At 49.7% G+C, this 72089-nt stretch overlaps 19 pseudogenes; all 19 read right to left on the bottom strand.

The window, feature by feature from the left end:
• Positions 1 to 2508: 2508 nt before the first annotated feature.
• On the bottom strand, positions 2509 to 2721 carry LOC126422868 (U2 spliceosomal RNA; annotated as a pseudogene).
• Positions 2722 to 6014: 3293 nt separating this feature from the next.
• Positions 6015 to 6227, bottom strand: LOC126422281 (U2 spliceosomal RNA; annotated as a pseudogene).
• Positions 6228 to 9482: 3255 nt separating this feature from the next.
• LOC126421805 (U2 spliceosomal RNA) lies at positions 9483 to 9695 on the bottom strand (annotated as a pseudogene).
• Positions 9696 to 12993: 3298 nt separating this feature from the next.
• On the bottom strand, positions 12994 to 13206 carry LOC126422270 (U2 spliceosomal RNA; annotated as a pseudogene).
• A 3295-nt stretch (positions 13207 to 16501) lies between these two features.
• LOC126421451 (U2 spliceosomal RNA) lies at positions 16502 to 16714 on the bottom strand (annotated as a pseudogene).
• A 3263-nt stretch (positions 16715 to 19977) lies between these two features.
• On the bottom strand, positions 19978 to 20190 carry LOC126422801 (U2 spliceosomal RNA; annotated as a pseudogene).
• Positions 20191 to 23465: 3275 nt separating this feature from the next.
• On the bottom strand, positions 23466 to 23678 carry LOC126421440 (U2 spliceosomal RNA; annotated as a pseudogene).
• A 3259-nt stretch (positions 23679 to 26937) lies between these two features.
• On the bottom strand, positions 26938 to 27150 carry LOC126422812 (U2 spliceosomal RNA; annotated as a pseudogene).
• Positions 27151 to 30409: 3259 nt separating this feature from the next.
• LOC126422259 (U2 spliceosomal RNA) lies at positions 30410 to 30622 on the bottom strand (annotated as a pseudogene).
• Positions 30623 to 33907: 3285 nt separating this feature from the next.
• Positions 33908 to 34120, bottom strand: LOC126422237 (U2 spliceosomal RNA; annotated as a pseudogene).
• Positions 34121 to 37404: 3284 nt separating this feature from the next.
• Positions 37405 to 37617, bottom strand: LOC126422226 (U2 spliceosomal RNA; annotated as a pseudogene).
• A 3273-nt stretch (positions 37618 to 40890) lies between these two features.
• On the bottom strand, positions 40891 to 41103 carry LOC126422215 (U2 spliceosomal RNA; annotated as a pseudogene).
• A 3269-nt stretch (positions 41104 to 44372) lies between these two features.
• Positions 44373 to 44585, bottom strand: LOC126421295 (U2 spliceosomal RNA; annotated as a pseudogene).
• Positions 44586 to 47853: 3268 nt separating this feature from the next.
• LOC126421816 (U2 spliceosomal RNA) lies at positions 47854 to 48066 on the bottom strand (annotated as a pseudogene).
• Positions 48067 to 51326: 3260 nt separating this feature from the next.
• Positions 51327 to 51539, bottom strand: LOC126421860 (U2 spliceosomal RNA; annotated as a pseudogene).
• Positions 51540 to 60608: 9069 nt separating this feature from the next.
• LOC126422204 (U2 spliceosomal RNA) lies at positions 60609 to 60821 on the bottom strand (annotated as a pseudogene).
• A 3268-nt stretch (positions 60822 to 64089) lies between these two features.
• Positions 64090 to 64302, bottom strand: LOC126422192 (U2 spliceosomal RNA; annotated as a pseudogene).
• A 3272-nt stretch (positions 64303 to 67574) lies between these two features.
• LOC126423157 (U2 spliceosomal RNA) lies at positions 67575 to 67787 on the bottom strand (annotated as a pseudogene).
• A 3269-nt stretch (positions 67788 to 71056) lies between these two features.
• On the bottom strand, positions 71057 to 71269 carry LOC126421894 (U2 spliceosomal RNA; annotated as a pseudogene).
• Between the last annotated feature and the right edge of the window lie 820 nt (positions 71270 to 72089).

Below are 72089 nucleotides of genomic sequence, written 5' to 3'. Positions count from 1 at the left end.
GGCACATAATCCAGTATAGTCCCACCGATCAGCGCTAATAGCACACGTGCAAGGTCCCACACTTCTGTGACGTGAGGGCATAAGAGACGATGCTCTCTGGTGTCTACGTCACCACATCGGCCGCAAGCAGCCGAGGGCCATAGGCGGATGGCCGCCAAGCGATGATTAGTGGGTATTAAATTGTTTACCACGCGATACCATAGCGCTGAAACTTCTGTGGGGAGGGCTGGGTGGTTGATATTAGCCCAAGCTTGGTGCCAGATGACCGATGGTCGTCTGTCCTCCAATTTATGTGGTGTGGGCTGGCTCTCGAAGCGCCTAGTAAAGGCGCTTTGATGTGCGTGCCTTGTTGGTGGCCACTGTTAGGACGTAACTTTGATTGAGATAATAGACATTGACTGCCGTCATCCGGAATGTAATATGTGTCAAACATACTGGTTCACGCGCCGATTGTGGGCGATAACGGTCGAAAAGCACCGCTGTTGTCCCACCTGGGTCAATCTCACGCAAAGTGGCGATACGGTGAATCAGGATTGCCGCACATTTGCGGGGAAAGTCAATGAGTCCAAGGCCACCATCGACCTTTGGCAGTGTACAAGTCTGTGCATCAACTTTGAATAGTGCATGCCGCCACAACAGGCAATATACTGTTTGTGAGATGGCTTTGCTGGTTTGTTTCGGTAGCGTAAGGAGTTGTGCTACATACCATGCCCGTTATAGGATGTAAGTATTAATCAGTTGGATTCAATGATGGAGGTCGAGTCGTCGATCAGTGTGACTCACGCAAAGTCCTCTGATGCGCGTGAGAATCCGCCTGCACGTGAGTGTTAAGATGCGCTGCGGACAGGCAGTCACCTCAAGACCCAAGATACGTTGTTCCCCTACAATCCGGAACCATGGGCGCTCGATGGTCAATGATCGTGGTCCTAGTGGGATTAGCACCATTTTGTTGACTTTTAACATGGCACCGGATGCTCGTTCATAAACGTGGAGGACTCGGCGAACTGAATCGATGTCCCTGGCGTTTGCTACAAACACACCTACACCATCCGCGTATGCCGCACTGCGGAAGGTGACGCCTGGGAAAGGAACACCATCGACCATTCGTCCGATGTCACGCAGCACGGGGTCCAAAGCGATAAAATACACTGACAAAGGACACCCTTGTCTAACTGATCGTCTGATGGGAATTGGTCGTGATCTGCAGCCGTTCACAATGATTGTGGAATTTGCTCCATCCAAGAAGTGCCGGATGACTCTTATGAAGTGCTCCCCGAAACCCATCCGCGACATAACGGCCAGCAGGTAAGGATGGGAGACCCTATCGAAGGCACCGGCGAAATCTAGGGATCAATTGCAGCCGGGGTTCGAGCGTCGGCGGTGGGTGAGTAAGACAGCATCACGGTATATAGAAGCAGCGGTGAAGGTGGTTCGATTCGAAACGCCACATGATTGAGTGGGGCAAAGTACCTTATTCATTACCTGTTTAAGACGAGAAGCCACACTTCGTGCCACCAACTTAGAAACACTGTTAAGAACGGTGATGGGACGTACGTCTCTAGCCCGACAGTCGACTGTGACCTTTGGATTAAGGGCAATACGTACAGCTAGAAAATCGGCGGGTAGCTCGCAACCAGCAAAAATCTCCTCGCACATTTTGCAGGAGCGGTCTCCTAACACGCCGGAAAATCTAGCACTTCAATTAGTGCTGGAATGGCACAATCGAAAGGCGGTATCCTTGCGGAGTACCGCCAGAGATGATAAAACGCAGTGTCAGGGCCTAAATGCTTGCAGCATGTACGCTCCACATGTGGGAGTCACACATGGTGGTGCGGGCCGATATGGCAACAGGCGACCGTCGAAAACATCGCAAAGGCAAGTGCCGGAGGGAACGACAAAATACGAGAGCACTCGTCAACAGCCCAGTACCACCCTCCATGTCGAGGAGTAAACTGCGACTCCCATTTGAACGCCGCTAGCTGCCAGGCCAGTGGAGAAGCCGTGAGGCCGCCCCACAGCAGCGCCAGGCCGGCGCGAGCTATACTGGCGCGAGCTACACCTAGCCGAGTGCTTACATCGTCCACCGCCTACTGCATATGTGTGTGTGCGTGTGTACCACGTATTCTGCGTGCGTGCGGCGGCGACGACGACGACGACGACGACGACGACGACGACGACGACGTTCGCGAGGAGCTAAGGTTATAACTCCAAAAAATATTATTAAAATTATCTGCGATAGGACCATAAGAGACGCTAACGAGGCATCCGAAGGCACTGTCCTGTGCCACCATAAATTACCAGCCTAGCGTAATGCGGCTGCAAGTGCGGTCTGGCTAACACCAAAAAAAAAAAAAAATTTCTTAAGATAATTTTAAATTAATTAAAAGAAATCGTGGTGTGTAAGCAACTAACTACTGGGCACATCAACAACTACGACAAGTTTTGCTACCAGCGGAATATCTGATCACTGCAGAATGTTAACCCATTTCAGGCTGTGGTTTAATTAATTTTAGGTGGGCCAATCCCGACGGTACTGCAATGCCGGGCCAACCCGCGACAGAGGTGGAGCAAGCCCCTAGCACTCCGTCATAAGCCAAAAATGAGTTTAATATTCTGGTCGTGCAATGCAGGACGTATCAGATATTAAGCTGATAAGAGCAGATACTACACTTTTTTTCCCTCCTACCTCCCCTATAGCCCTACCTTTTCCTCTCCAAAAATGCCGCCATCCTCTAGTGTCGACGCAGCACGTAAAGCAGGGTGTTGTTAGCAGCAAGACTTATTGCCATAAACCGAAAATAAAAGCGGAGGCATACTCTGCTATGCCTCAGGGGGCGACGACACACTCCTCAGAAACACACTTCCCTCTGCAGGTGTGAGGCAAGTGATGATGTTAAAAACTAAATAGAAAGAAATAAATAAAGACAGAAATGAAGGCAAAAAAAAAAAAAAAACAGCGACGGTAGCACACTCAAACGAAACTGGCGAGATAATCCCATAGCCCATAGAATTAACGAAGTAATAATCCCCTAAGATAGATTATGTGTTTTCCAATTTTCCAATAATTTTTCATACAACGTTCACACAATTTCCATGTTACCAATTTCCATATTATCAGTATCACAGAGCAGTCTACTCTAGTGATGCCCAGAAGGCCAATATCAAACCTGGGGTATGGTTAAGTCAAGAGTAGTTTGAAAGTCCGAGTGACAAAGATCCAGGGGTACACTCAGGCAATTCTTATACGAGTTGCCTTACTCAGCCTGGACCACCTTTTGATAACCATGAACCATTGCAACTTTAAGAAATCTTGCAAAAGTAATGGTATATTTCCGGTCACATTCCGCCAGGCGATGCTGGCTCCAAAGGTAGTCCATGAAAGAGACAGCATCGGTGAGGCAAAGGTCATAGATCGTGAAAATGGTGTGCCCCAAGAGCCACACCACTGCGTTATGTCGTTTTCGGGGGTTGGTCTGAATATCAGGGGTAAGGAACCAGTCGATTGGCACATAGTCCAGTGTAGTCCCACCGGTCAGCGCTAATAGCACACGTGCAAGGTCCCACACTTCTGTGACGTGAGGGCATAAGAGACGATGCTCTCTGGTGTCTACGTCACCACATCGGCCGCAAGCAGCCGAGGGCCATAGGCGGATGGCCGCCAAGCGATGATTAGTGGGTATTAAATTGTTTACAACGCGATACCATAGCGCTGAAACTTCTGTGGGGAGGGCTGGGTGGTTGATATTAGCCCAAGCTTGGTGCCAGATGACCGATGGTCGTCTGTCCTCCAATTTATGTAGTGTGGGCTGGCTCTCGAAACGCCTAGTAAAGGCGCTTTGATGTGCGTGCCTTGTCGGTGGCCACTGTTAGGACGTAACTTTGATTGAGGTAATAGACCTTGACTGCCGTCATCCGGAATTTAATATGTGTCAAACATACTGGTTCACGCGCCGATTGTGGGTGATAACGGTCGAAAAGCACCGCTGTTGTCCCACCTGGGTCAATCTCACGCAAAGTGGCGATACGGTGAATCAGGATTGCCGCACATTTGCGGGGAAAGTCAATGAGTCCAAGGCCACCATCGACCTTTGGCAGTGTACAAGTCTGTGCATCAACTTTGAATAGTGCATGCCGCCACAACAGGCAATATACTGTTTGTGAGATGGCTCTGCTGGTTTGTTTCGGTAGCGTAAGGAGTTGTGCTACATACCATGCCCGTTATAGGATGTAAGTATTAATCAGTTGGATTCAATGATGGAGGTCGAGTCGTCGATCAGTGTGACTCACGCAAAGTCCTCTGATGCGCGTGAGAATCCGCCTGCACGTGAGTGTTAAGATGCGCTGCGGACAGGCAGTCACCTCAAGACCCAAGATACGTTGTTCCCCTACAATCCGGAACCATGGGCGCTCGATGGTCAATGATCGTGGTCCTAGTGGGATTAGCACCATTTTGTTGACTTTTAACATGGCACCGGATGCTCGTTCATAAACGTGGAGGACTCGGCGAACTGAATCGATGTCCCTGGCGTTTGCTACAAACACACCTACACCATCCGCGTATGCCGCACTGCGGAAGGTGACGCCTGGGAAAGGAACACCATCGACCAATCGTCCGATGTCACGCAGCACGGGGTCCAAAGCGATAAAATACACTGACAAGGGACACCCTTGTCGAACTGATCGTCTGATGGGAATTGGTCGTGATCTGCAGCCGTTCACAATGATTGTGGAATTTGCTCCATCCAAGAAGTGCCGGATGACTCTTATGAAGTGCTCCCCGAAACCCATCCGCGACATAACGGCCAGCAGGTAAGGATGGGAGACCCTATCGAAGGCACCGGCGAAATCTAGCGATCAATTGCAGCCGGGGTTCGAGCGTCGGCGGTGGGTGAGTAAGACAGCATCACGGTATATAGAAGCAGCGGTGAAGGTGGTTCGATTCGAAACGCCACATGATTGAGTGGGACAAAGTACCTTATTCATTACCTGTTTAAGACGTGAAGCCACACTTCGTGCCACCAACTTATAAACAGTGTTAAGAACGGTGATGGGACGTACGTCTCTAGCCCGACAGTCGACTGTGACCTTTGGATTAAGGGCAATACGTACAGCTAGAAAATCGGCGGGTAGCTCGCAACCAGCAAAAATCTCCTCGCACATTTTGCAGGAGCGGTCTCCTAACAGGCCGGAAAATCTAGCACTTCAATTAGTGCTGGAATGGCACAATCGAAGGGCGGTATCCTTGCGGAGTACCGCCACAGATGAAAAACCGCAGTGTCAGGGCCTAAATGCTTGCAGCATGTACGCTCCACATGTGGGAGTCACACATGGTGGTGCGGGCCGATATGGCAACAGGCGACCGTCGAAAACATCGCAAAGGCAAGTGCCGGAGGGAACGACAAAATACGAGAGCACTCGTCAACAGCCCAGTACCACCCTCCATGTCGAGGAGTAAACTGCGACTCCCATTTGAACGCCGCTAGCTGCCAGGCCAGTGGAGAAGCCGTGAGGCCGCCCCACAGCAGCGCCAGGCCGGCGCGAGCTATACTGGCGCGAGCTACACCTAGCCGAGTGCTTACATCGTCCACCGCCTACTGCATATGTGTGTGTGCGTGTGTACCACGTATTCTGCGTGCGTGCGGCGGCGACGACGACGACGACGACGACGACGACGACGACGACGACGACGACGTTCGCGAGGAGCTAAGGTTATAACTCCAAAACATATTATTAAAATTATCTGCGATAGGACCATAAGAGACGCTAACGAGGCATCCGAAGGCACTGTCCTGTGCCACCATAAATTACCAGCCTAGCGTAATGCGGCTGCAAGTGCGGTCTGGCTAACACCAAAAAAAAAAATTTCTTAAGATAATTTTAAATTAATTAAAAGAAATCGTGGTGTGTAAGCAACTAACTACTGGGCACATCAACAACTACGACAAGTTTTGCTACCAGCGGAATATCTGATCACTGCAGAATGTTAACCCATTTCAGGCTGTGTTTTAATTAATTTTAGGTGGGCCGATCCCGACGGTACTGCAATGCCGGGCCAACCCGCGACAGAGGTGGAGCAAGCCCCTAGCACTCCGTCATAAGCCAAAAATGAGTTTAATATTCTGGTCGTGCAATGCAGGACGTATCAGATATTAAGCTGATAAGAGCAGATACTACACTTTTTTTCCCTCCTACCTCCCCTATAGCCCTACCTTTTCCTCTCCAAAAATGCCGCCATCCTCTAGTGTCGACGCAGCACGTAAAGCAGGGTGTTGTTAGCAGCAAGACTTTTTGCCATAAACCGAAAATAAAAGCGGAGGCATACTCTGCTATGCCTCAGGGGGCGACGACACACTCCTCAGAAACACACTTCCCTCTGCAGGTGTGAGGCAAGTGATGATGTTAAAAACTAAATAGAAAGAAATAAATAAAGACAGAAATGAAGGCAAAAAAAAAAAACAGCGACGGTAGCACACTCAAACGAAACTGGCGAGATAATCCCATAGCCCATAGAATTAACGAAGTAATAATCCCCTAAGATAGATTATGTGTTTTCCAATTTTCCAATAATTTTTCATACAACGTTCACACAATTTCCGTGTTACCAATTTCCATATTATCAGTATCATAGAGCAGTCTACTCTAGTGATGCCCAGAAGGCCAATATCAAACCTGGGGTATGGTTAAGTCAAGAGTAGTTTGAAAGTCCGAGTGACAAAGATCCAGGGGTACACTCAGGCAATTCTTATACGAGGTGCCTTACTCAGCCTGGACCACCTTTTGATAACCATGAACCATTGCAACTTTAAGAAATCTTGCAAAAGTAAAGGTATATTTCCGGTCACATTCCGCCAGGCGATGCTGGCTCCAAAGGTAGTCCATGAAAGAGACAGCATCGGTGAGGCAAAGGTCATAGATCGTGAAAATGGTGTGCCCCAAGAGCCACACCACTTTTCGGGGGTTGGTCTGAATATCAGGGGTAAGGAACCAGTCGATTGGCACATAGTCCAGTGTAGTCCCACCGATCAGCGCTAATAGCACACGTGCAAGGTCCCACACTTCTGTGACGTGAGGGCATAAGAGACGATGCTCTCTGGTGTCTACGTCACCACATCGGCCGCAAGCAGCCGAGGGCCATAGGCGGATGGCCGCCAAGCGATGATTAGTGGGTATTAAATTGTTTACAACGCGATACCATAGCGCTGAAACTTCTGTGGGGAGGGCTGGGTGGTTGATATTAGCCCAAGCTTGGTGCCAGATGACCGATGGTCGTCTGTCCTCCAATTTATGTAGTGTGGGCTGGCTCTCGAAGCGCCTAGTAAAGGCGCTTTGATGTGTGTGCCTTGTCGGTGGCCACTGTTAGGACGTAACTTTGATTGAGGTAATAGACCTTGACTGCCGTCATCCGGAATGTAATATGTGTCAAACATACTGGTTCACGCGCCGATTGTGGGCGATAACGGTCGAAAAGCACCGCTGTTGTCCCACCTGGGTCAATCTCACGCAAAGTGGCGATACGGTGAATCAGGATTGCCGCACATTTGCGGGGAAAGTCAATGAGTCCAAGGCCACCATCGACCTTTGGCAGTGTACAAGTCTGTGCATCAACTTTGAATAGTGCATGCCGCCACAACAGGCAATATACTGTTTGTGAGATGGCTCTGCTGGTTTGTTTCGGTAGCGTAAGGAGTTGTGCTACATACCATGCCCGTTATAGGATGTAAGTATTAATCAGTTGGATTCAATGATGGAGGTCGAGTCGTCGATCAGTGTGACTCACGCAAAGTCCTCTGATGCGCGTGAGAATCCGCCTGCACGTGAGTGTTAAGATGCGCTGCGGACAGGCAGTCACCTCAAGACCCAAGATACGTTGTTCCCCTACAATCCGGAACCATGGGCGCTCGATGGTCAATGATCGTGGTCCTAGTGGGATTAGCACCATTTTGTTGACTTTTAACATGGCACCGGATGCTCGTTCATAAACGTGGAGGACTCGGCGAACTGAATCGATGTCCCTGGCGTTTGCTACAAACACACCTACACCATCCGCGTATGCCGCACTGCGGAAGGTGACGCCTGGGAAAGGAACACCATCGACCATTCGTCCGATGTCACGCAGCACGGGGTCCAAAGCGATAAAATACACTGACAAGGGACACCCTTGTCGAACTGATCGTCTGATGGGAATTGGTCGTGATCTGCAGCCGTTCACAATGATTGTGCAATTTGCTCCATCCAAGAAGTGCCGGATGACTCTTATGAAGTGCTCCCCGAAACCCATCCGCGACATAACGGCCAGCAGGTAAGGATGGGAGACCCTATCGAAGGCACCGGCGAAATCTAGGGATCAATTGCAGCCGGGGTTCGAGCGTCGGCGGTGGGTGAGTAAGACAGCATCACGGTATATAGAAGCAGCGGTGAAGGTGGTTCGATTCGAAACGCCACATGATTGAGTGGGACAAAGTACCTTATTCATTACCTGTTTAAGACGTGAAGCCACACTTCGTGCCACCAACTTATAAACAGTGTTAAGAACGGTGATGGGACGTACGTCTCTAGCCCGACAGTCGACTGTGACCTTTGGATTAAGGGCAATACGTACAGCTAGAAAATCGGCGGGTAGCTCGCAACCAGCAAAAATCTCCTCGCACATTTTGCAGGAGCGGTCTCCTAACAGGCCGGAAAATCTAGCACTTCAATTAGTGCTGGAATGGCACAATCGAAGGGCGGTATCCTTGCGGAGTACCGCCACAGATGAAAAACCGCAGTGTCAGGGCCTAAATGCTTGCAGCATGTACGCTCCACATGTGGGAGTCACACATGGTGGTGCGGGCCGATATGGCAACAGGCGACCGTCGAAAACATCGCAAAGGCAAGTGCCGGAGGGAACGACAAAATACGAGAGCACTCGTCAACAGCCCAGTACCACCCTCCATGTCGAGGAGTAAACTGCGACTCCCATTTGAACGCCGCTAGCTGCCAGGCCAGTGGAGAAGCCGTGATTCCGCCCCACAGCAGCGCCAGGCCGGCGCGAGCTATACTGGCGCGAGCTACACCTAGCCGAGTGCTTACATCGTCCACCGCCTACTGCATATGTGTGTGTGCGTGTGTACCACGTATTCTGCGTGCGTGCGACGACGACGACGACGACGACGACGACGACGTTCGCGAGGAGCTAAGGTTATAACTCCAAAAAATATTATTAAAATTATCTGCGATAGGACCATAAGAGACGCTAACGAGGCATCCGAAGGCACTGTCCTGTGCCACCATAAATTACCAGCCTAGCGTAATGCGGCTGCAAGTACGGTCTGGCTAACACCAAAAAAAAAAATTCTTAAGATAATTTTAAATTAATTAAAAGAAATCGTGGTGTGTAAGCAACTAACTACTGGGCACATCAACAACTACGACAAGTTTTGCTACCAGCGGAATATCTGATCACTGCAGAATGTTAACCCATTTCAGGCTGTGGTTTAATTAATTTTAGGTGGGCCGATCCCGACGGTACTGCAATGCCGGGCCAACCCGCGACAGAGGTGGAGCAAGCCCCTAGCACTCCGTCATAAGCCAAAAATGAGTTTAATATTCTGGTCATGCAATGCAGGACGTATCAGATATTAAGCTGATAAGAGCAGATACTACACTTTTTTTCCCTCCTACCTCCCCTATAGCCCTACCTTTTCCTCTCCAAAAATGCCGCCATCCTCTAGTGTCGACGCAGCACGTAAAGCAGGGTGTTGTTAGCAGCAAGACTTATTGCCATAAACCGAAAATAAAAGCGGAGGCATACTCTGCTATGCCTCAGGGGGCGACGACACACTCCTCAGAAACACACTTCCCTCTGCAGGTGTGAGGCAAGTGATGATGTTAAAAACTAAATAGAAAGAAATAAATAAAGACAGAAATGAAGGCAAAAAAAAACAGCGACGGTAGCTCACTCAAACGAAACTGGCGAGATAATCCCATAGCCCATAGAATTAACGAAGTAATAATCCCCTAAGATAGATTATGTGTTTTCCAATTTTCCAATAATTTTTCATACAACGTTCACACAATTTCCATGTTACCAATTTCCATATTATCAGTATCATAGAGCAGTCTACTCTAGTGATGCCCAGAAGGCCAATATCAAACCTGGGGTATGGTTAAGTCAAGAGTAGTTTGAAAGTCCGAGTGACAAAGATCCAGGGGTACACTCAGGCAATTCTTATACGAGGTGCCTTACTCAGCCTGGACCACCTTTTGATAACCATGAACCATTGCAACTTTAAGAAATCTTGCAAAAGTAATGGTATATTTCCGGTCACATTCCGCCAGGCGATGCTGGCTCCAAAGGTAGTCCATGAAGGAGACAGCATCGGTGAGGCAAAGGTCATAGATCGTGAAAATGGTGTGCCCCAAGAGCCACACCACTGCGTTATGTCGTTTTCGGGGGTTGGTCTGAATATCAGGGGTAAGGAACCAGTCGATTGGCACATAGTCCAGTGTAGTCCCACCGGTCAGCGCTAATAGCACACGTGCAAGGTCCCACACTTCTGTGACGTGAGGGCATAAGAGACGATGCTCTCTGGTGTCTACGTCACCACATCGGCCGCAAGCAGCCGAGGGACATAGGCGGATGGCCGCCAAGCGATGATTAGTGGGTATTAAATTGTTTACAACGCGATACCATAGCGCTGAAACTTCTGTGGGGAGGGGTGGGTGGTAGATATTAGCCCAAGCTTGGTGCCAGATGACCGATGGTCGTCTGTCCTCCAATTTATGTAGTGTGGGCTGGCTCTCGAAGCGCCTAGTAAAGGCGCTTTGATGTGCGTGCCTTGTCGGTGGCCACTGTTAGGACGTAACTTTGATTGAGGTAATAGACCTTGACTGCCGTCATCCGGAATGTAATATGTGTCAAACATACTGGTTCACGCGCCGATTGTGGGCGATAACGGTCGAAAAGCACCGCTGTTGTCCCACCTGGGTCAATCTCACGCAAAGTGGCGATACGGTGAATCAGGATTGCCGCACATTTGCGGGGAAAGTCAATGAGTCCAAGGCCACCATCGACTTTTGGCAGTGTACAAGTCTGTGCATCAACTTTGAATAGTGCATGCCGCCACAACAGGCAATATACTGTTTGTGAGATGGCTCTGCTGGTTTGTTTCGGTAGCGTAAAGAGTTGTGCTACATACCATGCCCGTTATAGGATGTAAGTATTAATCAGTTGGATTCAATGATGGAGGTCGAGTCGTCGATCAGTGTGACTCACGCAAAGTCCTCTGATGCGCGTGAGAATCCGCCTGCACGTGAGTGTTAAGATGCGCTGCGGACAGGCAGTCACCTCAAGACCCAAGATACGTTGTTCCCCTACAATCCGGAACCATGGGCGCTCGATGGTCAATGATCGTGGTCCTAGTGGGATTAGCACCATTTTGTTGACTTTTAACATGGCACCGGATGCTCGTTCATAAACGTGGAGGACTCGGCGAACTGATTCGATGTCCCTGGCGTTTGCTACAAACACACCTACACCATCCGCGTATGCCGCACTGCGGAAGGTGACGCCTGGGAAAGGAACACCATCGACCATTCGTCCGATGTCACGCAGCACGGGGTCCAAAGCGATAAAATACACTGACAAGGGACACCCTTGTCGAACTGATCGTCTGATGGGAATTGGTCGTGATCTGCAGCCGTTCACAATGATTGTGGAATTTGCTCCATCCAAGAAGTGCCGGATGACTCTTATGAAGTGCTCCCCGAAACCCATCCGCGACATTACGGCCAGCAGGTAAGGATGGGAGACCCTATCGAAGGCACCGGCGAAATCTAGCGATCAATTGCAGCCGGGGTTCGAGCGTCGGCGGTGGGTGAGTAAGACAGCATCACGGTATATAGAAGCTGCGGTGAAGGTGGTTCGATTCGAAACGCCACATGATTGAGTGGGACAAAGTACCTTATTCATTACCTGTTTAAGACGTGAAGCCACACTTCGTGCCACCAACTTATAAACAGTGTTAAGAACGGTGATGGGACGTACGTCTCTAGCCCGACAGTCGACTGTGACCTTTGGATTAAGGGCAATACGTACAGCTAGAAAATCGGCGGGTAGCTCGCAACCAGCAAAAATCTCCTCGCACATTTTGCAGGAGCGGTCTCCTAACAGGCCGGAAAATCTAGCACTTCAATTAGTGCTGGAATGGCACAATCGAAGGGCGGTATCCTTGCGGAGTACCGCCACAGATGAAAAACCGCAGTGTCAGGGCCTAAATGCTTGCAGCATGTACGCTCCACATGTGGGAGTCACACATGGTGGTGCGGGCCGATATGGCAACAGGCGACCGTCGAAAACATCGCAAAGGCAAGTGCCGGAGGGAACGACAAAATACGAGAGCACTCGTCAACAGCCCAGTACCACCCTCCATGTCGAGGAGTAAACTGCGACTCCCATTTGAACGCCGCTAGCTGCCAGGCCAGTGGAGAAGCCGTGAGGCCGCCCCACAGCAGCGCCAGGCCGGCGCGAGCTATACTGGCGCGAGCTACACCTAGCCGAGTGCTTACATCGTCCACCGCCTACTGCATATGTGTGTGTGCGTGTGTACCACGTATTCTGCGTGCGTGCGGCGGCGGCGACGACGACGACGACGACGACGACGACGAACGCGACGACGACGACGACGACGACGTTCGCGAGGAGCTAAGGTTATAACTCCAAAAAATATTATTAAAATTATCTGCGATAGGACCATAAGAGACGCTAACGAGGCATCCGAAGGCACTGTCCTGTGCCACCATAAATTACCAGCCTAGCGTAATGCGGCTGCAAGTGCGGTCTGGCTAACACCAAAAAAAAAAAATTCTTAAGATAATTTTAAATTAATTAAAAGAAATCGTGGTGTGTAAGCAACTAACTACTGGGCACATCAACAACTACGACAAGTTTTGCTACCAGCGGAATATCTGATCACTGCAGAATGTTAACCCATTTCAGGCTGTGGTTTAATTAATTTTAGGTGGGCCGATCCCGACGGTACTGCAATGCCGGGCCAACCCGCGACAGAGGTGGAGCAAGCCCCTAGCACTCCGTCATAAGCCAAAAATGAGTTTAATATTCTGGTCGTGCAATGCAGGACGTATCAGATATTAAGCTGATAAGAGCAGATACTACACTTTTTTTCCCTCCTACCTCCCCTATAGCCCTACCTTTTCCTCTCCAAAAATGCCGCCATCCTCTAGTGTCGACGCAGCACGTAAAGCAGGGTGTTGTTAGCAGCAAGACTTATTGCCATAAACCGAAAATAAAAGCGGAGGCATACTCTGCTATGCCTCAGGGGGCGACGACACACTCCTCAGAAACACACTTCCCTCTGCAGGTGTGAGGCAAGTGATGATGTTAAAAACTAAATAGAATGAAATAAATAAAGACAGAAATGAAGGCAAAAAAAAAAAAAAAAACAGCGACGGTAGCACACTCAAACGAAACTGGCGAGAAATAATCCCATAGCCCATAGAATTAACGAAGTAATAATCCCCTAAGATAGATTATGTGTTTTCCAATTTTCCAATAATTTTTCATACAACGTTCACACAATTTCCATGTTACCAATTTCCATATTATCAGTATCATAGAGCAGTCTACTCTAGTGATGCCCAGAAGGCCAATATCAAACCTGGGGTATGGTTAAGTCAAGAGTAGTTTGAAAGTCCGAGTGACAAAGATCCAGGGGTACACTCAGGTAATTCTTATACGAGGTGCCTTACTCAGCCTGGACCACCTTTTGATAACCATGAACCATTGCAACTTTAAGAAATCTTGCAAAAGTAATGGTATATTTCCGGTCACATTCCGCCAGGCGATGCTGGCTCCAAAGGTAGTCCATGAAAGAGACAGCATCGGTGAGGCAGAGGCAAAGGTCATAGATCGTGAAAATGGTGTGCCCCAAGAGCCACACCACTGCGTTATGTCGTTTTCGGGGGTTGGTCTGAATATCAGGGGTAAGGAACCAGTCGATTGGCACATAGTCCAGTGTAGTCCCACCGGTCAGCGCTAATAGCACACGTGCAAGGTCCCACACTTCTGTGACGTGAGGGCATAAGAGACGATGCTCTCTGGTGTCTACGTCACCACATCGGCCGCAAGCAGCCGAGGGCCATAGGCGGATGGCCGCCAAGCGATGATTAGTGGGTATTAAATTGTTTACAACGCGATACCATAGCGCTGAAACTTCTGTGGGGAGGGCTGGGTGGTTGATATTAGCCCAAGCTTGGTGCCAGATGACCGATGGTCGTCTGTCCTCCAATTTATGTAGTGTGGGCTGGCTCTCGAAGCGCCTAGTAAAGGCGCTTTGATGTGCGTGCCTTGTCGGTGGCCACTGTTAGGACGTAACTTTGATTGAGGTAATAGACCTTGACTGCCGTCATCCGGAATGTAATATGTGTCAAACATACTGGTTCACGCGCCGATTGTGGGCGATAACGGTCGAAAAGCACCGCTGTTGTCCCACCTGGGTCAATCTCACGCAAAGTGGCGATACGGTGAATCAGGATTGCCGCACATTTGCGGGGAAAGTCAATGAGTCCAAGGCCACCATCGACCTTTGGCAGTGTACAAGTCTGTGCATCAACTTTGAACAGTGCATGCCGCCACAACAGGCAATATACTGTTTGTGAGATGGCTCTGCTGGTTTGTTTCGGTAGCGTAAAGAGTTGTGCTACATACCATGCCCGTTATAGGATGTAAGTATTAATCAGTTGGATTCAATGATGGAGGTCGAGTCGTCGATCAGTGTGACTCACGCAAAGTCCTCTGATGCGCGTGAGAATCCGCCTGCACGTGAGTGTTAAGATGCGCTGCGGACAGGCAGTCACCTCAAGACCCAAGATACGTTGTTCCCCTACAATCCGGAACCATGGGCGCTCGATGGTCAATGATCGTGGTCCTAGTGGGATTAGCACCATTTTGTTGACTTTTAACATGGCACCGGATGCTCGTTCATAAACGTGGAGGACTCGGCGAACTGAATCGATGTCCCTGGCGTTTGCTACAAACACACCTACACCATCCGCGTATGCCGCACTGCGGAAGGTGACGCCTGGGAAAGGAACACCATCGACCATTCGTCCGATGTCACGCAGCACGGGGTCCAAAGCGATAAAATACACTGACAAGGGACACCCTTGTCGAACTGATCGTCTGATGGGAATTGGTCGTGATCTGCAGCCGTTCACAATGATTGTGCAATTTGCTCCATCCAAGAAGTGCCGGATGACTCTTATGAAGTGCTCCCCGAAACCCATCCGCGACATAACGGCCAGCAGGTAAGGATGGGAGACCCTATCGAAGGCACCGGCGAAATCTAGCGATCAATTGCAGCCGGGGTTCGAGCGTCGGCGGTGGGTGAGTAAGACAGCATCACGGTATATAGAAGCAGCGGTGAAGGTGGTTCGATTCGAAACGCCACATGATTGAGTGGGACAAAGTACCTTATTCATTACCTGTTTAAGACGTGAAGCCACACTTCGTGCCACCAACTTATAAACAGTGTTAAGAACGGTGATGGGACGTACGTCTCTAGCCCGACAGTCGACTGTGACCTTTGGATTAAGGGCAATACGTACAGCTAGAAAATCGGCGGGTAGCTCGCAACCAGCAAAAATCTCCTCGCACATTTTGCAGGAGCGGTCTCCTAACAGGCCGGAAAATCTAGCACTTCAATTAGTGCTGGAATGGCACAATCGAAGGGCGGTATCCTTGCGGAGTACCGCCACAGATGAAAAACCGCAGTGTCAGGGCCTAAATGCTTGCAGCATGTACGCTCCACATGTGGGAGTCACACATGGTGGTGCGGGCCGATATGGCAACAGGCGACCGTCGAAAACATCGCAAAGGCAAGTGCCGGAGGGAACGACAAAATACGAGAGCACTCGTCAACAGCCCAGTACCACCCTCCATGTCGAGGAGTAAACTGCGACTCCCATTTGAACGCCGCTAGCTGCCAGGCCAGTGGAGAAGCCGTGAGGCCGCCCCACAGCAGCGCCAGGCCGGCGCGAGCTATACTGGCGCGAGCTACACCTAGCCGAGTGCTTACATCGTCCACCGCCTACTGCATATGTGTGTGTGCGTGTGTACCACGTATTCTGCGTGCGTGCGGCGGCGACGACGACGACGACGACGACGACGACGACGACGACGTTCGCGAGGAGCTAAGGTTATAACTCCAAAAAATATTATTAAAATTATCTGCGATAGGACCATAAGAGACGCTAACGAGGCATCCGAAGGCACTGTCCTGTGCCACCATAAATTACCAGCCTAGCGTAATGCGGATGCAAGTGCGGTCTGGCTAACACCAAAAAAAAAAAAATTTCTTAAGATAATTTTAAATTAATTAAAAGAAATCGTGGTGTGTAAGCAACTAACTACTGGGCACATCAACAACTACGACAAGTTTTGCTACCAGCGGAATATCTGATCACTGCAGAATGTTAACCCATTTCAGGCTGTGTTTTAATTAATTTTAGGTGGGCCGATCCCGACGGTACTGCAATGCCGGGCCAACCCGCGACAGAGGTGGAGCAAGCCCCTAGCACTCCGTCATAAGCCAAAAATGAGTTTAATATTCTGGTCGTGCAATGCAGGACGTATCAGATATTAAGCTGATAAGAACAGATACTACACTTTTTTTCCCTCCTACCTCCCCTATAGCCCTACCTTTTCCTCTCCAAAAATGCCGCCATCCTCTAGTGTCGACGCAGCACGTAAAGCAGGGTGTTGTTAGCAGCAAGACTTATTGCCATAAACCGAAAATAAAAGCGGAGGCATACTCTGCTATGCCTCAGGGGGCGACGACACACTCCTCAGAAACACACTTCCCTCTGCAGGTGTGAGGCAAGTGATGATGTTAAAAACTAAATAGAAAGAAATAAATAAAGACAGAAATGAAGGCAAAAAAAAAAAAACAGCGACGGTAGCACACTCAAACGAAACTGGCGAGATAATCCCATAGCCCATAGAATTAACGAAGTAATAATCCCCTAAGATAGATTATGTGTTTTCCAATTTTCCAATAATTTTTCATACAACGTTCACACAATTTCCATGTTACCAATTTCCATATTATCAGTATCATAGAGCAGTCTACTCTAGTGATGCCCAGAAGGCCAATATCAAACCTGGGGTATGGTTAAGTCAAGAGTAGTTTGAAAGTCCGAGTGACAAAGATCCAGGGGTACACTCAGGCAATTCTTATACGAGGTGCCTTACTCAGCCTGGACCACCTTTTGATAACCATGAACCATTGCAACTTTAAGAAATCTTGCAAAAGTAATGGTATATTTCCGGTCACATTCCGCCAGGCGATGCTGGCTCCAAAGGTAGTCCATGAAAGAGACAGCATCGGTGAGGCAAAGGTCATAGATCGTGAAAATGGTGTGGCCCAAGAGCCACACCACTGCGTTATGTCGTTTTCGGGGGTTGGTCTGAATATCAGGCGTAAGGAACCAGTCGATTGGCACATAGTCCAGTGTAGTCCCACCGATCAGCGCTAATAGCACACGTGCAAGGTCCCACACTTCTGTGACGTGAGGGCATAAGAGACGATGCTCTCTGGTGTCTACGTCACCACATCGGCCGCAAGCAGCCGAGGGCCATAGGCGGATGGCCGCCAAGCGATGATTAGTGGGTATTAAATTGTTTACAACGCGATACCATAGCGCTGAAACTTCTGTGGGGAGGGCTGGGTGGTTGATATTAGCCCAAGCTTGGTGCCAGATGACCGATGGTCGTCTGTCCTCCAATTTATGTGGTGTGGGCTGGCTCTCGAAGCGCCTAGTAAAGGCGCTTTGATGTGCGTGCCTTGTCGGTGGCCACTGTTAGGACGTAACTTTGATTGAGGTAATAGACCTTGACTGCCGTCATCCGGAATGTAATATGTGTCAAACATACTGGTTCACGCGCCGATTGTGGGCGATAACGGTCGAAAAGCACCGCTGTTGTCCCACCTGGGTCAATCTCACGCAAAGTGGCGATACGGTGAATCAGGATTGCCGCACATTTGCGGGGAAACTCAATGAGTCCAAGGCCACCATCGACCTTTGGCAGTGTACAAGTCTGTGCATCAACTTTGAATAGTGCATGCCGCCACAACAGGCAATATACTGTTTGTGAGATGGCTCTGCTGGTTTGTTTCGGTAGCGTAAGGAGTTGTGCTACATACCATGCCCGTTATAGGATGTAAGTATTAATCAGTTGGATTCAATGATGGAGGTCGAGTCGTCGATCAGTGTGACTCACGCAAAGTCCTCTGATGCGCGTGAGAATCCGCCTGCACGTGAGTGTTAAGATGCGCTGCGGACAGGCAGTCACCTCAAGACCCAAGATACGTTGTTCCCCTACAATCCGGAACCATGGGCGCTCGATGGTCAATGATCGTGGTCCTAGTGGGATTAGCACCATTTTGTTGACTTTTAACATGGCACCGGATGCTCGTTCATAAACGTGGAGGACTCGGCGAACTGAATCGATGTCCCTGGCGTTTGCTACAAACACACCTACACCATCCGCGTATGCCGCACTGCGGAAGGTGACGCCTGGGAAAGGAACACCATCGACCATTCGTCCGATGTCACGCAGCACGGGGTCCAAAGCGATAAAATACACTGACAAGGGACACCCTTGTCGAACTGATCGTCTGATGGGAATTGGTCGTGATCTGCAGCCGTTCACAATGATTGTGGAATTTGCTCCATCCAAGAAGTGCCGGATGACTCTTATGAAGTGCTCCCCGAAACCCATCCGCGACATAACGGCCAGCAGGTAAGGATGGGAGACCCTATCGAAGGCACCGGCGAAATCTAGCGATCAATTGCAGCCGGGGTTCGAGCGTCGGCGGTGGGTGAGTAAGACAGCATCACGGTATATAGAAGCAGCGGTGAAGGTGGTTCGATTCGAAACGCCACATGATTGAGTGGGACAAAGTACCTTATTCATTACCTGTTTAAGACGTGAAGCCACACTTCGTGCCACCAACTTATAAACAGTGTTAAGAACGGTGATGGGACGTACGTCTCTAGCCCGACAGTCGACTGTGACCTTTGGATTAAGGGCAATACGTACAGCTAGAAAATCGGCGGGTAGCTCGCAACCAGCAAAAATCTCCTCGCACATTTTGCAGGAGCGGTCTCCTAACAGGCCGGAAAATCTAGCACTTCAATTAGTGCTGGAATGGCACAATCGAAGGGCGGTATCCTTGCGGAGTACCGCCACAGATGAAAAATCGCAGTGTCAGGGCCTAAATGCTTGCAGCATGTACGCTCCACATGTGGGAGTCACACATGGTGGTGCGGGCCGATATGGCAACAGGCGACCGTCGAAAACATCGCAAAGGCAAGTGCCGGAGGGAACGACAAAATACGAGAGCACTCGTCAACAGCCCAGTACCACCCTCCATGTCGAGGAGTAAACTGCGACTCCCATTTGAACGCCGCTAGCTGCCAGGCCAGTGGAGAAGCCGTGAGGCCGCCCCACAGCAGCGCCAGGCCGGCGCGAGCTATACTGGCGCGAGCTACACCTAGCCGAGTGCTTACATCGTCCACCGCCTACTGCATATGTGTGTGTGCGTGTGTACCACGTATTCTGCGTGCGTGCGGCGGCGACGACGACGACGACGACGTTCGCGAGGAGCTAAGGTTATAACTCCAAAAAATATTATTAAAATTATCTGCGATAGGACCATAAGAGACGCTAACGAGGCATCCGAAGGCACTGTCCTGTGCCACCATAAATTACCAGCCTAGCGTAATGCGGCTGCAAGTGTGGTCTGGCTAACACCAAAAAAAAAAATTTCTTAAGATAATTTTAAATTAATTAAAAGAAATCGTGGTGTGTAAGCAACTAACTACTGGGCACATCAACAACTACGACAAGTTTTGCTACCAGCGGAATATCTGATCACTGCAGAATGTTAACCCATTTCAGGCTGGGTTTTAATTAATTTTAATGGGGCCGATCCCGGCGGTACTGCAATGCCGGGCCAACCCGCGACAGAGGTGGAGCAAGCCCCTAGCACTCCGTCATAAGCCAAAAATGAGTTTAATATTCTGGTCGTGCAATGCAGGACGTATCAGATATTAAGCTGATAAGAGCAGATACTACACTTTTTTTCCCTCCTACCTCCCCTATAGCCCTACCTTTTCCTTTCCAAAAATGCCGCAATCCTCTAGTGTCGACGCAGCACGTAAAGCAGGGTGTTGTTAGCAGCAAGACTTATTGCCATAAACCGAAAATAAAAGCGGAGGCATACTCTGCTATGCCTCAGGGGGCGACGACACACTCCTCAGAAACACACTTCCCTCTGCAGGTGTGAGGCAAGTGATGATGTTAAAAACTAAATAGAAAGAAATAAATAAAGACAGAAATGAAGGCAAAAAAAAAAAAAAAAAAAAACAGCATCGGTAGCACACTCAAACGAAACTGGCGAGATAATCCCATAGCCCATAGAATTAACGAAGTAATAATCCCCTAAGATAGATTATGTGTTTTCCAATTTTCCAATAATTTTTCATACAACGTTCACACAATTTCCATGTTACCAATTTCCATATTATCAGTATCATAGAGCAGTCTACTCTAGTGATGCCCAGAAGGCCAATATCAAACCTGGGGTATGGTTAATTCAAGAGTAGTTTGAAAGTCCGAGTGACAAAGATCCAGGGGTACACTCAGGCAATTCTTATACGAGGTGCCTTACTCAGCCTGGACCACCTTTTGATAACCATGAACCATTGCAACTTTAAGAAATCTTGCAAAAGTAATGGTATATTTCCGGTCACATTCCGCCAGGCGATGCTGGCTCCAAAGGTAGTCCATGAAAGAGACAGCATCGGTGAGGCAAAGGTCATAGATCGTGAAAATGGTGTGCCCCAAGAGCCACACCACTGCGTTATGTCGTTTTCGGGGGTTGGTCTGAATATCAGGGGTAAGGAACCAGTCGATTGGCACATAGTCCAGTGTAGTCCCACCGATCAGCGCTAATAGCACACGTGCAAGGTCCCACACTTCTGTGACGTGAGGGCATAAGAGACGATGCTCTCTGGTGTCTACGTCACCACATCGGCCGCAAGCAGCCGAGGGCCATAGGCGGATGGCCGCCAAGCGATGATTAGTGGGTATTAAATTGTTTACAACGCGATACCATAGCGCTGAAACTTCTGTGGGGAGGGCTGGGTGGTTAATATTAGCCCAAGTTTGGTGCCAGATGACCGATGGTCGTCTGTCCTCCAATTTATGTGGTGTGGGCTGGCTCTCGAAGCGCCTAGTAAAGGCGCTTTGATGTGCGTGCCTTGTCGGTGGCCACTGTTAGGACGTAACTTTGATTGAGGTAATAGACCTTGACTGCCGTCATCCGGAATGTAATATGTGTCAAACATACTGGTTCACGCGCCGATTGTGGGCGATAACGGTCGAAAAGCACCGCTGTTGTCCCACCTGGGTCAATCTCACGCAAAGTGGCGATACGGTGAATCAGGATTGCCGCACATTTGCGGGGAAACTCAATGAGTCCAAGGCCACCATCGACCTTTGGCAGTGTACAAGTCTGTGCATCAACTTTGAATAGTGCATGCTGCCACAACAGGCAATATACTGTTTGTGAGATGGCTCTGCTGGTTTGTTTCGGTAGCGTAAGGAGTTGTGCTACATACCATGCCCGTTATAGGATGTAAGTATTAATCAGTTGGATTCAATGATGGAGGTCGAGTCGTCGATCAGTGTGACTCACGCAAAGTCCTCTGATGCGCGTGAGAATCCGCCTGCACGTGAGTGTTAAGATGCGCTGCGGACAGGCAGTCACCTCAAGACCCAAGATACGTTGTTCCCCTACAATCCGGAACCATGGGCGCTCGATGGTCAATGATCGTGGTCCTAGTGGGATTAGCACCATTTTGTTGACTTTTAACATGGCACCGGATGCTCGTTCATAAACGTGGAGGACTCGGCGAACTGAATCGATGTCCCTGGCGTTTGCTACAAACACACCTACACCATCCGCGTATGCCGCACTGCGGAAGGTGACGCCTGGGAAAGGAACACCATCGACCATTCGTCCGATGTCACGCAGCACGGGGTCCAAAGCGATAAAATACACTGACAAGGGACACCCTTGTCGAACTGATCGTCTGATGGGAATTGGTCGTGATCTGCAGCCGTTCACAATGATTGTGGAATTTGCTCCATCCAAGAAGTGCCGGATGACTCTTATGAAGTGCTCCCCGAAACCCATCCGCGACATAACGGCCAGCAGGTAAGGATGGGAGACCCTATCGAAGGCACCGGCGAAATCTAGGGATCAATTGCAGCCGGGGTTCGAGCGTCGGCGGTGGGTGAGTAAGACAGCATCACGGTATATAGAAGCAGCGGTGAAGGTGGTTCGATTCGAAACGCCACATGATTGAGTGGGACAAAGTACCTTATTCATTACCTGTTTAAGACGTGAAGCCACACTTCGTGCCACCAACTTATAAACAGTGTTAAGAACGGTGATGGGACGTACGTCTCTAGCCCGACAGTCGACTGTGACCTTTGGATTAAGGGCAATACGTACAGCTAGAAAATCGGCGGGTAGCTCGCAACCAGCAAAAATCTCCTCGCACATTTTGCAGGAGCGGTCTCCTAACAGGCCGGAAAATCTAGCACTTCAATTAGTGCTGGAATGGCACAATCGAAGGGCGGTATCCTTGCGGAGTACCGCCACAGATGAAAAACCGCAGTGTCAGGGCCTAAATGCTTGCAGCATGTACGCTCCACATGTGGGAGTCACACATGGTGGTGCGGGCCGATATGGCAACAGGCGACCGTCGAAAACATCGCAAAGGCAAGTGCCGGAGGGAACGACAAAATACGAGAGCACTCGTCAACAGCCCAGTACCACCCTCCATGTCGAGGAGTAAACTGCGACTCCCATTTGAACGCCGCTAGCTGCCAGGCCAGTGGAGAAGCCGTGAGGCCGCCCCACAGCAGCGCCAGGCCGGCGCGAGCTATACTGGCGCGAGCTACACCTAGCCGAGTGCTTACATCGTCCACCGCCTACTGCATATGTGTGTGTGCGTGTGTACCTCGTATTCTGCGTGCGTGCGGCGGCGACGACGACGACGACGACGACGTTCGCGAGGAGCTAAGGTTATAACTCCAAAAAATATTATTAAAATTATCTGCGATAGGACCATAAGAGACGCTAACGAGGCATCCGAAGGCACTGTCCTGTGCCACCATAAATTACCAGCCTAGCGTAATGCGGATGCAAGTGCGGTCTGGCTAACACCAAAAAAAAAAAATTTCTTAAGATAATTTTAAATTAATTAAAAGAAATCGTGGTGTGTAAGCAACTAACTACTGGGCACATCAACAACTACGACAAGTTTTGCTACCAGCGGAATATCTGATCACTGCAGAATGTTAACCCATTTCAGGCTGTGTTTTAATTAATTTTAGGTGGGCCGATCCCGACGGTACTGCAATGCCGGGCCAACCCGCGACAGAGGTGGAGCAAGCCCCTAGCACTCCGTCATAAGCCAAAAATGAGTTTAATATTCTGGTCGTGCAATGCAGGACGTATCAGATATTAAGCTGATAAGAACAGATACTACACTTTTTTTCCCTCCTACCTCCCCTATAGCCCTACCTTTTCCTCTCCAAAAATGCCGCCATCCTCTAGTGTCGACGCAGCACGTAAAGCAGGGTGTTGTTAGCAGCAAGACTTATTGCCATAAACCGAAAATAAAAGCGGAGGCATACTCTGCTATGCCTCAGGGGGCGACGACACACTCCTCAGAAACACACTTCCCTCTGCAGGTGTGAGGCAAGTGATGATGTTAAAAACTAAATAGAAAGAAATAAATAAAGACAGAAATGAAGGCAAAAAAAAAAAAAAACAGCGACGGTAGCACACTCAAACGAAACTGGCGAGATAATCCCATAGCCCATAGAATTAACGAAGTAATAATCCCCTAAGATAGATTATGTGTTTTCCAATTTTCCAATAATTTTTCATACAACGTTCACACAATTTCCATGTTACCAATTTCCATATTATCAGTATCATAGAGCAGTCTACTCTAGTGATGCCCAGAAGGCCAATATCAAACCTGGGGTATGGTTAAGTCAAGAGTAGTTTGAAAGTCCGAGTGACAAAGATCCAGGGGTACACTCAGGCAATTCTTATACGAGGTGCCTTACTCAGCCTGGACCACCTTTTGATAACCATGAACCATTGCAACTTTAAGAAATCTTGCAAAAGTAATGGTATATTTCCGGTCACATTCCGCCAGGCGATGCTGGCTCCAAAGGTAGTCCATGAAAGAGACAGCATCGGTGAGGCAAAGGTCATAGATCGTGAAAATGGTGTGGCCCAAGAGCCACACCACTGCGTTATGTCGTTTTCGGGGGTTGGTCTGAATATCAGGCGTAAGGAACCAGTCGATTGGCACATAGTCCAGTGTAGTCCCACCGATCAGCGCTAATAGCACACGTGCAAGGTCCCACACTTCTGTGACGTGAGGGCATAAGAGACGATGCTCTCTGGTGTCTACGTCACCACATCGGCCGCAAGCAGCCGAGGGCCATAGGCGGATGGCCGCCAAGCGATGATTAGTGGGTATTAAATTGTTTACAACGCGATACCATAGCGCTGAAACTTCTGTGGGGAGGGCTGGGTGGTTGATATTAGCCCAAGCTTGGTGCCAGATGACCGATGGTCGTCTGTCCTCCAATTTATGTGGTGTGGGCTGGCTCTCGAAGCGCCTAGTAAAGGCGCTTTGATGTGCGTGCCTTGTCGGTGGCCACTGTTAGGACGTAACTTTGATTGAGGTAATAGACCTTGACTGCCGTCATCCGGAATGTAATATGTGTCAAACATACTGGTTCACGCGCCGATTGTGGGCGATAACGGTCGAAAAGCACCGCTGTTGTCCCACCTGGGTCAATCTCACGCAAAGTGGCGATACGGTGAATCAGGATTGCCGCACATTTGCGGGGAAACTCAATCAGTCCAAGGCCACCATCGACCTTTGGCAGTGTACAAGTCTGTGCATCAACTTTGAATAGTGCATGCCGCCACAACAGGCAATATACTGTTTGTGAGATGGCTCTGCTGGTTTGTTTCGGTAGCGTAAGGAGTTGTGCTACATACCATGCCCGTTATAGGATGTAAGTATTAATCAGTTGGATTCAATGATGGAGGTCGAGTCGTCGATCAGTGTGACTCACGCAAAGTCCTCTGATGCGCGTGAGAATCCGCCTGCACGTGAGTGTTAAGATGCGCTGCGGACAGGCAGTCACCTCAAGACCCAAGATACGTTGTTCCCCTACAATCCGGAACCATGGGCGCTCGATGGTCAATGATCGTGGTCCTAGTGGGATTAGCACCATTTTGTTGACTTTTAACATGGCACCGGATGCTCGTTCATAAACGTGGAGGACTCGGCGAACTGAATCGATGTCCCTGGCGTTTGCTACAAACACACCTACACCATCCGCGTATGCCGCACTGCGGAAGGTGACGCCTGGGAAAGGAACACCATCGACCATTCGTCCGATGTCACGCAGCACGGGGTCCAAAGCGATAAAATACACTGACAAGGGACACCCTTGTCGAACTGATCGTCTGATGGGAATTGGTCGTGATCTGCAGCCGTTCACAATGATTGTGGAATTTGCTCCATCCAAGAAGTGCCGGATGACTCTTATGAAGTGCTCCCCGAAACCCATCCGCGACATAACGGCCAGCAGGTAAGGATGGGAGACCCTATCGAAGGCACCGGCGAAATCTAGCGATCAATTGCAGCCGGGGTTCGAGCGTCGGCGGTGGGTGAGTAAGACAGCATCACGGTATATAGAAGCAGCGGTGAAGGTGGTTCGATTCGAAACGCCACATGATTGAGTGGGACAAAGTATCTTATTCATTACCTGTTTAAGACGTGAAGCCACACTTCGTGCCACCAACTTATAAACAGTGTTAAGAACGGTGATGGGACGTACGTCTCTAGCCCGACAGTCGACTGTGACCTTTGGATTAAGGGCAATACGTACAGCTAGAAAATCGGCGGGTAGCTCGCAACCAGCAAAAATCTCCTCGCACATTTTGCAGGAGCGGTCTCCTAACAGGCCGGAAAATCTAGCACTTCAATTAGTGCTGGAATGGCACAATCGAAGGGCGGTATCCTTGCGGAGTACCGCCACAGATGAAAAACCGCAGTGTCAGGGCCTAAATGCTTGCAGCATGTACGCTCCACATGTGGGAGTCACACATGGTGGTGCGGGCCGATATGGCAACAGGCGACCGTCGAAAACATCGCAAAGGCAAGTGCCGGAGGGAACGACAAAATACGAGAGCACTCGTCAACAGCCCAGTACCACCCTCCATGTCGAGGAGTAAACTGCGACTCCCATTTGAACGCCGCTAGCTGCCAGGCCAGTGGAGAAGCCGTGAGGCCGCCCCACAGCAGCGCCAGGCCGGCGCGAGCTATACTGGCGCGAGCTACACCTAGCCGAGTGCTTACATCGTCCACCGCCTACTGCATATGTGTGTGTGCGTGTGTACCACGTATTCTGCGTGCGTGCGGCGGCGACGACGACGACGTTCGCGAGGAGCTAAGGTTATAACTCCAAAAAATATTATTAAAATTATCTGCGATAGGACCATAAGAGACGCTAACGAGGCATCCGAAGGCACTGTCCTGTGCCACCATAAATTACCAGCCTAGCGTAATGCGGCTGCAAGTGCGGTCTGGCTAACACCAAAAAAAAAAATTTCTTAAGATAATTTTAAATTAATTAAAAGAAATCGTGGTGTGTAAGCAACTAACTACTGGGCACATCAACAACTACGACAAGTTTTGCTACCAGCGGAATATCTGATCACTGCAGAATGTTAACCCATTTCAGGCTGTGTTTTAATTAATTTTAATGGGGCCGATCCCGGCGGTACTGCAATGCCGGGCCAACCCGCGACAGAGGTGGAGCAAGCCCCTAGCACTCCGTCATAAGCCAAAAATGAGTTTAATATTCTGGTCGTGCAATGCAGGACGTATCAGATATTAAGCTGATAAGAGCAGATACTACACTTTTTTTCCCTCCTACCTCCCCTATAGCCCTACCTTTTCCTTTCCAAAAATGCCGCCATCCTCTAGTGTCGACGCAGCACGTAAAGCAGGGTGTTGTTAGCAGCAAGACTTATTGCCATAAACCGAAAATAAAAGCGGAGGCATACTCTGCTATGCCTCAGGGGGCGACGACACACTCCTCAGAAACACACTTCCCTCTGCAGGTGTGAGGCAAGTGATGATGTTAAAAACTAAATAGAAAGAAATAAATAAAGACAGAAATGAAGGCAAAAAAAAAAAAAAAACAGCATCGGTAGCACACTCAAACGAAACTGGCGAGATAATCCCATAGCCCATAGAATTAACGAAGTAATAATCCCCTAAGATAGATTATGTGTTTTCCAATTTTCCAATAATTTTTCATACAACGTTCACACAATTTCCATGTTACCAATTTCCATATTATCAGTATCATAGAGCAGTCTACTCTAGTGATGCCCAGAAGGCCAATATCAAACCTGGGGTATGGTTAATTCAAGAGTAGTTTGAAAGTCCGAGTGACAAAGATCCAGGGGTACACTCAGGCAATTCTTATACGAGGTGCCTTACTCAGCCTGGACCACCTTTTGATAACCATGAACCATTGCAACTTTAAGAAATCTTGCAAAAGTAATGGTATATTTCCGGTCACATTCCGCCAGGCGATGCTGGCTCCAAAGGTAGTCCATGAAAGAGACAGCATCGGTGAGGCAAAGGTCATAGATCGTGAAAATGGTGTGCCCCAAGAGCCACACCACTGCGTTATGTCGTTTTCGGGAGTTGGTCTGAATATCAGGGGTAAGGAACCAGTCGATTGGCACATAGTCCAGTGTAGTCCCACCGATCAGCGCTAATAGCACACGTGCAAGGTCCCACACTTCTGTGACGTGAGGGCATAAGAGACGATGCTCTCTGGTGTCTACGTCACCACATCGGCCGCAAGCAGCCGAGGGCCATAGGCGGATGGCCGCCAAGCGATGATTAGTGGGTATTAAATTGTTTACAACGCGATACCATAGCGCTGAAACTTCTGTGGGGAGGGCTGGGTGGTTAATATTAGCCCAAGTTTAGTGCCAGATGACCGATGGTCGTCTGTCCTCCAATTTATGTGGTGTGGGCTGGCTCTCGAAGCGCCTAGTAAAGGCGCTTTGATGTGCGTGCCTTGTCGGTGGCCACTGTTAGGACGTAACTTTGATTGAGGTAATAGACCTTGACTGCCGTCATCCGGAATGTAATATGTGTCAAACATACTGGTTCACGCGCCGATTGTGGGCGATAACGGTCGAAAAGCACCGCTGTTGTCCCACCTGGGTCAATCTCACGCAAAGTGGCGATACGGTGAATCAGGATTGCCGCACATTTGCGGGGAAACTCAATGAGTCCAAGGCCACCATCGACCTTTGGCAGTGTACAAGTCTGTGCATCAACTTTGAATAGTGCATGCCGCCACAACAGGCAATATACTGTTTGTGAGATGGCTCTGCTGGTTTGTTTCGGTAGCGTAAGGAGTTGTGCTACATACCATGCCCGTTATAGGATGTAAGTATTAATCAGTTGGATTCAATGATGGAGGTCGAGTCGTCGATCAGTGTGACTCACGCAAAGTCCTCTGATGCGCGTGAGAATCCGCCTGCACGTGAGTGTTAAGATGCGCTGCGGACAGGCAGTCACCTCAAGACCCAAGATACGTTGTTCCCCTACAATCCGGAACCATGGGCGCTCGATGGTCAATGATCGTGGTCCTAGTGGGATTAGCACCATTATGTTGACTTTTAACATGGCACCGGATGCTCGTTCATAAACGTGGAGGACTCGGCGAACTGAATCGATGTCCCTGGCGTTTGCTACAAACACACCTACACCATCCGCGTATGCCGCACTGCGGAAGGTGACGCCTGGGAAAGGAACACCATCGACCATTCGTCCGATGTCACGCAGCACGGGGTCCAAAGCGATAAAATACACTGACAAGGGACACCCTTGTCGAACTGATCGTCTGATGGGAATTGGTCGTGATCTGCAGCCGTTCACAATGATTGTGGAATTTGCTCCATCCAAGAAGTGCCGGATGACTCTTATGAAGTGCTCCCCGAAACCCATCCGCGACATAACGGCCAGCAGGTAAGGATGGGAGACCCTATCGAAGGCACCGGCGAAATCTAGGGATCAATTGCAGCCGGGGTTCGAGCGTCGGCGGTGGGTGAGTAAGACAGCATCACGGTATATAGAAGCAGCGGTGAAGGTGGTTCGATTCGAAACGCCACATGATTGAGTGGGACAAAGTACCTTATTCATTACCTGTTTAAGACGTGAAGCCACACTTCGTGCCACCAACTTATAAACAGTGTTAAGAACGGTGATGGGACGTACGTCTCTAGCCCGACAGTCGACTGTGACCTTTGGATTAAGGGCAATACGTACAGCTAGAAAATCGGCGGGTAGCTCGCAACCAGCAAAAATCTCCTCGCACATTTTGCAGGAGCGGTCTCCTAACAGGCCGGAAAATCTAGCACTTCAATTAGTGCTGGAATGGCACAATCGAAGGGCGGTATCCTTGCGGAGTACCGCCACAGATGAAAAACCGCAGTGTCAGGGCCTAAATGCTTGCAGCATGTACGCTCCACATGTGGGAGTCACACATGGTGGTGCGGGCCGATATGGCAACAGGCGACCGTCGAAAACATCGCAAAGGCAAGTGCCGGAGGGAACGACAAAATACGAGAGCACTCGTCAACAGCCCAGTACCACCCTCCATGTCGAGGAGTAAACTGCGACTCCCATTTGAACGCCGCTATATGCCAGGCCAGTGGAGAAGCCGTGAGGCCGCCCCACAGCAGCGCCAGGCCGGCGCGAGCTATACTGGCGCGAGCTACACCTAGCCGAGTGCTTACATCGTCCACCGCCTACTGCATATGTGTGTGTGCGTGTGTACCACGTATTCTGCGTGCGTGCGGCGGCGACGACGACGACGTTCGCGAGGAGCTAAGGTTATAACTCCAAAAAATATTATTAAAATTATCTGCGATAGGACCATAAGAGACGCTAGCGAGGCATCCGAAGGCACTGTCCTGTGCCACCATAAATTACCAGCCTAGCGTAATGCGGCTGCAAGTGCGGTCTGGCTAACACCAAAAAAAAAATTTCTTAAGATAATTTTAAATTAATTAAAAGAAATCGTGGTGTGTAAGCAACTAACTACTGGGCACATCAACAACTACGACAAGTTTTGCTACCAGCGGAATATCTGATCACTGCAGAATGTTAACCCATTTCAGGCTGTGTTTTAATTAATTTTAGGTGGGCCGATCCCGACGGTACTGCAATGCCGGGCCAACCCGCGACAGAGGTGGAGCAAGCCCCTAGCACTCCGTCATAAGCCAAAAATGAGTTTAATATTCTGGTCGTGCAATGCAGGACGTATCAGATATTAAGCTGATAAGAGCAGATACTACACTTTTTTTCCCTCCTACCTCCCCTATAGCCCTACCTTTTCCTCTCCAAAAATGCCGCCATCCTCTAGTGTCGACGCAGCACGTAAAGCAGGGTGTTGTTAGCAGCAAGACTTATTGCCATAAACCGAAAATAAAAGCGGAGGCATACTCTGCTATGCCTCAGGGGGCGACGACACACTCCTCAGAAACACACTTCCCTCTGCAGGTGTGAGGCAAGTGATGATGTTAAAAACTAAATAGAAAGAAATAAATAAAGACAGAAATGAAGGCAAAAAAAAAAAAAACAGCATCGGTAGCACACTCAAACGAAACTGGCGAGATAATCCCATAGCCCATAGAATTAACGAAGTAATAATCCCCTAAGATAGATTATGTGTTTTCCAATTTTCCAATAATTTTTCATACAACGTTCACACAATTTCCATGTTACCAATTTCCATATTATCAGTATCATAGAGCAGTCTACTCTAGTGATGCCCAGAAGGCCAATATCAAACCTGGGGTATGGTTAATTCAAGAGTAGTTTGAAAGTCCGAGTGACAAAGATCCAGGGGTACACTCAGGCAATTCTTATACGAGGTGCCTTACTCAGCCTGGACCACCTTTTGATAACCATGAACCATTGCAACTTTAAGAAATCTTGCAAAAGTAATGGTATATTTCCGGTCACATTCCGCCAGGCGATGCTGGCTCCAAAGGTAGTCCATGAAAGAGACAGCATCGGTGAGGCAAAGGTCATAGATCGTGAAAATGGTGTGCCCCAAGAGCCACACCACTGCGTTATGTCGTTTTCGGGAGTTGGTCTGAATATCAGGGGTAAGGAACCAGTCGATTGGCACATAGTCCAGTGTAGTCCCACCGATCAGCGCTAATAGCACACGTGCAAGGTCCCACACTTCTGTGACGTGAGGGCATAAGAGACGATGCTCTCTGGTGTCTACGTCACCACATCGGCCGCAAGCAGCCGAGGGCCATAGGCGGATGGCCGCCAAGCGATGATTAGTGGGTATTAAATTGTTTACAACGCGATACCATAGCGCTGAAACTTCTGTGGGGAGGGCTGGGTGGTTAATATTAGCCCAAGTTTAGTGCCAGATGACCGATGGTCGTCTGTCCTCCAATTTATGTGGTGTGGGCTGGCTCTCGAAGCGCCTAGTAAAGGCGCTTTGATGTGCGTGCCTTGTCGGTGGCCACTGTTAGGACGTAACTTTGATTGAGGTAATAGACCTTGACTGCCGTCATCCGGAATGTAATATGTGTCAAACATACTGGTTCACGCGCCGATTGTGGGCGATAACGGTCGAAAAGCACCGCTGTTGTCCCACCTGGGTCAATCTCACGCAAAGTGGCGATACGGTGAATCAGGATTGCCGCACATTTGCGGGGAAAGTCAATGAGTCCAAGGCCACCATCGACCTTTGGCAGTGTACAAGTCTGTGCATCAACTTTGAATAGTGCATGCCGCCACAACAGGCAATATACTGTTTGTGAGATGGCTCTGCTGGTTTGTTTCGGTAGCGTAAGGAGTTGTGCTACATACCATGCCCGTAATAGGATGTAAGTATTAATCAGTTGGATTCAATGATGGAGGTCGAGTCGTCGATCAGTGTGACTCACGCAAAGTCCTCTGATGCGCGTGAGAATCCGCCTGCACATGAGTGTTAAGATGCGCTGCGGACAGGCAGTCACCTCAAGACCCAAGATACGTTGTTCCCCTACAATCCGGAACCATGGGCGCTCGATGGTCAATGATCGTGGTCCTAGTGGGATTAGCACCATTTTGTTGACTTTTAACATGGCACCGGATGCTCGTTCATAAACGTGGAGGACTCGGCGAACTGAATCGATGTCCCTGGCGTTTGCTACAAACACACCTACACCATCCGCGTATGCCGCACTGCGGAAGGTGACGCCTGGGAAAGGAACACCATCGACCATTCGTCCGATGTCACGCAGCACGGGGTCCAAAGCGATAAAATACACTGACAAGGGACACCCTTGTCGAACTGATCGTCTGATGGGAATTGGTCGTGATCTGCAGCCGTTCACAATGATTGTGCAATTTGCTCCATCCAAGAAGTGCCGGATGACTCTTATGAAGTGCTCCCCGAAACCCATCCGCGACATAACGGCCAGCAGGTAAGGATGGGAGACCCTATCGAAGGCACCGGCGAAATCTAGGGATCAATTGCAGCCGGGGTTCGAGCGTCGGCGGTGGGTGAGTAAGACAGCATCACGGTATATAGAAGCAGCGGTGAAGGTGGTTCGATTCGAAACGCCACATGATTGAGTGGGACAAAGTACCTTATTCATTACCTGTTTAAGACGTGAAGCCACACTTCGTGCCACCAACTTATAAACAGTGTTAAGAACGGTGATGGGACGTACGTCTCTAGCCCGACAGTCGCCTGTGACCTTTGGATTAAGGGCAATACGTACAGCTAGAAAATCGGCGGGTAGCTCGCAACCAGCAAAAATCTCCTCGCACATTTTGCAGGAGCGGTCTCCTAACAGGCCGGAAAATCTAGCACTTCAATTAGTGCTGGAATGGCACAATCGAAGGGCGGTATCCTTGCGGAGTACCGCCACAGATGAAAAACCGCAGTGTCAGGGCCTAAATGCTTGCAGCATGTACGCTCCACATGTGGGAGTCACACATGGTGGTGCGGGCCGATATGGCAACAGGCGACCGTCGAAAACATCGCAAAGGCAAGTGCCGGAGGGAACGACAAAATACGAGAGCACTCGTCAACAGCCCAGTACCACCCTCCATGTCGAGGAGTAAACTGCGACTCCCATTTGAACGCCGCTATATGCCAGGCCAGTGGAGAAGCCGTGAGGCCGCCCCACAGCAGCGCCAGGCCGGCGCGAGCTATACTGGCGCGAGCTACACCTAGCCGAGTGCTTACATCGTCCACCGCCTACTGCATATGTGTGTGTGCGTGTGTACCACGTATTCTGCGTGCGTGCGGCGGCGACGACGACGACGACGACGACGACGACGACGACGACGTTCGCGAGGAGCTAAGGTTATAACTCCAAAAAATATTATTAAAATTATCTGCGATAGGACCATAAGAGACGCTAACGAGGCATCCGAAGGCACTGTCCTGTGCCACCATAAATTACCAGCCTAGCGTAATGCGGCTGCAAGTGCGGTCTGGCTAACACCAAAAAAAAAAAAAATTTCTTAAGATAATTTTAAATTAATTAAAAGAAATCGTGGTGTGTAAGCAACTAACTACTGGGCACATCAACAACTACGACAAGTTTTGCTACCAGCGGAATATCTGATCACTGCAGAATGTGAACCCATTTCAGGCTGTGTTTTAATTAATTTTAGGTGGGCCGATCCCGACGGTACTGCAATGCCGGGCCAACCCGCGACAGAGGTGGAGCAAGCCCCTAGCACTCCGTCATAAGCCAAAAATGAGTTTAATATTCTGGTCGTGCAATGCAGGACGTATCAGATATTAAGCTGATAAGAGCAGATACTACACTTTTTTTCCCTCCTACCTCCCCTATAGCCCTACCTTTTCCTCTCCAAAAATGCCGCCATCCTCTAGTGTCGACGCAGCACGTAAAGCAGGGTGTTGTTAGCAGCAAGACTTATTGCCATAAACCGAAAATAAAAGCGGAGGCATACTCTGCTATGCCTCAGGGGGCGACAACACACTCCTCAGAAACACACTTCCCTCTGCAGGTGTGAGGCAAGTGATGATGTTAAAAACTAAATAGAAAGAAATAAATAAAGACAGAAATGAAGGCAAAAAAAAAAAAAACAGCGACGGTAGCACACTCAAACGAAACTGGCGAGATAATCCCATAGCCCATAGAATTAACGAAGTAATAATCCCCTAAGATAGATTATGTGTTTTCCAATTTTCCAATAATTTTTCATACAACGTTCACACAATTTCCATGTTACCAATTTCCATATTATCAGTATCATAGAGCAGTCTACTCTAGTGATGCCCAGAAGGCCAATATCAAACCTGGGGTATGGTTAAGTCAAGAGTAGTTTGAAAGTCCGAGTGACAAAGATCCAGGGGTACACTCAGGCAATTCTTATACGAGGTGCCTTACTCAGCCTGGACCACCTTTTGATAACCATGAACCATTGCAACTTTAAGAAATCTTGCAAAAGTAATGGTATATTTCCGGTCACATTCCGCCAGGCGATGCTGGCTCCAAAGGTAGTCCATGAAAGAGACAGCATCGGTGAAGCAAAGGTCATAGATCGTGAAAATGGTGTGGCCCAAGAGCCACACCACTGCGTTATGTCGTTTTCGGGGGTTGGTCTGAATATCAGGCGTAAGGAACCAGTCGATTGGCACATAGTCCAGTGTAGTCCCACCGATCAGCGCTAATAGCACACGTGCAAGGTCCCACACTTCTGTGACGTGAGGGCATAAGAGACGATGCTCTCTGGTGTCTACGTCACCACATCGGCCGCAAGCAGCCGAGGGCCATAGGCGGATGGCCGCCAAGCGATGATTAGTGGGTATTAAATTGTTTACAACGCGATACCATAGCGCTGAAACTTCTGTGGGGAGGGCTGGGTGGTTGATATTAGCCCAAGCTTGGTGCCAGATGACCGATGGTCGTCTGTCCTCCAATTTATGTGGTGTGGGCTGGCTCTCGAAGCGCCTAGTAAAGGCGCTTTGATGTGCGTGCCTTGTCGGTGGCCACTGTTAGGACGTAACTTTGATTGAGGTAATAGACCTTGACTGCCGTCATCCGGAATGTAATATGTGTCAAACATACTGGTTCACGCGCCGATTGTGGGCGATAACGGTCGAAAAGCACCGCTGTTGTCCCACCTGGGTCAATCTCACGCAAAGTGGCGATACGGTGAATCAGGATTGCCGCACATTTGCGGGGAAACTCAATGAGTCCAAGGCCACCATCGACCTTTGGCAGTGTACAAGTCTGTGCATCAACTTTGAATAGTGCATGCCGCCACAACAGGCAATATACTGTTTGTGAGATGGCTCTGCTGGTTTGTTTCGGTAGCGTAAGGAGTTGTGCTACATACCATGCCCGTTATAGGATGTAAGTATTAATCAGTTGGATTCAATGATGGAGGTCGAGTCGTCGATCAGTGTGACTCACGCAAAGTCCTCTGATGCGCGTGAGAATCCGCCTGCACGTGAGTGTTAAGATGCGCTGCGGACAGGCAGTCACCTCAAGACCCAAGATACGTTGTTCCCCTACAATCCGGAACCATGGGCGCTCGATGGTCAATGATCGTGGTCCTAGTGGGATTAGCACCATTTTGTTGACTTTTAACATGGCACCGGATGCTCGTTCATAAACGTGGAGGACTCGGCGAACTGAATCGATGTCCCTGGCGTTTGCTACAAACACACCTACACCATCCGCGTATGCCGCACTGCGGAAGGTGACGCCTGGGAAAGGAACACCATCGACCATTCGTCCGATGTCACGCAGCACGGGGTCCAAAGCGATAAAATACACTGACAAGGGACACCCTTGTCGAACTGATCGTCTGATGGGAATTGGTCGTGATCTGCAGCCGTTCACAATGATTGTGCAATTTGCTCCATCCAAGAAGTGCCGGATGACTCTTATGAAGTGCTCCCCGAAACCCATCCGCGACATAACGGCCAGCAGGTAAGGATGGGAGACCCTATCGAAGGCACCGGCGAAATCTAGGGATCAATTGCAGCCGGGGTTCGAGCGTCGGCGGTGGGTGAGTAAGACAGCATCACGGTATATAGAAGCAGCGGTGAAGGTGGTTCGATTCGAAACGCCACATGATTGAGTGGGACAAAGTACCTTATTCATTACCTGTTTAAGACGTGAAGCCACACTTCGTGCCACCAACTTATAAACAGTGTTAAGAACGGTGATGGGACGTACGTCTCTAGCCCGACAGTCGCCTGTGACCTTTGGATTAAGGGCAATACGTACAGCTAGAAAATCGGCGGGTAGCTCGCAACCAGCAAAAATCTCCTCGCACATTTTGCAGGAGCGGTCTCCTAACAGGCCGGAAAATCTAGCACTTCAATTAGTGCTGGAATGGCACAATCGAAGGGCGGTATCCTTGCGGAGTACCGCCACAGATGAAAAACCGCAGTGTCAGGGCCTAAATGCTTGCAGCATGTACGCTCCACATGTGGGAGTCACACATGGTGGTGCGGGCCGATATGGCAACAGGCGACCGTCGAAAACATCGCAAAGGCAAGTGCCGGAGGGAACGACAAAATACGAGAGCACTCGTCAACAGCCCAGTACCACCCTCCATGTCGAGGAGTAAACTGCGACTCCCATTTGAACGCCGCTAGCTGCCAGGCCAGTGGAGAAGCCGTGAGGCCGCCCCACAGCAGCGCCAGGCCGGCGCGAGCTATACTGGCGCGAGCTACACCTAGCCGAGTGCTTACATCGTCCACCGCCTACTGCATATGTGTGTGTGCGTGTGTACCACGTATTCTGCGTGCGTGCGGCGGCGACGACGACGACGACGACGACGACGACGACGACGACGTTCGCGAGGAGCTAAGGTTATAACTCCAAAAAATATTATTAAAATTATCTGCGATAGGACCATAAGAGACGCTAACGAGGCATCCGAAGGCACTGTCCTGTGCCACCATAAATTACCAGCCTAGCGTAATGCGGCTGCAAGTGCGGTCTGGCTAACACCAAAAAAAAAAAAATTTCTTAAGATAATTTTAAATTAATTAAAAGAAATCGTGGTGTGTAAGCAACTAACTACTGGGCACATCAACAACTACGACAAGTTTTGCTACCAGCGGCATATCTGATCACTGCAGAATGTTAACCCATTTCAGGCTGTGTTTTAATTAATTTTAGGTGGGCCGATCCCGACGGTACTGCAATGCCGGGCCAACCCGCGACAGAGGTGGAGCAAGCCCCTAGCACTCCGTCATAAGCCAAAAATGAGTTTAATATTCTGGTCGTGCAATGCAGGACGTATCAGATATTAAGCTGATAAGAGCAGATACTACACTTTTTTTCCCTCCTACCTCCCCTATAGCCCTACCTTTTCCTCTCCAAAAATGCCGCCATCCTCTAGTGTCGACGCAGCACGTAAAGCAGGGTGTTGTTAGCAGCAAGACTTATTGCCATAAACCGAAAATAAAAGCGGAGGCATACTCTGCTATGCCTCAGGGGGCGACGACACACTCCTCAGAAACACACTTCCCTCTGCAGGTGTGAGGCAAGTGATGATGTTAAAAACTAAATAGAAAGAAATAAATAAAGACAGAAATGAAGGCAAAAAAAAAAAACAGCGACGGTAGCACACTCAAACGAAACTGGCGAGATAATCCCATAGCCCATAGAATTAACGAAGTAATAATCCCCTAAGATAGATTATGTGTTTTCCAATTTTCCAATAATTTTTCATACAACGTTCACACAATTTCCATGTTACCAATTTCCATATTATCAGTATCATAGAGCAGTCTACTCTAGTGATGCCCAGAAGGCCAATATCAAACCTGGGGTATGGTTAAGTCAAGAGTAGTTTGAAAGTCCGAGTGACAAAGATCCAGGGGTACACTCAGGCAATTCTTATACGAGGTGCCTTACTCAGCCTGGACCACCTTTTGATAACCATGAACCATTGCAACTTTAAGAAATCTTGCAAAAGTAATGGTATATTTCCGGTCACATTCCGCCAGGCGATGCTGGCTCCAAAGGTAGTCCATGAAAGAGACAGCATCGGTGAGGCAAAGGTCATAGATCGTGAAAATGGTGTGCCCCAAGAGCCACACCACTGCGTTATGTCGTTTTCGGGGGTTGGTCTGAATATCAGGCGTAAGGAACCAGTCGATTGGCACATAGTCCAGTGTAGTCCCACCGATCAGCGCTAATAGCACACGTGCAAGGTCCCACACTTCTGTGACGTGAGGGCATAAGAGACGATGCTCTCTGGTGTCTACGTCACCACATCGGCCGCAAGCAGCCGAGGGCCATAGGCGGATGGCCGCCAAGCGATGATTAGTGGGTATTAAATTGTTTACAACGCGATACCATAGCGCTGAAACTTCTGTGGGGAGGGCTGGGTGGTTGATATTAGCCCAAGCTTGGTGCCAGATGACCGATGGTCGTCTGTCCTCCAATTTATGTGGTGTGGGCTGGCTCTCGAAGCGCCTAGTAAAGGCGCTTTGATGTGCGTGCCTTGTCGGTGGCCACTGTTAGGACGTAACTTTGATTGAGGTAATAGACCTTGACTGCCGTCATCCGGAATGTAATATGTGTCAAACATACTGGTTCACGCGCCGATTGTGGGCGATAACGGTCGAAAAGCACCGCTGTTGTCCCACCTGGGTCAATCTCACGCAAAGTGGCGATACGGTGAATCAGGATTGCCGCACATTTGCGGGGAAAGTCAATGAGTCCAAGGCCACCATCGACCTTTGGCAGTGTACAAGTCTGTGCATCAACTTTGAATAGTGCATGCCGCCACAACAGGCAATATACTGTTTGTGAGATGGCTCTGCTGGTTTGTTTCGGTAGCGTAAGGAGTTGTGCTACATACCATGCCCGTTATAGGATGTAAGTATTAATCAGTTGGATTCAATGATGGAGGTCGAGTCGTCGATCAGTGTGACTCACGCAAAGTCCTCTGATGCGCGTGAGAATCCGCCTGCACGTGAGTGTTAAGATGCGCTGCGGACAGGCAGTCACCTCAAGACCCAAGATACGTTGTTCCCCTACAATCCGGAACCATGGGCGCTCGATGGTCAATGATCGTGGTCCTAGTGGGATTAGCACCATTTTGTTGACTTTTAACATGGCACCGGATGCTCGTTCATAAACGTGGAGGACTCGGCGAACTGAATCGATGTCCCTGGCGTTTGCTACAAACACACCTACACCATCCGCGTATGCCGCACTGCGGAAGGTGACGCCTGGGAAAGGAACACCATCGACCATTCGTCCGATGTCACGCAGCACGGGGTCCAAAGCGATAAAATACACTGACAAGGGACACCCTTGTCGAACTGATCGTCTGATGGGAATTGGTCGTGATCTGCAGCCGTTCACAATGATTGTGGAATTTGCTCCATCCAAGAAGTGCCGGATGACTCTTATGAAGTGCTCCCCGAAACCCATCCGCGACATAACGGCCAGCAGGTAAGGATGGGAGACCCTATCGAAGGCACCGGCGAAATCTAGGGATCAATTGCAGCCGGGGTTCGAGCGTCGGCGGTGGGTGAGTAAGACAGCATCACGGTATATAGAAGCAGCGGTGAAGGTGGTTCGATTCGAAACGCCACATGATTGAGTGGGACAAAGTACCTTATTCATTACCTGTTTAAGACGTGAAGCCACACTTCGTGCCACCAACTTATAAACAGTGTTAAGAACGGTGATGGGACGTACGTCTCTAGCCCGACAGTCGACTGTGACCTTTGGATTAAGGGCAATACGTACAGCTAGAAAATCGGCGGGTAGCTCGCAACCAGCAAAAATCTCCTCGCACATTTTGCAGGAGCGGTCTCCTAACAGGCCGGAAAATCTAGCACTTCAATTAGTGCTGGAATGGCACAATCGAAGGGCGGTATCCTTGCGGAGTACCGCCACAGATGAAAAACCGCAGTGTCAGGGCCTAAATGCTTGCAGCATGTACGCTCCACATGTGGGAGTCACACATGGTGGTGCGGGCCGATATGGCAACAGGCGACCGTCGAAAACATCGCAAAGGCAAGTGCCGGAGGGAACGACAAAATACGAGAGCACTCGTCAACAGCCCAGTACCACCCTCCATGTCGAGGAGTAAACTGCGACTCCCATTTGAACGCCGCTAGCTGCCAGGCCAGTGGAGAAGCCGTGAGGCCGCCCCACAGCAGCGCCAGGCCGGCGCGAGCTATACTGGCGCGAGCTACACCTAGCCGAGTGCTTACATCGTCCACCGCCTACTGCATATGTGTGTGTGCGTGTGTACCACGTATTCTGCGTGCGTGCGGCGGCGACGACGACGACGACGACGACGACGACGTTCGCGAGGAGCTAAGGTTATAACTCCAAAAAATATTATTAAAATTATCTGCGATAGGACCATAAGAGACGCTAACGAGGCATCCGAAGGCACTGTCCTGTGCCACCATAAATTACCAGCCTAGCGTAATGCGGCTGCAAGTGCGGTCTGGCTAACACCAAAAAAAAAAAAATTTCTTAAGATAATTTTAAATTAATTAAAAGAAATCGTGGTGTGTAAGCAACTAACCACTGGGCACATCAACAACTACGACAAGTTTTGCTACCAGCGGCATATCTGATCACTGCAGAATGTTAACCCATTTCAGGCTGTGTTTTAATTAATTTTAGGTGGGCCGATCCCGACGGTACTGCAATGCCGGGCCAACCCGCGACAGAGGTGGAGCAAGCCCCTAGCACTCCGTCATAAGCCAAAAATGAGTTTAATATTCTGGTCGTGCAATGCAGGACGTATCAGATATTAAGCTGATAAGAGCAGATACTACACTTTTTTTCCCTCCTACCTCCCCTATAGCCCTACCTTTTCCTCTCCAAAAATGCCGCCATCCTCTAGTGTCGACGCAGCACGTAAAGCAGGGTGTTGTTAGCAGCAAGACTTATTGCCATAAACCGAAAATAAAAGCGGAGGCATACTCTGCTATGCCTCAGGGGGCGACGACACACTCCTCAGAAACACACTTCCCTCTGCAGGTGTGAGGCAAGTGATGATGTTAAAAACTAAATAGAAAGAAATAAATAAAGACAGAAATGAAGGCAAAAAAAAAAAAAAAACAGCGACGGTAGCACACTCAAACGAAACTGGCGAGATAATCCCATAGCCCATAGAATTAACGAAGTAATAATCCCCTAAGATAGATTATGTGTTTTCCAATTTTCCAATAATTTTTCATACAACGTTCACACAATTTCCATGTTACCAATTTCCATATTATCAGTATCATAGAGCAGTCTACTCTAGTGATGCCCAGAAGGCCAATATCAAACCTGGGGTATGGTTAAGTCAAGAGTAGTTTGAAAGTCCGAGTGACAAAGATCCAGGGGTACACTCAGGCAATTCTTATACGAGGTGCCTTACTCAGCCTGGACCACCTTTTGATAACCATGAACCATTGCAACTTTAAGAAATCTTGCAAAAGTAATGGTATATTTCCGGTCACATTCCGCCAGGCGATGCTGGCTCCAAAGGTAGTCCATGAAAGAGACAGCATCGGTGAGGCAAAGGTCATAGATCGTGAAAATGGTGTGCCCCAAGAGCCACACCACTGCGTTATGTCGTTTTCGGGGGTTGGTCTGAATATCAGGCGTAAGGAACCAGTCGATTGGCACATAGTCCAGTGTAGTCCCACCGATCAGCGCTAATAGCACACGTGCAAGGTCCCACACTTCTGTGACGTGAGGGCATAAGAGACGATGCTCTCTGGTGTCTACGTCACCACATCGGCCGCAAGCAGCCGAGGGCCATAGGCGGATGGCCGCCAAGCGATGATTAGTGGGTATTAAATTGTTTACAACGCGATACCATAGCGCTGAAACTTCTGTGGGGAGGGCTGGGTGGTTGATATTAGCCCAAGCTTGGTGCCAGATGACCGATGGTCGTCTGTCCTCCAATTTATGTGGTGTGGGCTGGCTCTCGAAGCGCCTAGTAAAGGCGCTTTGATGTGCGTGCCTTGTCGGTGGCCACTGTTAGGACGTAACTTTGATTGAGGTAATAGACCTTGACTGCCGTCATCCGGAATGTAATATGTGTCAAACATACTGGTTCACGCGCCGATTGTGGGCGATAACGGTCGAAAAGCACCGCTGTTGTCCCACCTGGGTCAATCTCACGCAAAGTGGCGATACGGTGAATCAGGATTGCCGCACATTTGCGGGGAAACTCAATGAGTCCAAGGCCACCATCGACCTTTGGCAGTGTACAAGTCTGTGCATCAACTTTGAATAGTGCATGCCGCCACAACAGGCAATATACTGTTTGTGAGATGGCTCTGCTGGTTTGTTTCGGTAGCGTAAGGAGTTGTGCTACATACCATGCCCGTTATAGGATGTAAGTATTAATCAGTTGGATTCAATGATGGAGGTCGAGTCGTCGATCAGTGTGACTCACGCAAAGTCCTCTGATGCGCGTGAGAATCCGCCTGCACGTGAGTGTTAAGATGCGCTGCGGACAGGCAGTCACCTCAAGACCCAAGATACGTTGTTCCCCTACAATCCGGAATCATGGGCGCTCGATGGTCAATGATCGTGGTCCTAGTGGGATTAGCACCATTTTGTTGACTTTTAACATGGCACCGGATGCTCGTTCATAAACGTGGAGGACTCGGCGAACTGAATCGATGTCCCTGGCGTTTGCTACAAACACACCTACACCATCCGCGTATGCCGCACTGCGGAAGGTGACGCCTGGGAAAGGAACACCATCGACCATTCGTCCGATGTCACGCAGCACGGGGTCCAAAGCGATAAAATACACTGACAAGGGACACCCTTGTCGAACTGATCGTCTGATGGGAATTGGTCGTGATCTGCAGCCGTTCACAATGATTGTGGAATTTGCTCCATCCAAGAAGTGCCGGATGACTCTTATGAAGTGCTCCCCGAAACCCATCCGCGACATAACGGCCAGCAGGTAAGGATGGGAGACCCTATCGAAGGCACCGGCGAAATCTAGCGATCAATTGCAGCCGGGGTTCGAGCGTCGGCGGTGGGTGAGTAAGACAGCATCACGGTATATAGAAGCAGCGGTGAAGGTGGTTCGATTCGAAACGCCACATGATTGAGTGGGACAAAGTACCTTATTCATTACCTGTTTAAGACGTGAAGCCACACTTCGTGCCACCAACTTATAAACAGTGTTAAGAACGGTGATGGGACGTACGTCTCTAGCCCGACAGTCGACTGTGACCTTTGGATTAAGGGCAATACGTACAGCTAGAAAATCGGCGGGTAGCTCGCAACCAGCAAAAATCTCCTCGCACATTTTGCAGGAGCGGTCTCCTAACAGGCCGGAAAATCTAGCACTTCAATTAGTGCTGGAATGGCACAATCGAAGGGCGGTATCCTTGCGGAGTACCGCCACAGATGAAAAACCGCAGTGTCAGGGCCTAAATGCTTGCAGCATGTACGCTCCACATGTGGGAGTCACACATGGTGGTGCGGGCCGATATGGCAACAGGCGACCGTCGAAAACATCGCAAAGGCAAGTGCCGGAGGGAACGACAAAATACGAGAGCACTCGTCAACAGCCCAGTACCACCCTCCATGTCGAGGAGTAAACTGCGACTCCCATTTGAACGCCGCTAGCTGCCAGGCCAGTGGAGAAGCCGTGAGGCCGCCCCACAGCAGCGCCAGGCCGGCGCGAGCTATACTGGCGCGAGCTACACCTAGCCGAGTGCTTACATCGTCCACCGCCTACTGCATATGTGTGTGTGCGTGTGTACCACGTATTCTGCGTGCGTGCGGTGGCGACGACGACGACGACGACGACGTTCGCGAGGAGCTAAGGTTATAACTCCAAAAAATATTATTAAAATTATCTGCGATAGGACCATAAGAGACGCTAACGAGGCATCCGAAGGCACTGTCCTGTGCCACCATAAATTACCAGCCTAGCGTAATGCGGCTGCAAGTGCGGTCTGGCTAACACCAAAAAAAAAAATTTCTTAAGATAATTTTAAATTAATTAAAAGAAATCGTGGTGTGTAAGCAACTAACTACTGGGCACATCAACAACTACGACAAGTTTTGCTACCAGCGGAATATCTGATCACTGCAGAATGTTAACCCATTTCAGGCTGTGTTTTAATTAATTTTGGGTGGGCCGATCCCGACGGTACTGCAATGCCGGGCCAACCCGCGACAGAGGTGGAGCAAGCCCCTAGCACTCCGTCATAAGCCAAAAATGAGTTTAATATTCTGGTCGTGCAATGCAGGACGTATCAGATATTAAGCTGATAAGAACAGATACTACACTTTTTTTCCCTCCTACCTCCCCTATAGCCCTACCTTTTCCTCTCCAAAAATGCCGCCATCCTCTAGTGTCGACGCAGCAAGTAAAGCAGGGTGTTGTTAGCAGCAAGACTTATTGCCATAAACCGAAAATAAAAGCGGAGGCATACTCTGCTATGCCTCAGGGGGCGACGACACACTCCTCAGAAACACACTTCCCTCTGCAGGTGTGAGGCAAGTGATGATGTTAAAAACTAAATAGAAAGAAATAAATAAAGACAGAAATGAAGGCAAAAAAAAAAAAACAGCGACGGTAGCACACTCAAACGAAACTGGCGAGATAATCCCATAGCCCATAGAATTAACGAAGTAATAATCCCCTAAGATAGATTATGTGTTTTCCAATTTTCCAATAATTTTTCATACAACGTTCACACAATTTCCATGTTACCAATTTCCATATTATCAGTATCATAGAGCAGTCTACTCTAGTGATGCCCAGAAGGCCAATATCAAACCTGGGGTATGGTTAAGTCAAGAGTAGTTTGAAAGTCCGAGTGACAAAGATCCAGGGGTACACTCAGGCAATTCTTATACGAGGTGCCTTATTCAGCCTGGACCACCTTTTGATAACCATGAACCATTGCAACTTTAAGAAATCTTGCAAAAGTAATGGTATATTTCCGGTCACATTCCGCCAGGCGATGCTGGCTCCAAAGGTAGTCCATGAAAGAGACAGCATCGGTGAGGCAAAGGTCATAGATCGTGAAAATGGTGTGGCCCAAGAGCCACACCACTGCGTTATGTCGTTTTCGGGGGTTGGTCTGAATATCAGGCGTAAGGAACCAGTCGATTGGCACATAGTCCAGTGTAGTCCCACCGATCAGCGCTAATAGCACACGTGCAAAGTCCCACACTTCTGTGACGTGAGGGCATAAGAGACGATGCTCTCTGGTGTCTACGTCACCACATCGGCCGCAAGCAGCCGAGGGCCATAGGCGGATGGCCGCCAAGCGATGATTAGTGGGTATTAAATTGTTTACAACGTGATACCATAGCGCTGAAACTTCTGTGGGGAGGGCTGGGTGGTTGATATTAGCCCAAGCTTGGTGCCAGATGACCGATGGTCGTCTGTCCTCCAATTTATGTGGTGTGGGCTGGCTCTCGAAGCGCCTAGTAAAGGCGCTTTGATGTGCGTGCCTTGTCGGTGGCCACTGTTAGGACGTAACTTTGATTGAGGTAATAGACCTTGACTGCCGTCATCCGGAATGTAATATGTGTCAAACATACTGGTTCACGCGCCGATTGTGGGCGATAACGGTCGAAAAGCACCGCTGTTGTCCCACCTGGGTCAATCTCACGCAAAGTGGCGATACGGTGAATCAGGATTGCCGCACATTTGCGGGGAAAGTCAATGAGTCCAAGGCCACCATCGACCTTTGGCAGTGTACAAGTCTGTGCATCAACTTTGAATAGTGCATGCCGCCACAACAGGCAATATACTGTTTGTGAGATGGCTCTGCTGGTTTGTTTCGGTAGCGTAAGGGGTTGTGCTACATACCATGCCCGTTATAGGATGTAAGTATTAATCAGTTGGATTCAATGATGGAGGTCGAGTCGTCGATCAGTGTGACTCACGCAAAGTCCTCTGATGCGCGTGAGAATCCGCCTGCACGTGAGTGTTAAGATGCGCTGTGGACAGGCAGTCACCTCAAGACCCAAGATACGTTGTTCCCCTACAATCCGGAACCATGGGCGCTCGATGGTCAATGATCGTGGTCCTAGTGGGATTAGCACCATTTTGTTGACTTTTAACATGGCACCGGATGCTCGTTCATAAACGTGGAGGACTCGGCGAACTGAATCGATGTCCCTGGCGTTTGCTACAAACACACCTACACCATCCGCGTATGCCGCACTGCGGAAGGTGACGCCTGGGAAAGGAACACCATCGACCATTCGTCCGATGTCACGCGCACGGGGTCCAAAGCGATAAAATACACTGACAAGGGACACCCTTGTCGAACTGATCGTCTGATGGGAATTGGTCGTGATCTGCAGCCGTTCACAATGATTGTGGAATTTGCTCCATCCAAGAAGTGCGGGATGACTCTTATGAAGTGCTCCCCGAAACCCATCCGCGACATAACGGCCAGCAGGTAAGGATGGGAGACCCTATCGAAGGCACCGGCGAAATCTAGGGATCAATTGCAGCCGGGGTTCGAGCGTCGGCGGTGGGTGAGTAAGACAGCATCACAGTATATAGAAGCAGCGGTGAAGGTGGTTCGATTCGAAACGCCACATGATTGAGTGGGACAAAGTACCTTATTCATTACCTGTTTAAGACGTGAAGCCACACTTCGTGCCACCAACTTATAAACAGTGTTAAGAACGGTGATGGGACGTACGTCTCTAGCCCGACAGTCGACTGTGACCTTTGGATTAAGGGCAATACGTACAGCTAGAAAATCGGCGGGTAGCTCGCAACCAGCAAAAATCTCCTCGCACATTTTGCAGGAGCGGTCTCCTAACAGCCCGGAAAATCTAGCACTTCAATTAGTGCTGGAATGGCACAATCGAAGGGCGGTATCCTTGCGGAGTACCGCCAGAGATGAAAAACCGCAGTGTCAGGGCCTAAATGCTTGCAGCATGTACGCTCCACATGTGGGAGTCACACATGGTGGTGCGGGCCGATATGGCAACAGGCGACCGTCGAAAACATCGCAAAGGCAAGTGCCGGAGGGAACGACAAAATACGAGAGCACTCGTCAACAGCCCAGTACCACCCTCCATGTCGAGGAGTAAACTGCGACTCCCATTTGAACGCCGCTAGATGCCAGGCCAGTGGAGAAGCCGTGAGGCCGCCCCACAGCAGCGCCAGGCCGGCGCGAGCTATACTGGCGCGAGCTACACCTAGCCGAGTGCTTACATCGTCCACCACCTACTGCATATGTGTGTGTGCGTGTGTACCACGTATTCTGCGTGCGTGCGGCGGCGACGACGACGATGACGACGACGACGTTCGCGAGGAGCTAAGGTTATAACACCAAAAAATATTATTAAAATTATCTGCTATAGGACCATAAGAGACGCTAACGAGGCATCCGAAGGCACTGTCCTGTGCCACCATAAATTACCAGCCTAGCGTAATGCGGCTGCAAGTGCGGTCTGGCTAACACCAAAAAAAAAAATTTCTTAAGATAATTTTAAATTAATTAAAAGAAATCGTGGTGTGTAAGCAACTAACTACTGGGCACATCAACAACTACGACAAGTTTTTCTACCAGCGGAATATCTAATCACTGCAGAATGTTAACCCATTTCAGGCTGTGTTTTAATTAATTTTAGGTGGGCCGATCCCGACGGTACTGCAATGCCGGGCCAACCCGCGACAGAGGTGGAGCAAGCCCCTAGCACTCCGTCATAAGCCAAAAATGAGTTTAATATTCTGGTCGTGCAATGCAGGACGTATCAGATATTAAGCTGATAAGAACAGGTACTACACTTTTTTTCCCTCCTACCTCCCCTATAGCCCTACCTTTTCCTCTCCAAAAATGCCGCCATCCTCTAGTGTCGACGCAGCACGTAAAGCAGGGTGTTGTTAGCAGCAAGACATATTGCCATAAACCGAAAATAAAAGCGGAGGCATACTCTGCTATGCCTCAGGGGGCGACGACACACTCCTCAGAAACACACTTCCCTCTGCAGGTGTGAGGCAAGTGATGATGTTAAAAACTAAATAGAAAGAAATGAATAAAGACAGAAATGAAGGCAAAAAAAAAACAGCGACGGTAGCACACTCAAACGAAGCTGGCGAGATAATCCCATAGCCCATAGAATTAACGAAGTAATAATCCCCTAAGATAGATTATGTGTTTTCCAATTTTCCAATAATTTTTCATACAACGTTCACACAATTTCCATGTTACCAATTTCCATATTATCAGTATCATAGAGCAGTCTACTCTAGTGATGCCCAGAAGGCCAATATCAAACCTGGGGTATGGTTAAGTCCAGAGTAGTTTGAAAGTCCGAGTGACAAAGATCCAGGGGTACACTCAGGCAATTCTTATACGAGGTGCCTGACTCAGCCTGGACCACCTTTTGATAACCATGAGCCATTGCAACTTTAAGAAATCTTGCAAAAGTAATGGTATATTTCCGGTCACATTCCGCCAGGCGATGCTGGCTCCAAAGGTAGTCCATGAAAGAGACAGCATCGGTGAGGCAAAGCTCATAGATCGTGAAAATGGTGTGGCCCAAGAGCCACACCACTGCGTTATGTCGTTTTCGGGGGTTGGTCTGAATATCAGGCGTAAGGAACCAGTCGATTGGCACATAGTCCAGTGTAGTCCCACCGATCAGCGCTAATAGCACACGTGCAAGGTCCCACACTTCTGTGACGTGAGGGCATAAGATACGATGCTCTCTGGTGTCTACGTCACCACATCGGCCGCAAGCAGCCGAGGGCCATAGGCGGATGGCCGCCAAGCGATGATTAGTGGGTTTAAAATTGTTTACAACGCGATACCATAGCGCTGAAACTTCTGTGGGGAGGGCTGGGTGGTTGATATTAGCCCAAGCTTGGTGCCAGATGACCGATGGTCGTCTGTCCTCCAATTTATGTGGTGTGGGCTGGCTCTCGAAGCGCCTAGTAAAGGCGCTTTGATGTGCGTGCCTTGTCGGTGGCCACTGTTAGGACGTAACTTTGATTGAGGTAATAGACCTTGACTGCCGTCATCCGGAATGTAATATGTGTCAAACATACTGGTTCACGCGCCGATTGTGGGCGATAACGGTCGAAAAGCACCGCTGTTGTCCCACCTGGGTCAATCTCACGCAAAGTGGCAATACGGTGAATCAGGATTGCCGCACATTTGCGGGGAAAGTCAATGAGTCCAATTCCACCATCGACCTTTGGCAGTGTACAAGTCTGTGCATCAACTTTGAATAGTGCATGCCGCCACAACAGGCAATATACTGTTTGTGAGATGGCTCTGCTGGTTTGTTTCGGTAGCGTAAGGAGTTGTGCTACATACCATGCCCGTTATAGGATGTAAGTATTAATCAGTTGGATTCAATGATGGAGGTCGAGTCGTCGATCAGTGTGACTCACGCAAAGTCCTCTGATGCGCGTGAGAATCCGCCTGCACGTGAGTGTTAAGATGCGCTGCGGACAGGCAGTCACCTCAAGACCCAAGATACGTTGTTCCCCTACAATCCGGAACCATGGGCGCTCGATGGTCAATGATCGTGGTCCTAGTGGGATTAGCACCATTTTGTTGACTTTTAACATGGCACCGGATGCTCGTTCATAAACGTGGAGGACTCGGCGAACTGAATCGATGCCCCTGGCGTTTTCTACAAACACACCTACACCATCCGCGTATGCCGCACTGCGGAAGGTGACGCCTGGGAAAGGAACACCATCGACCATTCGTCCGATGTCACGCAGCACGGGGTCCAAAGCGATAAAATACACTGACAAGGGACACCCTTGTGAACTGATCGTCTGATGGGAATTGGTCGTGATCTGCAGCCGTTCACAATGATTGTGGAATTTGCTCCATCCAAGAAGTGCCGGATGACTCTTATGAAGTGCTCCCCGAAACCCATCCGCGACATAACGGCCAGCAGGTAAGGATGGGAGACCCTATCGAAGGCACCGGCGAAATCTAGCGATCAATTGCAGCCGGGGTTCGAGCGTCGGCGGTGGGTGAGTAAGACAGCATCACGGTATATAGAAGCAGCGGTGAAGGTGGTTCGATTCGAAACGCCACATGATTGAGTGGGACAAAGTACCTTATTCATTACCTGTTTAAGACGTGAAGCCACACTTCGTGCCACCAACTTATAAACAGTGTTAAGAACGGTGATGGGACGTACGTCTCTAGCCCGACAGTCGACTGTGACCTTTGGATTAAGGGCAATACGTACAGCTAGAAAATCGGCGGGTAGCTCGCAACCAGCAAAAATCTCCTCGCATATTTTGCAGGAGCGGTCTCCTAACAGGCCGGAAAATCTAGCACTTCAATTAGTGCTGGAATGGCACAATCGAAGGGCGGTATCCTTGCGGGGTACCGCCAGAGATGAAAAACCGCAGTGTCAGGGCCTAAATGCTTGCAGCATGTACGCTCCACATGTGGGAGTCACACATGGTGGTGCGGGCCGATATGGCAACAGGCGACCGTCGAAAACATCGCAAAGGCAAGTGCCGGAGGGAACGACAAAATACGAGAGCACTCGTCAACAGCCCAGTACCACCCTCCATGTCGAGGAGTAAACTGCGACTCCCATTTGAACGCCGCTAGCTGCCAGGCCAGTGGAGAAGCCGTGAGGCCGCCCCACAGCAGCGCCAGGCCGGTGCGAGCTATACTGGCGCGAGCTACACCTAGCCGAGTGCTTACATCGTCCACCGCCTACTGCATATGTGTGTGTGCGTGTGTACCACGTATTCTGCGTTCATGCGGCGGCGACGACGACGACGACGACGTTCGCGAGGAGCTAAGGTTATAACTCCAAAAAATATTATTAAGATTATTGCGATAGGACCATAAGAGACGCTAACGAGGCATCCGAAGGCACTGTCCTGTGCCACCATAAATTACCAGCCTAGCGTAATGCGGCTGCAAGTGCGGTCTGGCTAACACCAAAAAAAAAAAAATTTCTTAAGATAATTTTAAATTAATTAAAAGAAATCGTGGTGTGTAAGCAACTAACTACTGGGCACATCAACAACTACGACAAGTTTTGCTACCAGCGGAATATCTGATCACTCCAGAATGTTAACCCATTTCAGGCTGTGTTTTAATTAATTTTAGGTGGGCCGATCCCGACGGTACTGCAATGCCGGGCCAACCCGCGACAGAGGTGGAGCAAGCCCCTAGCACTCCGTCATAAGCCAAAAATGAGTTTAATATTCTGGTCGTGCAATGCAGGATGTATCAGATATTAAGCTGATAAGAACAGATACTACACTTTTTTTCCCTCCTACCTCCCCTATAGCCCTACCTTTTCCTCTCCAAAAATGCCGCCATCCTCTAGTGTCGACGCAGCACGTAAAGCAGGGTGTTGTTAGCAGCAAGACTTATTGCCATAAACCGAAAATAAAAGCGGAGGCATACTCTGCTATGCCTCAGGGGGCGACGACACACTCCTCAGAAACACACTTCCCTCTGCAGGTGTGAGGCAAGTGATGATGTTAAAAACTAAATAGAAAGAAATAAATAAAGACAGAGATGAAGGCAAAAAAAAAACAGCGATGGTAGCACACTCAAACGAAACTGGCGAGATAATCCCATAGCCCATAGAATTAACGAAGTAATAATCCCCTAAGATAGATTATGTGTTTTCCAATTTTCCAATAATTTTTCATACAACGTTCACACAATTTCCATGTTACCAATTCCATATTATCAGTATCATAGAGCAGTCTACCCTAGTGATGCCCAGAAGGCCAATATCAAACCTGGGGTATGGTTAAGTCAAGAGTAGTTTGAAAGTCCGAGTGACAAAGATCCAGGGGTACACTCGGGCAATTCTTATACGAGGTGCCTTACTCAGCCTGGACCACCTTTTGATAACCATGAACCATTGCAACTTTAAGAAATCTTGCAAAAGTAATGGTATATTTCCGGTCACATTCCGCCAGGCGATGCTGGCTCCAAAGGTAGTCCATGAAAGAGACAGCATCGGTGAGGCAAAGGTCATAGATCGTGAAAATGGTGTGGCCCAAGAGCCACACCACTGCGTTATGTCGTTTTCGGGGGTTGGTCTGAATATCAGGCGTAAGGAACCAGTCGATTGGCACATAGTCCAGTGTAGTCCCACCGATCAGCGCTAATAGCACACGTGCAAGGTCCCACACTTCTGTGACGTGAGGGCATAAGAGACGATGCTCTCTGGTGTCTACGTCACCACATCGGCCGCAAGCAGCCGAGGGCCATAGGCGGATGGCCGCCAAGCGATGATTAGTGGGTATTAAATTGTTTACAACGCGATACCATAGCGCTGAAACTCCTGTGGGGAGGGCTGGGTGGTTGATATTAGCCCAAGCTTGGTGCCAGATGACCGATGGTCGTCTGTCCTCCAATTTATGTGGTGTGGGCTGGCTCTCGAAGCGCCTAGTAAAGGCGCTTTGATGTGCGTGCCTTGTCGGTGGCCACTGTTATGACGTAACTTTGATTGAGGTAATAGACCTTGACTGCCGTCATCCGGAATGTAATATGTGTCAAACATACTGGTTCACGCGCCGATTGTGGGCGATAACGGTCGAAAAGCACCGCTGTTGTCCCACCTGGGTCAATCTCACGCAAAGTGGCGATACGGTGAATCAGGATTGCCGCACATTTGCGGGGAAAGTCAATGAGTCCAAGGCCACCATCGACCTTTGGCAGTGTACAAGTCTGTGCATCAACTTTGAATAGTGCATGCCGCCACAACAGGCAATATACTGTTTGTGAGATGGCTCTGCTGGTTTGTTTCGGTAGCGTAAGGAGTTGTGCTACATACCATGCCCGTTATAGGATGTAAGTATTAATCAGTTGGATTCAATGATGGAGGTCGAGTCGTCGATCAGTGTGACTCACGCAAAGTCCTCTGATGCGCGTGAGAATCCGCTTGCACGTGAGTGTTAAGATGCGCTGCGGACAGGCAGTCACCTCAAGACCCAAGATACGTTGTTCCCCTACAATCCGGAACCATGGGCGCTCGATGGTCAATGATCGTGGTCCTAGTGGGATTAGCACCATTTTGTTGACTTTTAACATGGCACCGGATGCTCGTTCATAAACGTGGAGGACTCGGCGAACTGAATCGATGTCCCTGGCGTTTGCTACAAACACACCTACACCATCCGCGTATGCCGCACTGCGGAAGGTGACGCCTGGGAAAGGAACACCATCGACCATTCGTCCGATGTCACGCAGCACGGGGTCCAAAGCGATAAAATACACTGACAAGGGACACCCTTGTCGAACTGATCGTCTGATGGGAATTGGTCGTGATCTGCAGCCGTTCACAATGATTGTGGAATTTGCTCCATCCAAGAAGTGCCGGATGACTCTTATGAAGTGCTCCCCGAAACCCATCCGCGACATAACGGCCAGCAGGTAAGGATGGGAGACCCTATCGAAGGCACCGGCGAAATCTAGGGATCAATTGCAGCCGGGGTTCGAGCGTCGGCGGTGGGTGAGTAAGACAGCATCACGGTATATAGAAGCAGCGGTGAAGGTGGTTCGATTCGAAACGCCACATGATTGAGTGGGACAAAGTACCTTATTCATTACCTGTTTAAGACGTGAAGCCACACTTCGTGCCACCAACTTATAAACAGTGTTAAGAACGGTGATGGGACGTACGTCTCTAGCCCGACAGTCGACTGTGACCTTTGGATTAAGGGCAATACGTACAGCTAGAAAATCGGCGGGTAGCTCGCAACCAGCAAATATCTCCTCGCACATTTTGCAGGAGCGGTCTCCTAACAGGCCGGAAAATCTAGCACTTCAATTAGTGCTGGAATGGCACAATCGAAGGGCGGTATCCTTGCGGAGTACCGCCAGAGATGAAAAACCGCTGTGTCAGGGCCTAAATGCTTGCAGCATGTACGCTCCACATGTGGGAGTCACACATGGTGGTGCGGGCCGATATGGCAACAGGCGACCGTCGAAAACATCGCAAAGGCAAGTGCCGGAGGGAACGACAAAATACGAGAGCACTCGTCAACAGCCCAGTACCACCCTCCATGTCGAGGAGTAAACTGCGACTCCCATATGAACGCCGCTAGCGTGTGTGTGTGTGTGTGTTTGAGGTTTACAGGCGCTAAACAGCGAGGTCATCAGCGCCCAAACGCATAAAAACAGGAACACATGCAGTGAAGGGACTAAGACGAACAGCGAACAAGGGGAACAGCGAAAAGACACAGACCTGACACAGTTCCAAATCCTCACGTACAGAGGCAAAACAAGAGGAGAAGGTGTGCACTAAAAAAGGAAAGGAAACACAAGGAAGGGAGGACAGAAACTGAAGGGAAACAAGGAGGTATTCGTGACTGGCGGACCGCTTACCTAAAATCTGGGTGAGCCAGTCATCCAGCAGCACATTAAAAACCTCTCCCTAAAAGCCGTGGCAACAAATTGGACAGGACACAAAACCGTAAAACCTTAAACACAGACGTTGCGTCGTCTTTCAAAATAGAGGGCAAATCCGGTGGCAAAGAAACCACCGCCCTCTGGTCAGAGAATAAAAGACAGTCAAGTAAAATGTGGCGGACAGTAATCTGGACGCCACAAGCACTGCAGATTGGGGGATCCTCCCGCCGGAGTAAAAAACCATGTGTGAAGGGACTGTGCCCGATGCGGAGGCGAGTGAGGAGAACTTCATCCCGCCTGCATGACTGGTAGGACGTACGCCATGGCCGCGTGGTGGCCTTGACCAGACGCAGCTTATTTTCACCGACTGCCAGCCACTCCTCTTCCCACTGACGCATAACGCGAAAACGCAGGAGGGAGGTAACAGCATGGAGAGGGACGGCACAGTCAACAACGTGAGGGAGGGAACATGCATCTTTGGCAGCCACATCCGCCAGCTCGTTTCCCCTAATACCCACGTGCCCCGGCACCCAGCAGAAGGAAACCTCCTTCCCCTGCCGCTGCAGGTGGAGTAGGGCATCATGGATGTTCTGGACAACCGTATCCGCTGGGTACAAGTGTTGCATGGTCTGAAGGGCACTCAGGGAGTCAGAACAGATGAGGAACTTACGACTGGGAACACATCTCATCTGCTCCAATGCCCGCAAGATCGCAAACAATTCGGCATGAAAGATGGTAAACGCCGCAGGAAGCCGTAACTTGACGACTCGATCGGGGAAAACAACAGCACAACCAACAGAGTCCCCCTGTTTAGAGCCATCTGTAAATACTGGTACATGGTCGGGATGCTGGGTTAAAATATCATAAAATAAGGCGGTAAAAACAAACGCAGGAGTGCAGCTCCTCCGGTACTCCGACAAGTCTAAAAGGACGCTGGGCCTCTGGAGCAACCAGGGAGGCAGGCGAGTAAAACCTTGTCGTTGGGGGCCCACACGCTCCACACCAAGGGACTCAAGCAAATGCTTGGCACGAATCCCAAATGGTCTCGTTGCCCTGGGACGACTGGAAAAGAGACGTTCCAGAGGCGGTCGGGCAACGGTAGGGTACGCAGGGGATGTAGGACAGGCAAGGAATTGACACACCCGACGCACCATGAGGAGTTGCCGCCGGATGGCGAGCGGCGGTTCCCCTGCCTCAGCACACAGGCTGGGGATGGGACTGGTACGGAAGGCACCAGTGGCCAGCCTGATACCCTCATGGTGTACTGCGTCAAGTATCTTCAGATACGAAGGCCTTGCTGACCCATACACGGTGCAACCATAGTCAAGACGCGATCGGACGAAAGCCCTATAAAACTGCAGCAGACGTGCCCGATCTGCTCCCCAGGACCGATGGCTCAGACACTTCAAAATATTCAGTGCCTTCAGGGCCCGCACCTTGAGGTCTTTAAGGTGAGGCAACCACGACAGTTTGGAATCAAAAGTGAGGCCCAGGAACCGCACAGTGTCGCTAAAAGGAAGAATGGTGTCCCTCAGACGCAATGCAGGGGAGGTAAAAAGACGTCGAGAACGATTAAAATGAACACACACACATTTGTCGGCAGAAAAGGTAAAACCCGTCTTCACAGTCCATGCCTCTAATCGCTGTATCGTAAGCTGCAACTGCCGACGAGCAGTGACAAGACTGGAGGAAGTACAGAAAACTGCAAAATCGTCCACAAACAAGGAGCATTGGGCAGGACTCCGGATAGTGGACGTGATACTGTTAATGGCGACGGCAAAGAGGGTGACACTTAAAACGCTTCCCTGAGGAACACCATTCTCCTGCACATACAAATCAGATAGCACATTACCAACCCTATAGCGAAAGAGGCGGTGGGAAAGAAAGGACCGAATGAAGATGGGGAGACGTCCACGAAAGCCCCACTCATGGAGTTGATTGAGGATATGGCGGCGCCAAGTAGTGTCATACGCCTTATGAATGTCAAAGAATACACCTAGACAATGCTGGTTACGCAGGAAAGCCTGCTGGATGGCCGCCTCAAGCAGGGTCAAGTTGTCTATAGTGGAACGCCATCTCCGAAAGCCACACTGAGAGGGGCTAAGGAGCTGCCTGGTCTCGAGCAGCCAAACCAGGCGACGATTGACCATGTGTTCCAACGTCTTCCCGACACAGCTCGTCAAGGCGATACTTCGATAACTACTGGAATGCGTTCGGTCCTTCCCTGGTTTGAGGAGGGGTATCAAAATCGCTTCCCTCCACGAGTCAGGGTACGTGCCGGATAACCATATCATATTAAAACAATTCAGGAGAACTTCCTTGGAAGGCAGTAACAAGTGCCGCAGCATGCTATACCGGATTTGATCATGACCAGGCGCAGTATCATGAGCCACAGACAGCGCCGAATCCAGTTCCCACATTGTGAAGGGGCAGTTGTAGGGTTCAGAATTATGAGACCGGAAGTCCAAGTGACCCCTCTCGACGGCAGTGCGGTAGCGGCAGAAATCTGGATCACAGTTAATAGTGGCGGTAGATTCCGCAAAATGCATGGCCAGTGTATGGGCAATGTCTCTCGGCGCCGTGAGGAGACTTCCCTGATGCAGCAAGGCCGTGACGGGTAGCTGGCCGAGTTTCCCGGAAATCCTCCTGATGGCTTCCCATACTTTCGTAGAACTAGTGGAGCGGGAGATGGAGTTCAAGAACGATTGCCATGACCGTCGTTTGCTCTCTTTAATCACGCGTCGCGCTTTAGCCCTTGCCACCCGAAAGGTTGCAAGATTGTCAGCCGTGGGACGGCACTTGAAGCGGCGCAGAGCGGCACGGCGGGCTCGGATGGCTGAGCGGCACTCAGGGGTCCACCAAGGGACAGGACGCCTCTTGGGATGACCGGATGACCGGGGGATTGACAATTCAGCAGCATGGGAGATCACAGCTGTAACATGGTCTACCCATTCGTGGACGCTGTCACGGTGTTCCAAAACGGCCAGGTGGCTAAAAAGTGTCCAGTCAGCCCTGCAGAGGTGCCACCGGGGCGGTACCGGAAATGCCATAGCCTCATCCAGGAGGCGAATCCAAAGGGGGAAGTGGTCACTAGAATGGAGGTCAGCATCAACCTCCCATAGAGCAGAATCCGCTAGTGCTGGAGAGCAAAAGGAAAGGTCAATAGCTGACGACGACCCAGAAGCAGTACAGAAATGAGTGGGGGCACCAGAGTTGAGGATGCACAGTTCTTCAGACACCATGAGGCGTTCCAGAATGCGACCCCTGGGGCAAGTAGTCGACGAGCCCCATAAGACATTATAAGCATTGAAGTCCCCCAGAAGAAGAAAGGGGCGGGGAAGTTGGCCAATAAGGTCTGAGAGAGCCTCAGAGTCTATCGCATCCTGAGGAGGTAAGTAAAGTGAACAGACTGTGAGCCTCCGACCCACAAGAAGGTCAACTGCAACTGCTTGCAAGTCTGTAACGAGAGGGAGCTCAGATGAGGGGTGCATGTCACGGACAAAAACCGCAACACCACCCTTTGCCCTTTCCCCCGTCAGATCATCTTTCCGATAGACGATATAGCCCCAGAAAGAAGGAGCATCAGTGGCCCGAAAATGTGTCTCTTGGAGACATAAGCACAAAGGGAACTCACGTACAAGGAGTTGTAGTTCGGCCACATGCGTCCTGAACCCATTCAGGTTCCACTGTAAGATGGAAGCCAGTAATCAGGGTGGCTGAACTTTCACCCGGCCTCTGTGTTTTGGAGGAGAGCCCGTACTGGCCGGAGATTTATTCCTGGGGCGAGAAGAGCGCCCCCGGTCGACATCAATGTCCATCAGCTCCGATGACGACCCACGGGAGATGTCAGACAGTACGATGGCCTCGTCATCGGACCGACCCTGATCAGTCTCCGCAGGTGGCAAAATCTTCACCTTCGGCGTCTTGGTCTTAGGGGGCTTAGAATGCAGAGCCTTGTCAACAGGTGGAGCTTTACTCGCCTGGGCAGAAGGCGCCATAGGGGAAGAGGCAGAAAGTACCCCAATGTCAGCAACCACGGCCTTGTCCGACGTTGCGGGGAGAGCTGCAGGTTGCAAAACAACCGCAGCAGCACAAGTGCACTGGCAAACGCAGGTATTAGTGCTAACACTAGCAACCTCCGTTTGCGTAGCAACAGTGGCCATTTGTACCGGTTTTTTCAGAACGGAAGCGAAAGATGTAGTAAACACAGGAGGTTGCATGGCCTTAAAGAGCTTCTTGGCCTCACCATAGGGTATGCGCTTAGATGTTTTAATCTCCTGTATCTTCCGTTCGTCGAGATAGATGGGGCAGACCCGGCTCCAGACAGGGTGACTCCCAGAGCAATTCACGCACTTCACAGGCGACGAACAATCAGCTCCTTCATGGGCAGGCTGACCACATTTACCGCAAGTGGCTATCCCATTGCACCCCAATGTAGTATGCCCAAAGCGCTGACATTTAAAGCAGCGCATTGGGTTGGGGAAATATGGCCGTACTGGCAAACGTAAGAACCCCGCTTTAACATGCTCTGGAAGTCGCGGGCAACTGAACGTGAGAATAAACGAGTCGGATTTTACTAGGTCCCCATCGACTCGCCTCATAATATTCTGCACATCAACAATACCTTCGGCAGCCCACTCAGATTTCAACTCGTCTGTGGAGATATCCGCCAAGTCCCTACATGTCACAACACCCTTACTATAGTTGAGTGTGGAGTGGAGCTCGGTCTCGATAGCGTACTCTCCGAGACAGGGTGCTTTCCGAAGAGAAGCGACTTGACGGGAACTAGAAGTCTCAACTAAGAGAGTACCATTGCGCAGTCGCTTAACAGATTTCAGTGTACCTGCAATTCCTTCAAGACCCTTGTGGATGTAAAAGGGAGAAACCCTCTCAAAGCTACCCTCCTTTCGTTTAATAATCAAAAACACATTCTGATTATCAGCATGTGCTCTGTTACAACAGTCTGATAAATCTCTAGCAACACCAGGAGCTGGAGGACTCGAAGCACGAAGTCGCTTTTTCGAAGGGGTGTGTTTGCCTACCAGCGGCCCACCCAATCCACTGGTAGGGGGAAATGTAGAAGTCGAAGGGTCCATTGCGGTCCCACGAGCAGCTAGGGAACTAAAGGTCCGCTCAGACAGAGCCCCGCGTGCCTGAGTAAGCCGTATACAACTGGGGTGTGGCAGGTGCCCCAGAGGTTGCCCGCTTGCGACTGTTCCACCTCAACAGCCATGCATCTCATAGGCGCAGAGCACACCGGAAGATTGAGGGGTTTTTTATAGAGGTTTGTTCCATCCTCGCGATCCGGGCGGCCAAGCCAAGATCCCCATTCCCTGAGACACACAACATTCCACCGCCGCGCCGCACGGTGGTCGCTGAAGTATACTCAGAGCTTACGGTGACGGGGGACAGGTGGCGCTTACCAGTCCCCAGCTCAGGAACCCCGGGGTCGCCAAGCCCGTACCCAGCAAATGAATGCTGAGCCCCTGGGGGGACGCCGCTAGCTGCCAGGCCAGTGGAGAAGATGTGAGGCCGCCCCACAGCAGCGCCAGGCCGGCGCGAGCTATACTGGCGCGAGCTACACCTAGCCGAGTGCTTACATCGTCCACCGCCTACTGCATATGTGTGTGTGCGTGTGTACCACGTATTCTGCGTGCGTGCGTGCGGCGGCGACGACGACGACGACGTTCGCGAGGAGCTAAGGTTATAACTCCAAAAAATATTATTAAAATTATCTGCGATAGGACCATAAGAGACGCTAACGAGGCATCCGAAGGCACTGTCCTGTGCCACCTTGAATTACCAGCCTAGCGTAATGCGGCTGCAAGTGCGGTTTGGCTAACACCAAAAAAAAAAAATTTCTTACGATAAATTTAAATTAATTAAAAGAAATCGTGGTGTGTAAGCAACTAACTACTGGGCACATCAACAACTACGACAAGTTTTGCTACCAGCGGAATATCTGATCACTGCAGAATGTTAACCCATTTCAGGCTGTGTTTTAATTAATTTTAGGTGGGCCGATCCCGACGGTACTGCAATGCCGGGCCAACCCGCGACAGAGGTGGAGCAAGCCCCTAGCACTCCGTCATAAGCCAAAAATGAGTTTAATATTCTGGTCGTGCAATGCAGGACGTATCAGATATTAAGCTGATAAGAGCAGATACTACACTTTTTTTCCCTCCTACCTCCCCTATAGCCCTACCTTTTCCTCTCCAAAAATGCCGCCATCCTCTAGTGTCGACGCAGCACGTAAAGCAGGGTGTTGTTAGCAGCAAGACTTATTGCCATAAACCGAAAATAAAAGCGGAGGCATACTCTGCTATGCCTCAGGGGGCGACGACACACTCCTCAGAAACACACTTCCCTCTGCAGGTGTGAGGCAAGTGATGAAGTTAAAAACTAAATAGAAAGAAATAAATAAAGACAGAGATGAAGGCAAAAAAAAAAACAGCGACGGTAGCACACTCAAACGAAACTGGCGAGATAATCCCATAGCCCATAGAATTAACGAAGTAATAATCCCCTAAGATAGATTATGTGTTTTCCAATTTTCCAATAATTTTTCATACAACGTTCACACAATTTCCATGTTACCAATTTCCATATTATCAGTATCATAGAGCAGTCTACTCTAGTGATGCCCAGAAGGCCAATATCAAACCTGAGGTATGGTTAAGTCAAGAGTAGTTTGAAAGTCCGAGTGACAAAGATCCAGGGGTACACTCAGGCAATTCTTATACGAGGTGCCTTACTCAGCCTGGTCCACCTTTTGATAACCATGAACCATTGCAACTTTAAGAAATCTTGCAAAAGTAATGGTATATTTCCGGTCACATTCCGCCAGGCGATGCTGGCTCCAAAGGTAGTCCATGAAAGAGACAGCATCGGTGAGGCAAAGGTCATAGATCGTGAAAATGGTGTGGCCCAAGAGCCACACCACTGCGTTATGTCGTTTTCGGGGGTTGGTCTGAATATCAGGCCTAAGGAACCAGTCGATTGGCACATAGTCCAGTGTAGTCCCACCGATCAGCGCTAATAGCACACGTGCAAGGTCCCACACTTCTGTGACGTGAGGGCATAAGAGACGATGCTCTCTGGTGTCTACGTCACCACATCGGCCGCAAGCAGCCGAGGGCCATAGGCAGATGGCCGCCAAGCCATCATTAGTGGGTATTAAATTGTTTACAACGCGATACCATAGCGCTGAAACTTCTGTGGGGAGGGCTGGGTGGTTGATATTAGCCCAAGCTTGGTGCCAGATGACCGATGGTCGTCTGTCCTCCAATTTATGTGGTGTGGGCTGGCTCTCGAAGCGCCTAGTAAAGGCGCTTTGATGTGCGTGCCTTGTCGGTGGCCACTGTTAGGACGTAACTTTGATTGAGGTAATAGACCTCCGGAATGTAATATGTGTCAAACATACTGGTTCACGCGCCGATTGTGGGCGATAACGGTCGAAAAGCACCGCTGTTGTCCCACCTGGGTCAATCTCACGCAAAGTGGCGATACGGTGAATCAGGATTGCCGCACATTTGCGGGGAAAGTCAATGAGTCCAAGGCCACCATCGACCTTTGGCAGTGTACAAGTCTGTGCATCAACTTTGAATAGTGCATGCCGCCACAACAGGCAATATACTGTTTGTGAGATGGCTCTGCTGGTTTGTTTCGGTAGCGTAAAGAGTTGTGCTACATACCATGCCCGTTATAGGATGTAAGTATTAATCAGTTGGATTCAATGATGGAGGTCGAGTCGTCGATCAGTGTGACTCACGCAAATTCCTCTGATGCGCGTGAGAATCCGCCTGCACGTGAGTGTTAAGATGCGCTGCGGACAGGCAGTCACCTCAAGACCCAAGATACGTTGTTCCCCTACAATCCGGAACCATGGGCGCTCGATGGTCAATGATCGTGGTCCTAGTGGGATTAGCACCATTTTGTTGACTTTTAACATGGCACCGGATGCTCGTTCATAAACGTGGAGGACTCGGCGAACTGAATCGATGTCCCTGGCGTTTGCTACAAACACACCTACACCATCCGCGTATGCCGCACTGCGGAGGGTGACGCCTGGGAAAGGAACACCATCGACCATTCGTCCGATGTCACGCAGCACGGGGTCCAAAGCGATAAAATACACTGACAAGGGACACCCTTGTCGAACTGATCGTCTGATGGGAATTGGTCGTGATCTGCAGCCGTTCACAATGATTGTGGAATTTGCTCCATCCAAGAAGTGCCGGATGACTCTTATGAAGTGCTCCCCGAAACCCATCCGCGACATAACGGCCAGCAGGTAAGGATGGGAGACCCTATCGAAGGCACCGGCGAAATCTAGGGATCAATTGCAGCCGGGGTTCGAGCGTCGGCGGTGGGTGAGTAAGACAGCATCACGGTATATAGAAGCAGCGGTGAAGGTGGTTCGATTCGAAACGCCACATGATTGAGTGGGACAAAGTACCTTATTCATTACCTGTTTAAGACGTGAAGCCACACTTCGTGCCACCAACTTATAAACAGTGTTAAGAACGGTGATGGGACGTACGTCTCTAGCCCGACAGTCGACTGTGACCTTTGGATTAAGGGCAATACGTACAGCTAGAAAATCGGCGGGTAGCTCGCAACCAGCAAAAATCTCCTCGCACATTTTGCAGGAGCGGTCTCCTAACAGGCCGGAAAATCTAGCACTTCAATTAGTGCTGGAATGGCACAATCGAAGGGCGGTATCCTTGCGGAGTACCGCCACAGATGAAAAACCGCAGTGTCAGGGCCTAAATGCTTGCAGCATGTACGCTCCACATGTGGGAGTCACACATGGTGGTGCGGGCCGATATGGCAACAGGCGACCGTCGAAAACATCGCAAAGGCAAGTGCCGGAGGGAACGACAAAATACGAGAGCACTCGTCAACAGCCCAGTACCACCCTCCATGTCGAGGAGTAAACTGCGACTCCCATTTGAACGCCGCTAGCTGCCAGGCCAGTGGAGAAGCCGTGAGGCCGCCCCACAGCAGCGCCAGGCCGGCGCGAGCTATACTGGCGCGAGCTACACCTAGCCGAGTGCTTACATCGTCCACCGCCTACTGCATATGTGTGTATGCGTGTGTACCACGTATTCTGCGTGCGTGCGGCGGCGACGGCGACGACGACGACGACGACGACGACGACGACGACGTTCGCGAGGAGCTAAGGTTATAACTCCAAAATATATTATTAAAATTATCTGCGATAGGACCATAAGAGACGCTAACGAGGCATCCGAAGGCACTGTCCTGTGCCACCATAAATTACCAGCCTAGCGTAATGCGGCTGCAAGTGCGGTCTGGCTAACACAAAAAAAAAAATTTCTTAAGATAATTTTAAATTAATTAAAAGAAATCGTGGTGTGTAAGCAACTAACTACTGGGCACATCAACAACTACGACAAGTTTTGCTACCAGCGGAATATCTGATCACTGCAGAATGTTAACCCATTTCAGGCTGTGTTTTAATTAATTTTAGGTGGGCCGATCCCGACGGTACTGCAATGCCGGGCCAACCCGCGACAGAGGTGGAGCAAGCCCCTAGCACTCCGTCATAAGCCAAAAATGAGTTTAATATTCTGGTCGTGCAATGCAGGACGTATCAGATATTAAGCTGATAAGAGCAGATACTACACTTTTTTTCCCTCCTACCTCCCCTATAGCCCTACCTTTTCCTCTCCAAAAATGCCGCCATCCTCTAGTGTCGACGCAGCACGTAAAGCAGGGTGTTGTTAGCAGCAAGACTTATTGCCATAAACCGAAAATAAAAGCGGAGGCATACTCTGCTATGCCTCAGGGGGCGACGACACACTCCTCAGAAACACACTTCCCTCTGCAGGTGTGAGGCAAGTGATGATGTTAAAAACTAAATAGAAAGAAATAAATAAAGACAGAAATGAAGGCAAAAAAAAAAAAAAACAGCGACGGTAGCACACTCAAACGAAACTGGCGAGATAATCCCATAGCACATAGAATTAACGAAGTAATAATCCCCTAAGATAGATTATGTGTTTTCCAATTTTCCAATAATTTTTCATACAACGTTCACACAATTTCCATGTTACCAATTTCCATATTATCAGTATCATAGAGCAGTCTACTCTAGTGATGCCCAGAAAGCCAATATCAAACCTGGGGTATGGTTAAGTCAAGAGTAGTTTGAAAGTCCGAGTGACAAAGATCCAGGGGTACACTCAGGCAATTCTTATACGAGGTGCCTTACTCAGCCTGGACCACCTTTTGATAACCATGAACCATTGCAACTTTAAGAAATCTTGCAAAAGTAATGGTATATTTCCGGTCACATTCCGCCAGGCGATGCTGGCTCCAAAGGTAGTCCATGAAAGAGACAGCATCGGTGAGGCAAAGGTCATAGATCGTGAAAATGGTGTGGCCCAAGAGCCACACCACTGCGTTATGTCGTTTTCGGGGGTTGGTCTGAATATCAGGCGTAAGGAACCAGTCGATTGGCACATAGTCCAGTGTAGTCCCACCGATCAGCGCTAATAGCACACGTGCAAGGTCCCACACTTCTGTGACGTGAGGGCATAAGAGACGATGCTCTCTGGTGTCTACGTCACCACATCGGCCGCAAGCAGCCGAGGGCCATAGGCGGATGGCCGCCAAGCGATGATTAGTGGGTATTAAATTGTTTACAACGCGATACCATAGCGCTGAAACTTCTGTGGGGAGGGCTGGGTGGTTGATATTAGCCCAAGCTTGGTGCCAGATGACCGATGGTCGTCTGTCCTCCAATTTATGTGGTGTGGGCTGGCTCTCGAAGCGCCTAGTAAAGGCGCTTTGATGTGCGTGCCTTGTCGGTGGCCACTGTTAGGACGTAACTTTGATTGAGGTAATAGACCTCCGGAATGTAATATGTGTCAAACATACTGGTTCACGCGCCGATTGTGGGCGATAACGGTCGAAAAGCACCGCTGTTGTCCCACCTGGGTCAATCTCACGCAAAGTGGCGATACGGTGAATCAGGATTGCCGCACATTTGCGGGGAAAGTCAATGAGTCCAAGGCCACCATCGACCTTTGGCAGTGTACAAGTCTGTGCATCAACTTTGAATAGTGCATGCCGCCACAACAGGCAATATACTGTTTGTGAGATGGCTCTGCTGGTTTGTTTCGGTAGCGTAAGGAGTTGTGCTACATACCATGCCCGTTATAGGATGTAAGTATTAATCAGTTGGATTCAATGATGGAGGTCGAGTCGTCGATCAGTGTGACTCACGCAAAGTCCTCTGATGCGCGTGAGAATCCGCCTGCACGTGAGTGTTAAGATGCGCTGCGGACAGGCAGTCACCTCAAGACCCAAGATACGTTGTTCCCCTACAATCCGGAACCATGGGCGCTCGATGGTCAATGATCGTGGTCCTAGTGGGATTAGCACCATTTTGTTGACTTTTAACATGGCACCGGATGCTCGTTCATAAACGTGGAGGACTCGGCGAACTGAATCGATGTCCCTGGCGTTTGCTACAAACACACCTACACCATCCGCGTATGCCGCACTGCGGAAGGTGACGCCTGGGAAAGGAACACCATCGACCATTCGTCCGATGTCACGCAGCACGGGGTCCAAAGCGATAAAATACACTGACAAGGGACACCCTTGTCGAACTGATCGTCTGATGGGAATTGGTCGTGATCTGCAGCCGTTCACAATGATTGTGGAATTTGCTCCATCCAAGAAGTGCCGGATGACTCTTATGAAGTGCTCCCCGAAACCCATCCGCGACATAACGGCCAGCAGGTAAGGATGGGAGACCCTATCGAAGGCACCGGCGAAATCTAGGGATCAATTGCAGCCGGGGTTCGAGCGTCGGCGGTGGGTGAGTAAGACAGCATCACGGTATATAGAAGCAGCGGTGAAGGTGGTTCGATTCGAAACGCCACATGATTGAGTGGGACAAAGTACCTTATTCATTACCTGTTTAAGACGTGAAGCCACACTTCGTGCCACCAACTTATAAACAGTGTTAAGAACGGTGATGGGACGTACGTCTCTAGCCCGACAGTCGACTGTGACCTTTGGATTAAGGGCAATACGTACAGCTAGAAAATCGGCGGGTAGCTCGCAACCAGCAAAAATCTCCTCGCACATTTTGCAGGAGCGGTCTCCTAACAGGCCGGAAAATCTAGCACTTCAATTAGTGCTGGAATGGCACAATCGAAGGGCGGTATCCTTGCGGAGTACCGCCACAGATGAAAAACCGCAGTGTCAGGGCCTAAATGCTTGCAGCATGTACGCTCCACATGTGGGAGTCACACATGGTGGTGCGGGCCGATATGGCAACAGGCGACCGTCGAAAACATCGCAAAGGCAAGTGCCGGAGGGAACGACAAAATACGAGAGCACTCGTCAACAGCCCAGTACCACCCTCCATGTCGAGGAGTAAACTGCGACTCCCATTTGAACGCCGCTAGCTGCCAGGCCAGTGGAGAAGCCGTGAGGCCGCCCCACAGCAGCGCCAGGCCGGCGCGAGCTATACTGGCGCGAGCTACACCTAGCCGAGTGCTTACATCGTCCACCGCCTACTGCATATGTGTGTATGCGTGTGTACCACGTATTCTGCGTGCGTGCGGCGGCGACGGCGGCGACGACGACGACGACGACGACGACGACGACGTTCGCGAGGAGCTAAGGTTATAACTCCAAAATATATTATTAAAATTATCTGCGATAGGACCATAAGAGACGCTAACGAGGCATCCGAAGGCACTGTCCTGTGCCACCATAAATTACCAGCCTAGCGTAATGCGGCTGCAAGTGCGGTCTGGCTAACACAAAAAAAAAAATTTCTTAAGATAATTTTAAATTAATTAAAAGAAATCGTGGTGTGTAAGCAACTAACTACTGGGCACATCAACAACTACGACAAGTTTTGCTACCAGCGGAATATCTGATCACTGCAGAATGTTAACCCATTTCAGGCTGTGTTTTAATTAATTTTAGGTGGGCCGATCCCGACGGTACTGCAATGCCGGGCCAACCCGCGACAGAGGTGGAGCAAGCCCCTAGCACTCCGTCATAAGCCAAAAATGAGTTTAGTATTCTGGTCGTGCAATGCAGGACGTATCAGATATTAAGCTGATAAGAGCAGATACTACACTTTTTTTCCCTCCTACCTCCCCTATAACCCTACCTTTTCCTCTCCAAAAATGCCGCCATCCTCTAGTGTCGACGCAGCACGTAAAGCAGGGTGTTGTTAGCAACAAGACTTATTGCCATAAACCGAAAATAAAAGCGGAGGCATACTCTGCTATGCCTCAGGGGGCGACGACACACTCCTCAGAAACACACTTCCCTCTGCAGGTGTGAGGCAAGTGATGATGTTAAAAACTAAATAGAAAGAAATAAATAAAGACAGAAATGAAAGCAAAAAAAAAAAAAAACAGTGACGGTAGCACACTCAAACGAAACTGGCGAGATAATCCCATAGCCCATAGAATTAACGAAGTAATAATCCCCTAAGATAGATTATGTGTTTTCCAATTTTCCAATAATTTTTCATACAACGTTCACACAATTTCCATGTTACCAATTTCCATATTATCAGTATCATAGAGCAGTCTACTCTAGTGATGCCCAGAAAGCCAATATCAAACCTGGGGTATGGTTAAGTCAAGAGTAGTTTGAAAGTCCGAGTGACAAAGATCCAGGGGTACACTCAGGCAATTCTTATACGAGGTGCCTTACTCAGCCTGGACCACCTTTTGATAACCATGAACCATTGCAACTTTAAGAAATCTTGCAAAAGTAATGGTATATTTCCGGTCACATTCCGCCAGGCGATGCTGGCTCCAAAGGTAGTCCATGAAAGAGACAGCATCGGTGAGGCAAAGGTCATAGATCGTGAAAATGGTGTGGCCCAAGAGCCACACCACTGCGTTATGTCGTTTTCGGGGGTTGGTCTGAATATCAGGCGTAAGGAACCAGTCGATTGGCACATAGTCCAGTGTAGTCCCACCGATCAGCGCTAATAGCACACGTGCAAGGTCCCACACTTCTGTGACGTGAGGGCATAAGAGACGATGCTCTCTGGTGTCTACGTCACCACATCGGCCGCAAGCAGCCGAGGGCCATAGGCGGATGGCCGCCAAGCCATCATTAGTGGGTATTAAATTGTTTACAACGCGATACCATAGCGCTGAAACTTCTGTGGGGAGGGCTGGGTGGTTGATATTAGCCCAAGCTTGGTGCCAGATGACCGATGGTCGTCTGTCCTCCAATTTATGTGGTGTGGGCTGGCTCTCGAAGCGCCTAGTAAAGGCGCTTTGATGTGCGTGCCTTGTCGGTGGCCACTGTTAGGACGTAACTTTGATTGAGGTAATAGACCTCCGGAATGTAATATGTGTCAAACATACTGGTTCACGCGCCGATTGTGGGCGATAACGGTCGAAAAGCACCGCTGTTGTCCCACCTGGGTCAATCTCACGCAAAGTGGCGATACGGTGAATCAGGATTGCCGCACATTTGCGGGGAAAGTCAATGAGTCCAAGGCCACCATCGACCTTTGGCAGTGTACAAGTCTGTGCATCAACTTTGAATAGTGCATGCCGCCACAACAGGCAATATACTGTTTGTGAGATGGCTCTGCTGGTTTGTTTCGGTAGCGCAAGGAGTTGTGCTACATACCATGCCCGTTATAGGATGTAAGTATTAATCAGTTGGATTCAATGATGGAGGTCGAGTCGTCGATCAGTGTGACTCACGCAAAGTCCTCTGATGCGCGTGAGAATCCGCCTGCACGTGAGTGTTAAGATGCGCTGCGGACAGGCAGTCACCTCAAGACCCAAGATACGTTGTTCCCCTACAATCCGGAACCATGGGCGCTCGATGGTCAATGATCGTGGTCCTAGTGGGATTAGCACCATTTTGTTGACTTTTAACATGGCACCGGATGCTCGTTCATAAACGTGGAGGACTCGGCGAACTGAATCGATGTCCCTGGCGTTTGCTACAAACACACCTACACCATCCGTGTATGCCGCACTGCGGAAGGTGACGCCTGGGAAAGGAACACCATCGACCATTCGTCCGATGTCACGCAGCACGGGGTCCAAAGCGATAAAATACACTGACAAGGGACACCCTTGTCGAACTGATCGTCTGATGGGAATTGGTCGTGATCTGCAGCCGTTCACAATGATTGTGGAATTTGCTCCATCCAAGAAGTGCCGGATGACTCTTATGAAGTGCTCCCCGAAACCCATCCGCGACATAACGGCCAGCAGGTAAGGATGGGAGACCCTATCGAAGGCACCGGCGAAATCTAGGGATCAATTGCAGCCGGGGTTCGAGCGTCGGCGGTGGGTGAGTAAGACAGCATCACGGTATATAGAAGCAGCGGTGAAGGTGGTTCGATTCGAAACGCCACATGATTGAGTGGGACAAAGTACCTTATTCATTACCTGTTTAAGACGTGAAGCCACACTTCGTGCCACCAACTTATAAACAGTGTTAAGAACGGTGATGGGACATACGTCTCTAGCCCGACAGTCGACTGTGACCTTTGGATTAAGGGCAATACGTACAGCTAGAAAATCGGCGGGTAGCTCGCAACCAGCAAAAATCTCCTCGCACATTTTGCAGGAGCGGTCTCCTAACAGGCCGGAAAATCTAGCACTTCAATTAGTGCTGGAATGGCACAATCGAAGGGCGGTATCCTTGCGGAGTACCGCCAGAGATGAAAAACCGCAGTGTCAGGGCCTAAATGCTTGCAGCATGTACGCTCCACATGTGGGAGTCACACATGGTGGTGCGGGCCGATATGGCAACAGGCGACCGTCGAAAACATCGCAAAGGCAAGTGCCGGAGGGAACGACAAAATACGAGAGCACTCGTCAACAGCCCAGTACCACCCTCCACGTCGAGGAGTAAACTGCGACTCCCATTTGAACGCCGCTAGCTGCCAGGCCAGTGGAGAAGCCGTGAGGCCGCCCCACAGCAGCGCCAGGCCGGCGCGAGCTATACTGGCGCGAGCTACACCTAGCCGAGTGCTTACATCGTCCACCGCCTACTGCATATGTGTGTGTGCGTGTGTACCACGTATTCTGCGTGCGTGCGGCGGCGACTACGACGACGACGACGACGACGACGACGACGTTCGCGAGGAGCTAAGGTTATAACTCCAAAAAATATTATTAAAATTATCTGCGATAGGACCATAAGAGACGCTAACGAGGCATCCGAAGGCACTGTCCTGTGCCACCATAAATTACCAGCCTAGCGTAATGCGGCTGCAAGTGCGGTCTGGCTAACACCAAAAAAAAAAAAAATTTCTTAAGATAATTTTAAATTAATTAAAAGAAATCGTGGTGTGTAAGCAACTAACTACTGGGCACATCAACAACTACGACAAGTTTGGTACCAGCGGAATATCTGATCACTGCAGAATGTTAACCCATTTCAGGCTGTGTTTTAATTAATTTTAGGTGGGCCGATCCCGACGGTACTGCAATGCCGGGCCAACCCGCGACAGAGGTGGAGCAAGCCCCTAGCACTCCGTCATAAGCCAAAAATGAGTTTAATATTTTGGTCGTGCAATGCAGGACGTATCAGATATTAAGCTGATAAGAGCAGATACTACACTTTTTTTCCCTCCTACCTCCCCTATAGCCCTACCTTTTCCTCTCCAAAAATGCCGCCATCCTCTAGTGTCGACGCAGCACGTAAAGCAGGGTGTTGTTAGCAGCAAGACTTATTGCCATAAACCGAAAATAAAAGCGGAGGCATACTCTGCTATGCCTCAGGGGGCGACGACACACTCCTCAGAAACACACTTCCCTCTGCAGGTGTGAGGCAAGTGATGATGTTAAAAACTAAATAGAAAGAAATAAATAAAGACAGAAATGAAAGCAAAAAAAAAAAAAAACAGCGACGGTAGCACACTCAAACGAAACTGGCGAGATAATCCCATAGCCCATAGAATTAACGAAGTAATAATCCCCTAAGATAGATTATGTGTTTTCCAATTTTCCAATAATTTTTCATACAACGTTCACACAATTTCCATGTTACCAATTTCCATATTATCAGTATCATAGAGCAGTCTACTCTAGTGATGCCCAGAAAGCCAATATCAAACCTGGGGTATGGTTAAGTCAAGAGTAGTTTGAAAGTCCGAGTGACAAAGATCCAGGGGTACACTCAGGCAATTCTTATACGAGGTGCCTTACTCAGCCTGGACCACCTTTTGATAACCATGAACCATTGCAACTTTAAGAAATCTTGCAAAAGTAATGGTATATTTCCGGTCACATTCCGCCAGGCGATGCTGGCTCCAAAGGTAGTCCATGAAAGAGACAGCATCGGTGAGGCAAAGGTCATAGATCGTGAAAATGGTGTGGCCCAAGAGCCACACCACTGCGTTATGTCGTTTTCGGGGGTTGGTCTGAATATCAGGCGTAAGGAACCAGTCGATTGGCACATAGTCCAGTGTAGTCCCACCGATCAGCGCTAA

The sequence above is a fragment of the Schistocerca serialis genome, chromosome 1 (assembly GCF_023864345.2).
Source record: "Schistocerca serialis cubense isolate TAMUIC-IGC-003099 chromosome 1, iqSchSeri2.2, whole genome shotgun sequence".
Lineage (NCBI taxonomy): Eukaryota > Metazoa > Arthropoda > Insecta > Orthoptera > Acrididae > Schistocerca > Schistocerca serialis.
This window is presented reverse-complemented; position numbering and strand designations above follow the sequence as displayed.